The sequence below is a fragment of the Hemiscyllium ocellatum genome, chromosome 14 (genome assembly GCF_020745735.1).
Source record: "Hemiscyllium ocellatum isolate sHemOce1 chromosome 14, sHemOce1.pat.X.cur, whole genome shotgun sequence".
NCBI classification, from domain to species: Eukaryota; Metazoa; Chordata; class Chondrichthyes; order Orectolobiformes; family Hemiscylliidae; genus Hemiscyllium; species Hemiscyllium ocellatum.
In genome coordinates, this window is record NC_083414.1 from 2,713,555 (window position 1) to 2,785,643 (window position 72,089).

The 72,089-nt window shown below is 47.0% G+C and overlaps 2 protein-coding genes across 2 annotated transcripts in view; both read right to left on the reverse strand.

Moving 5' to 3' along the window:
* Positions 1–475: 475 nt before the first annotated feature.
* si:dkey-156n14.3 (zinc finger protein ZXDC) lies at positions 476–30,951 on the reverse strand. The gene is made up of 10 exons (XM_060835823.1): positions 29,508–30,951; positions 23,255–23,407; positions 22,706–22,784; positions 21,959–22,089; positions 20,789–20,959; positions 19,389–20,059; positions 15,738–15,822; positions 12,259–12,428; positions 3,552–3,653; positions 476–974 (listed from the first exon to the last, which is right to left on the reverse strand). Exons 1-10 carry the CDS (start codon positions 30,949–30,951, stop codon positions 891–893), a joined length of 3,090 nt encoding a protein of 1,029 aa, XP_060691806.1. The 3' UTR covers positions 476–890.
* Positions 30,952–41,960: 11,009 nt separating this feature from the next.
* uroc1 (urocanate hydratase 1) overlaps positions 41,961–72,089 on the reverse strand; it is an 85,054-nt gene continuing 54,925 nt past the window's right edge. Inside the window, exons 14-20 of the mRNA XM_060835298.1 lie at positions 69,026–69,147; positions 64,485–64,558; positions 61,235–61,333; positions 59,740–59,839; positions 58,119–58,200; positions 47,948–48,047; positions 41,961–43,097 (exon numbers count right to left, since the gene is read on the reverse strand). Of these exons, the coding sequence (XP_060691281.1) occupies positions 42,957–43,097; positions 47,948–48,047; positions 58,119–58,200; positions 59,740–59,839; positions 61,235–61,333; positions 64,485–64,558; positions 69,026–69,147 (718 nt within the window). The 3' untranslated portion in view covers positions 41,961–42,956. The remainder of the gene's footprint in view (positions 43,098–47,947; positions 48,048–58,118; positions 58,201–59,739; positions 59,840–61,234; positions 61,334–64,484; positions 64,559–69,025; positions 69,148–72,089) is intronic.

Below are 72,089 nucleotides of genomic sequence, written 5' to 3' on the forward strand. Positions count from 1 at the left end.
GATTCCAAATACTCACTCACACTCTTGCTATTCCCATTTTTTAGAACACAATGTGGGATTCCTCTGATCTGGATCCCAGAGGAAGCTCGGCAATTTCTTACCTTCAACATCTCTGCAGTGAATTCAAGGAACAAGGCTCTGTATCTTGTGCACACCATGGTACAGTTATGTCATTTAGAGATTTGACAGCTCAGTTTGGAACAGCAGCAATCAGATACTATCCAGTAAGGTTTATTGAGATGCTATATTCTATCCCAAACTAAACCCTGGCCACCCTCTTTAAGGCAGATGTAGAGGAAATGTCAAAGTCCAATGCACAAGTCTCAATTAGAGACCACAGTTCAGCCTTGTCACCTTCACAGCTACACCTGTAGAACCCATTCATGTTTGCAAAAGGAGGGAATTTTTATTTAGGTGAAGGGCACTAATGATTTACAGGAGACGCCCCCCCCGCCTCCCCCCCCCCCACCCCTCTCCATCTGAGTGAAGTGTGTTCAAACTATACAGCCCTCTTAAAATTAGAATTGCAGTCTTTCCCAGAAGGTGTCTTTGTAAAACAGGAAGCATTAACCAGAGTCATTCAATGTGCCAAGTCTTTCTCCTGTTCCTCCAGCAGATAATTCCCATTCCAAGAATTCTAAAATGTAAAGTTCGTAGGTCAGCTCCCAGATTCTAGGTGTGGAGCCTCGGCCTGTGATGTTGAGGAAATTGCATTTCCATTAGTGCAGTCAAACCCTATGTCCAATTGAGCAATTTCCAACATCAAGCCACCCCACAAAGTCCAGATCCACAAGGTGAACCACCCAGCTCCTGGGCTTTGTCTGACTCTGGAGAAAGTGCAAATTTGATCAGCTAGAACAGAACCAGTGTGTTAGTTTGTCTAAGTCTTGTCACTCCAAGTCCTGAAGGTTTATAGTGCTGCCAGTAAACTGGGAACTGTTAGCGCTGTCATCTTCAGCTGATGGATGAGGCTCCTGTAAAGACAAAATGAAGCATTAGTTACTGACAGTAATCCTATACCTAAACCAAAACACAGTTATCAAACACCTCACTGAACATGTTAGAGCTCCTGTAGTCACAACAGAAAGCGGAGGTCCACCATCACAAACATCTTGAAACTTATGAAGGGGTTGGATAAGAGGAACATAAAGGAAATGGCTCTACCTCTGAGGAATTGAAAATGAAGGATCATAAGTATAAGACAGTCAATAAATAAATTTAAATACTATTGAACATAATAAACCAACAGGGAATTCAGTATTTACTTATTTACCGAGAGACTGGAACTCACTGTAACACAGTGTGGTCAAGATGAATGGCACTGATACATGTAAGAAAGAGGCTAGATTAGCAGAAAATGTGGAAAGGAACAGAAAGGATACACAGAGTGTGTGAAGAACATAATACATGGAGCATAAACAGTAGCTATTTCTGCCACCTCCAGCAGGATGCTATCACTTGACTCACATTCCCCTCCTCTCCCTCGTCAGCCTCTGGGACACCCCAGACTCCTCCTCAATCATTCCCAACACCTGCACAGCACCTTTCCCTGCAACCATAGAAGGTACAACGCTTGTCCATTTACTTCCTCCTTCCTCACTGTCCAAGGCCCCAGACACACCTTCCAGGTGATGTGGGGATTTATCCAACTTCACGCAACCTAATCTACTGTTCTTGCTACTCGTAAAGTGGTCTCCTCTTTGCTGTGGAGATGAAAGAGATTGGGTGACCACTCTGCAGAACACCAACGTCTTGTCTGTAAAAGACTCGAGCTTCCAGCTGCCTTCCACTATAACCCCCCACCCTGTTCCCTGGCCAACGGCTCGGTCTCAGGCTTGCTGCAGGGCTCCAGCAAAGCTCAGTGCAAGTTGGAAAAACAACACCTCATTTTCCACATGGGCAGCCTGCAGCCTTTGGGGCTCGGTGTTGAGTGTGAGGCCTGAACACCTCCTTCCATCTCCACCCTGCAGGCCCTGCCATCACATCGGCTGCTACTAAAACCAGTCCATTGTATGCCACTAATGGTCTCCATTAGAATCTACTGATTCTAGGCTGACCTTTATTCATTCCTTTGTCTGTCCAAATGTTTCTCTCTCTCTCTCTGGGCTTCATCTCCACCCATCGTTTACTCCTCACCCCTCCCCAACCCCACCTTCAGTATATATCCCAAACTTTTCCTACCTAAAATCAGTTCTGAAGGGTCTCTGGACCTGAAAATGTTAACTCTGCTTTCTCTCCTCAGGTGCAGAGTTTTTACAGCAATTTCTTGTTTAGTTTCATTCTGAAATAACAAATCAACTCATTCAGCTATACCAAACAGGAATAAAACACATGGCTATACATGACAAAAGCAGAGCTAGGCCTGTCAATCCTGCAAATTCCTCTCCTTTTAATGGAGAAGATTCCATAAACACCCCACCTTCAAACATGGGGGAGTCCAGCATAGAGCAAGGCCAAATAATTTGCAACAGTTTTCATCCAGACATACCAAATGGATCTTCCTCCTGAGCTCCTCCCTGTTAGAAATGCCAGTGTTTAGTCAATCGGATTTGCATCATGGGATACCAAGAAAGAGCTGAATGTACTGAGTACAATAACAGCCCTGGATCCTGGCTCTATCTGGCTACAGTGTGGCAGGGTTGTACTGACAAACTAATTAAGCTGTTCCAGTACAGATACATCACTAACAAAATTCTTAGTTCTTAGGGGTAAACGAATCAAAGGAAGAAAGTGGGAACAGAGGATTATGATGGATGATCAGCCATGATTACAATAAATCATGGAGTTAGCTCACGGGGCCAAATGGCCTTCTCTGGTTCCTACGTTTATACTTCAATGTAATGAGGAAAATTGCTCAGGTATGTCCTTTTAATTTAAAAAAAAGGAGAAATCAGTCTAACCAATTACTACGTCATCATTCATGCTCTGTTTGGATTCACAAAGGGACACTTGGTTCATTACAGTCTTGGCTGAAACACCAAAAAAAACACGAGCTGAATTCCAGAGGTGAGGTACAAGTGATAGCATTAGACAGCAAGGTACCATCTGACAGAGTGTAGCACCAAGAGTCCCTCACAAACCAGAGACAATGAGAATGGGGGGGTGGGTGGGAACGTAAATAAAGCACGGCCTTGTGATTCCAGCAGTGAGGGGCTTCAATTGTTAAAACACAAAGGCTAAAATTAACAAAGGTAACAAAGTCTGGATCAGAGTGCAGTGTGACTGCAAATCTTGAAGCTATTTTAAAAGATAGTCAGGATTCAACAACAAACAGGGCGTGGAGATTAATGAGCTTGCAGAAGAGCTGTTTCAGAATCAGATATTACAATACAGATAGCCTTTTGGCTCACTGTGCTTTGTGCTGACTACTTGATTGGTCCTAGTCCTCTGCACTTCCCTCTCAGCTGTGCACATTATTTACTCAATCCTCTTAGAATGATAATACTGAGTATGTTCACTTTCAGCACCATGTCTCTCCATTAACCTCTCTGTGATAAAGAGGAGTAATCCAAGAAGAGATTTTATTAGCTAATTCCTTTGCAGGGGAGTACCTGGAGAATATTAACAGGAAGATCAACGGTGAGCTGTGAATGGGATGTTGGAGACTGTGCTGAAAGCTGGAAAGCCAGATCCCCATCGCTCGATGGATCATCCTTAAAAAAGATTTAATAACATTAATAAATCAGAAGGTACAAGCAAACTGAATGTGGCCATTCAGCCCATTCATCAAAAACAATCCCTACAATCAATGAATTCTGAAACAATGGCAGGTTTTTGTCTCTATAACTGTAAATGGCGGGTCCCAGCAACAATCCTGGATTTTGCCCATCCTTAATTTAAAATGGTATCCCAATATTAAATAAATGTTGACCAAAGGCAACAGCCACTCCTCCAGGACAGGTAGTTGTCCTAGAACATCGCATTTCTGAAATATGATTTGGGACGCAATTTGAGCATTGCAGACTATTTATTGAAAGGTTTTTACTTTTTTTACAAAAAAACCCAAAAAGTTAGAAAACTACAAAAATGCAGAAAAGTAGAAACGAAACCACATTATTATATTACAGTAATATTAACAAACTACTGACTACTCTTCAGGATACAATCGTCTCATATTTACTCACCTTAACCCAAGTTAAAATAAACTCAAATTAAATGAAATAGTATTAAATTACAATCCAATTAAATTACATTACACTACTCCACTCGCTGCACCTCCACTGAAGCTCCCGTCTACAAGAGTAACAACTATTATACCTGTATTTACTAGGTCTCCCAGGGTCCTCGGACCACCATATACGGCCCTCGCGGCGATATGAAGGCCCTAATCAGTATCACCAATAGGTCCGTGTCTATGTATTTTAGAAATGGCCGCCACGTCTTGTAAACTTGCTCTGTTCCATGGTGTACTATACTCATCAGAGAATCTTGGGGGGAGCGGGGGGAAAGGAGTACTCCATCACAAGTCTGCGCCACCCTGCAAGACCTGGAGGTTTTTCTGATATCCAGCTCATTAGAATGTTCTTCCTCACACAGTGTGTAAGAATGTTAAATAACCTCTCCCTGTGCTCACCCAGAGGGGGCAGATTCGGCAGTCCCAAACAAAGTGATACCAGATCTGCCTTAACTTCAATTCCCAGGATTGTCTCCAGCTCATTTGCTAGGGCACCCCAGTATCCACGAATCTTGTAGCAGGATCAAAAGCAGTGTGTGAGGGTGCGTATACTGATTTTACATTTGGGCCATTCCGGAGAAGATCCTGCCTTAAACTTCGCTAACCTCTGCATTGCGATACGGGCCCTGTGAAGGATCTTCAATTGCATCGCCTGTGCTTTACTGCATATTGAGATTTTCTTTACATTCCCCATATATCCTCCCATGTTTCCGATGAGATTTCTTCCCATAACTCCTGACTCCATATCCCATGGAGTCTCTCCATAGCCCCCAAGGCGTTCCCTCTCTGCAAATGGTATATGATACTAACTGAGAGAGCGTCCCCACATCGAAGCACTGCTCTATATCCAACTTGGAGAGCTGGCCCAAGAACGTAGTCTTCTTCTGTGTGTAATCCCTAACTTTGGAAGTATCGGAAAAGGTCCCTATTAGGAATCCTGTATTTCTAACTTAATTGGTTAAAAGACATCAAGACCTCTCCCTCAAATAAATCTCCCTAACAGCAGATTCCCTTACCCTCCCATGCTTTAAGGCCAGAGTCCACTGACTCTGGTCTAAATCCTGGGGCTCCCACTAACGGGGTGAATGGTGAAGTCTTAAGCAAATTGCACTCACCCTGCCGCATTATCCTCCATGCGTTCACTGTATTTATGATAATTAGGCTCTCACAGGGCTCACCTTGTCCATAAACAGTACATGGTGAGGGGACATCTTGTCTCAACATCCAGCTACATCGACCTAGAGTCCTTATGCACCCAGTCACCCCCATATGACAGCAGGGCGCCTGTTTGGTAGCTCTTCAGATCTGGGGGGGTCCAGCCCCGCCCCCCCCATATCCGATGGAAGATGCAGCTTGGTAAATTTAATTGGGGGTGCCTGTGGCACCAAATAAAGGATCCAAGCCAAACGGTAAACCTCTGCAACACCTGTCCGAGTAACCACAACAGGAGCATCCTCATAGGATATCACAACCGAGGAGGAGCATTCATTTTAATCAGGGTATACGGCCTAGCCATGATATGGGTATTCCCTCCCACCGCTGCAAGTCCTGCTTTACCCTCTCAAACAATTGTACAAAGTTAGCCCTGTATAGCTGACGGAAGGTAGGGGTCATAAAAATTCCCAGATGGAGAAAACTGTTCTGCCCAAAAAAGGAAACTGAATTCCGTGCTCTAGCTCCAGCACTTCCACCAATCCCCCCCCCCACGGGCACGACTTGCAACTTTGCAAAATTTACCCTGTATGACAAAAAACTGCAGAATTACTTAGTTTTTTGTATTAGCTGGGGTACGGATTTTTCCGGGTTAGCTGGAAATAGAAGGACATCATCCACAAAAAGAGTAATTTTTGTGTTTTCCAATTCCCACTTTTGGGCCACTACTTTAGGTTCCTTCCGGATGGTCTCACCAACGGCTCAATTGCGAAGGTAAAACAGCAGCAGCAAGAGAGGACATTCCTCTCAGCTGCCTTGCCCCACAATAAAATTATTTGATTTGACACCATTCCTGATAACTGCTGCCTCAGGGTCACTGCCACCTACCTGGCAAAGGATCCCCTAGACCGAAGCAATCTAGAACATCAAAGGGATATAACCATTCCATCCGATCAAAAGCCTCTGCATTCAGGGAGACCACCAAGCTTGGAATCAATCTCTGCTGACACACTTGCACTATGTTCAATACCCACCTGATATTGTAGGAAGAACTGCAGCCATTGATAAAACTCATCTGGTCTTCTCTTATAATAAAAGGCAATATCTTTTCCAACCTCAGAGGCAGCACCTTTGATAAAATTTTGAAGTCTACACTCAACAACGAGATGGATCTGTATGACGCACAATCCTTGGGGTCTTTCCTTTTCTTTAAAATAAGGGAGATATTAGCATCCCTAAGAGAGGACAGAAGGCTGCCTTGGCGATATGAATGAATATACATCTCCAGAAGTGGTTCAGCTAACATGTGTAAACTCCTTGTAAAACTCACTCAGGAATCCATCTGGATCGGGTGCCTTGCCACCTTTTGCACCTCTTGTGTTGTCAGAAGTGCATTGAAAGGGGAAGCCCAGGTTTTCAAAAAAGAACCTGCCCACAGCCCTCCGACCAGTATAACTCTGCACAGAATTCCCAAAATCTGTCGTTAATCTTTTTCAGTTCGCAAGTGATGCTGTGAGTTCACTCCCCAGTAGACACAATGGACTGTGAAGCATTTTTCTTCCTAGCCAGATAAGCCAGGTATCTACCTGGTTTATCCCCATATTCAAACAGCCCTTGCTTTGCAAAGGAAACCCTGCCCTTTGCCTCTCGTGTGAGCATTGAGTCCAGAGCAGCCTGGAAAGCCGTGACCCGCTATAACATAATCATGGATGGTCTGGTATAATATACTGACTCGGCTGCCTTCAGCCAGATATCAAGCATCAGCTGCTACTCCCCTCTCTGCCTCTTTCTCTTTAGATTACTTACGTGTGGAAACAGGCCCTTCGGCCCAACAAGTCCACACCGACCCACCGAAGTACACCCACCCATACCCCTGCATTTGCCCCTTACCTAACACTACGGGCAATTTAGCATGGCCAATTCACCTGGCCCGCACATCTTTGGACTGTGGGAGGAAACCGGAGCACCCGGAGGAAACCCACGCAGACACTGGGAGAATGTGCAAACTCCACACAGACAGTCACCTGAGGCGGGAATTGAACCCGGGTCTCTGGCGCTGTGAGGCAGCAGTGCTAACCACTGTGCCACCCCCAAATTATTGAGTATCAATTAATCAGACCCCTTAAATATGCCTTGGTGGTCTCCCAAAGCACTGATGTATTTCTGCCGTACCTCAAATGATGTCCCAAAAAGCCCTCAACTCCCTTGTAACGTACTGTACAAAGTTGCCATCCCTCAACAGAAACAGATCCATGCACCACGCAGTGTATCTGCTCCACTACCCTTGGTCATAACATCCTAGTCCACTGGTGTATGTTCAGAAATTGTTCTACTCCCAATCCTGCAGGCCCCAACACCAGGTCCAATCAAACCAATGGGACAAAGAACAAATCAATTCTTGTGTAGCACTTGTGCGGGTTAGAGTAAAAGGTAAAATCCTCCCCCATTAGGGTGGAGACACCTCCACACATCCAATAGCCCCAACTGCTTACACAAGTCCATTAACTGTCTAGACTGCAGAGGTGTACCCGACAGACCCCTTGGTATCCAGTGTACCCCAGGGTCCATGAGACGATTAAAGTCTTCCCCTATAATCATATGGCATACCTCAAGAGCCATTTAGAAATGGCGCCAACTAAAAATTTGAGAGGGTGTGCCGGGAGACAGTAAACGTTCAGGATGCCAATAATCTTCTCAGTGATCTCACCCAGACCTGTGCATCATGATCTGGTGGGCCCACTCCACACTCATCCAACCCGACTCGCTCTCCAGCCCCAGCTACTCTGGGAGCCACTTCTCCAGGAACTCGACCAGATTCTTGACTTCCTCGCACGCTGGAAGACCCACAACATGTACGTTGTTTCTCTCTGATCTCAATTTGACGTCGTCAACCTGTTCCAGCAAGACCCAAACCTGGCCTTCCAAGGTTCGGATCCGCCCCTCAGAGTTCTCCATCATGATCTCTGACACCGCGGTCCTTTGCTCAACCGCTTGTACGTGTCGACCTAATGACTGAACCTCCTGCTCATCATTTTTCAGCATGGCAGAAATTGGTTCCAGCGCAGTTTCAATTTTTTCACGGAGTTTCATGAACTCAAAGAGTAGATGCTGCTGCTCCACGGAGCTCACAGGCACCATCACGGGAGTCAAAGCAGCGACTGCGGGTGTACCTGACGTAGTGAGGGAGTGCTTTGCCTGGCGTGCTCCTCTTGCTCCCTTTCCCTTGTTGCCTTCATTTTGACTCCAAAGCATCCAAATTCAAATTGAAAAGGTTCTAGGTGTTCTGCCTGCTTTACATTGACAATTTTTCTTAGGGGTGGTGGTGGTGTGGGGGCAGCACATAGCCCAGCACAGCAGACTTTTTACACTGCCGCCATCTTGAGTCTCCTTGACTGTCTTAATAAAGCGAATTCCCATTCGCTCTTACGTGATTCCCATCCCTAGCAGTAAGCGGAAGACTGGACTGTGTTGGCATCACATGATCAGTCAGCTCATGTGCTTTCTGGTGAAGAGCTTCATGAAAGGTACAGTGCTGTAGTCAGTGATTTTAGTGTAAAATTTACTGTATTACTTCATTAAAATGTGATTGAAAAATGTATTGTGACTGTGCTAACCACTATTTTTGTTTTGATTTTTACTGATATCCTTGGTAGTTCGCCCCCTAACCGGGTTTTTCCCATGGGCCCTATTAGTTCTATTATGATATTTTCTGTAACAGAAGGTCACATGGGAACACAACTGGCGTGTGATTGGAGAATCACAAGATCCTTGTTGCCATTAGACTTAACACATCGAACAATACGTGCATCAGCCTGGGCCGTGCTGGCTGATCTGATGGCCAGTGGCCATAACCGCTCATTTGGTGGTCTTTCAAAGCCTTTCATACAGTTGCAATCTTCCATTCCATCTCCCTTGTCATCCTCTATTTCAGTAAGAGAGCTCCCCTTTGAAAAGTCTCTCTTCACTGTTGTCCATCCATGGTTCAAGAATCCCGTTAACACAACAACTGGTGCAAATCAACTCATTATTTTCAACTAAAACACTGAACCTCAAGAGCACCTGACTGAAATCAGTCACTGCTCAAAACAACAGCATCAAGAGGAACACCTGAACCAGACAAAGGGAGATCCTGCTCCCACAGGCAGGGAGCTTCCAAAAAGCTCATTAAAAATCTGTCATAGACATGAGGTTGACTACCCTGAGCCTGTCATATTGTGAAGTTAAGGTACTGTAACAATATGGTTATATATTACATTAGGAAAGGCTAACTGAAGTTTCAACATTATTGCCACCTTATCAAAATGGCAGAACCTAATGCTCAGTCATTCTGGAGACACATTCTGACATTTTACTCAGTCTCTCTGGGAGTGCAGGCATTCTTCAAGTTCACCTCTTGGATCAGTCTAAGACTGCAGCACATCCGGCAGTAATGATGCAGGGCACTGGTGAGATCAATGTGGAACACTAGGCACAGTGTCGGGCCTCTTATTTAAGGATGGACATAAATGCACTGGAAGCATGTCAAACAATTACTAGACTAATGGAATAGATGGTTTGTCTTACACAGAAAGGTTAGACAGGCTAGGATTGTATCGGCTGGAATTTAGAAGAGTAAGAGGCAGCTTATTTGAATTTCTCCACCTCCCAATGCTCTGCTGAGACCATCTGTTCACTTAGCAGCCCCAGGCCCCACACAGACGTTTCTTTGCCCTTATCCTGACAACAATTCAGACAGGCAGGCAATGCCCCCCTCTTCCTCATAATTATCATCAACCTTCTAAAACAATTTCAACTCCTTTAGCTCTCAACATTTCTGCCCAGCCATCAACCAATCATGGATTCTCAACACAAGTCTCCAGACAGCTCCACTTTGACTTCTACCGGCCGTAATCACCTTCAAGCTCCCTCAGTCCAATCCCTAAACTAATTATCCAGTTATGATAGAATTACTCTGATGCCTGCCAGGGAACATGAAAACATACAAACAAACACAGTAGTGCCATAATTTTTTGGAATATTCCTAACTACTTGCTGTACTTGAAGATCCCTCTACATTGCAGTGTTCTATCATCTCTCTTCTAGACTAGGCCATTTATTGCCCAGAGCTGAAAATGTGTTGCTGGAAAAGCGCAGCAGGTCAGGCAGCATCCAAGGAACAGGAGATTCGACGTTTCGGGCATAAGCCCTTCTTCAGGAGTATTACGAGTCAACCATATTGCTGTGGGTCTGCAGTCACATAGTAAGGACAGCAATTTGTTTCCCTGAAGTACAGTAGTGAGCAAGATCACAGTTTCCAACAATCGACAGAAGTTGTCTTAATTCCAGACTTCTATCTGCCATGGTGGGATATGAACATCTCCCTCTCTGGATAAATTTACTAGTGGTACCACAAGGCCATCGCCTCCCAACTGAATGCCTTTTGAAATACACTCATCAGCTAAGCTTCTACAACCTTCTGGGCTACAGAATTCCAAATAGTCACAAGTCTCCAGTGATGAGATTTCTGATGCCCCCTAATGCTGAGGCAGGACTCCATTTCTCAGCAGAAGAAACAGACATTCAGTATCTATCAGTGTCAAGCATCTTCAGAATCATGCACTTTTCAATTCAAACACTTATTTGTCTAAACTCCAGAGAATGGAAGAGCAATTTAAACAGCCTCTCATCACAGAATGCCGCTTATTCCAACAATCAATGCAGTGAATCTTTATTGGATCACCACAGATTTAACATCCATATAAATGTAGACTCAAACCTTCAAGTATCCAGGTACAGTCTCACCAAAGTCACGAGACCATAAGGCAGAGGAGCAGAAATGGGCCATTCAGTCCATCAAGTCTGCATCACCATTCAACTAGATCATGGCTGACCATATAATCTTTAACTCCACTTTCCTGCCTTTTCCTCGTAACCCTCAATTCCCCTACTGATTAAAAACCTGTCGATCTTAACCTTGAATTTACTAACGATCCAGCCTCTACAGTCCTCCGCAGCAAAGAATTCTACAGGTTCATTACCCCTGAGAGAAGAGATTCCTTCACATACTTGTTCTAACTGGGTGACCCTCCCACTCTGGGATTGCACCCTCTGGTCCTCGACTCTCCCACTAAGGGAAAAATAAAATTCATACATACCCTGTCAAACCTTCAAAAAATCTTGAACATTTTGATCAGGTCTGCTCTAATTCTTCTAAACTTCAATGAATACAGGTCCAACCTACTAACCTTTCTTCATAAAACAATCTCTCCATACCCAGTATCACCCCTGTGAACCTGCTATGGGCTGCCTCCAATGCCAGTATAGTTTTCCATAGATAAGGGGGCCAAAACTTACACCATTTTCTAGGTTCACTCTAACTAGTGATTTATGTACGAGAACTCCCACTTTCATCTGCGCTGAAGCTTTCTGACGTCTTTCTCCATTTAACAAGGATTCAGCTCCTCTATTCTTCCTGACAAAATGCACTACCCCACATTATAGTCTATCAGCCAAGTTTTTGTCCACTTGCTTACCCTGTGTATATCCCTCTGCAGACTGCATGTCATCCCCACTACCTGCTGCACCACCCACTTTTTACACAATCCACAAATTTAGAGACAGTACATTCAATTCCCCATCCAATTTATTAATACACATTATAATTATGATTCTAGCCATAATCCCTGCAGCACCCCACTAGTTACTGGCTACCGTTCTGAAAACGCTTTCCCTTACTCCAACTGGTGTTTATTAGCCCTATACAATTGTGGCAAGATATCCGTACTCTTGTATTAAAATATCTTTGTAATAAAGCTCAGCATAAAATTATATTTTAAATAAATATACAAACAGCTGTAGTTAAGACTTCCAAAAGCGGAGACTTACATAAAATAGGTCTTTAGACCAAGCTCAGAGGCCAAATGTTCCGTTGCTCAGTAACTGGGAAATCCTACCTGCAATAGCTGGGTCTGGACGTAGGCAGCTCCCGTTGTTGGGTCACGGATTGTCAAACCACCAGCAGGCAATATAACATTCCCAAAGCGACTGTTCTGGCTCACAGCAGCAGATGGAGTAGCCTGTCCCCTGTTAGTTTTCTTACTTTGCCCAGCACCGTTTGCATTCTCTTAAAATGGAAGAAAGAAATTGGTGAGTTAGCACCCAGGGAGCAGGAACACTGGTGGATGGGGGAGCAGGCAATTGGAGGGAGAAAATAGCTAACTGCATACTCCTCACAGAGCTTTACACCTGGCCTCACTTACATTTCTTGATCCAGCATGTTTTAATGAAAAAGTTATCAGAACTCTAGAAATCCCCCCTTGAAAGAACCAAATTTCTTTCTTTTGTATAAGATTTCATTTAGAACGTATTTCTTTGATGAAGCTTTTGATCATTGTCAATGGTAAATCTAAGTTAACCAGGGATTTTTAAAAATTAATTTGTGGCATGTGAGCATCGTTAGCTGAGCCAACATTTACTGCCTACCCCTAGCTGCTTCTGAAGTGGTGGCGAGCTGCCTTCCTGAACTGCTGAAGTCCACGGTCCAGTTGAGTTTCTGGTTATGCCCCAGGATGTTGATAGTGGAGGATTCGATAATGGTCATACCACTGAATATCAAGAGCGATCCCTTCACTCTGAGGCTGTATCCTCGGGTCCTAGTCTCTCCTACTGGTGGAACCATCTTCTCCATGTCCACTCTATCCAGGCCTCTCGGTATTGTGTAAATTTCAATGAAATTCCCCCAATATGCTTCGAAACTCCAGCAAGTACAAACCTAGAGTCCCCAACTACTCCTCACACGACAAGCCCTGCATCCCTGGGGTCATTCTTGTAAACCTCCTCGAGACCCTCGCCAATGCCAGCACATCCTTCCTTGGATACGGGACCCAAGCTGCTCACAGGATTCAAAATGCTCTCTGACCAAAGCCTTCAACAGTCTCAGTAGAACATCACTGCCTTGTATTCTGGCCCTCTCATAATGAATGCTAACATTGCATTTACCTTCCTCACTGCCAAATGAACCTGCTTGTTAAACTTAAGAGAATCCTAAACTAGTGTTACAACATGGGGTAAACCCCTCTGCTAATTCGAACCAGACACACAGAGAAGCTCACTTTGCTGTAATCTGTTAATATCCGAGAGGTAAAGAACTATTCCAAATATCCCTATTTAAAAGAAAAATTAACAATTTTATTCTTTAAGTCCAAAAGAGAACATTAGATAACAACCATTTACAACTCCTTTCTCTTAAACCTATCTTTTACCTCCCACTCTACAATACTGGTTCGATAAAAACCCCAATTAAGATTTGCAAAAAAAAATCACATTTTAAATCCAGCCAGCGGGGTCGATTCCCCACTGTAGATTTAAATCCAGCCAGCGGGGTCGATTCCCCACTGTAGATTTAAATCCAGCCAGCGGGGTCGATTCCCCACTGTAGATTTTCCTGCAGTGGCTTTTCTTTGGTCTTCTGCTGCACAAATTTCTCACGGACAGGTACCTTTCAGAGAGCTATTCTGCCACCAGACTGCTTCACTGTTCTCCCCAACCGTTCAAAATACCTGATTTTATATACCCCAAAACATCGGACCGTCTCATTGGTTTGATGTCATCCAAAACAGTAAAATTCAAATTCAATTGGACTTTGGCGTCTGAGGCATCATTTAAACTGATTGGCTGAATTTGAATTCGTTGCGTACGATGCCAACGCAGCTCCAACTATTTGTTTCACAACCAGGTTACATTTTTAAATTGTTCAGCACAATGTCCCAGCCAGAAGTTTCAGCTCCCTTAAAGGTACAGTGCACGTCTACAACTCCATAACACTAGGAATTCCAAATTCTTTTGTGTTCCAGACCTCCAAAGTCTTTTGCCATTTGGGAAAAAAGTGTCTATTTCCCATGCTAGCTTTTTTTAAAACTATTTCAGCTCTGTGGCAACAATTAAAGTATCTGTATCTAGGTACCCAGTACCTAAGATGCCCGAGAGAGGTGACATTACAAACTTTTCACTACACTCATTCAAGTACCTGTGACAATAAAGGCTATTCCACTTATCAAAATGCATAACCTCACACTTTCACACAAACTGCCACAATCTCCTAGCCTGCCCAAATCCTTCTGCAGCCTCCCCACTTCTTCAACAGTACCTGTCCCTCTACCTATCTGCAAACGTAGCAACAACTCCTCCAGTTCCTTTGTCCAAAGCATTAATACACAATGCAAATAATTATGGTCCCAACACGGACCCCTACAGAACTCCATAAGCCACTGCCTGCCATCCGGAAACAGACACCTTTATCCCCACTTTCTGTCTTCTGCCAATCAGCCAATCCTTGTTCCATGCCAGTACCTTACCCCTAACACCATGGGCATTTATTTTGTTTAGTAGCCTCTTGTGCAGCATCTTGTCAAAGGCCTTCTGCAAGTCCAAACAGATCACATCCAAAGGCTCTCCTTTGTCTAACTTGCTTGTTACATCTTCTAAGAATTCTAACAGATTCATCAGGCATGCCCTCATCCTGATGAAACCATGCTGACTTGGCTCCATTTTCCCATGCCCTTCCAATTACTCTGCAACCTCATCCTTAATAATGGACTTTAAAATCTTATCAATGACTGAGGTCAGACTCATTGCTCTATGATTTCCTGTCTTCTGCCACCCTTCCTTCTTAAACGGGGAATAGACTAGCTATTTTCTCAGACATCCGAGATCCTCTTTGACTTCAGTGACTCCTGAAAGATCACCACAATCTTTTCACAATTTCCTCAGCTGTTCCCTTTAGAATTCTGGGGCATAGTCCATCTGATGCCACACTTGGGTCAAATGCAGCCACTCTCAGCTCACCCCTGGAGTTCAGCTCTTTAGTCCATGTTTTGACCAAGGCTGTAATGAGTAGCCTCGGCAGGATCCAAACTGAGCATCCCGGGACACTTTATGACAGTTAAGTAATGCACTTAATGCATTAAACTATCCCATGGCTATCATATCTGTTCAGGTTGGGGGTGTGGGTGAGAAAAGGAGGGTTCTGGGAAAGTCAGAGTTCTCTCATGTACCCATGTCTAGATTTATCAGTCAGTCTAGATTACTGAATATCACATATGCATTGCTGTCGAAGAGACTTTCCGTTGTGTTAACTGACTGCTCCATTTCGATGTGATAATAGTAACCACTGGAAAAGATTCAGGGACATTCTAAGGTGTGAAAGGCACTATCTGAATATGCCTTGCCAGAGTAAAGTGGAGTCACCTCATGCAGTTGAGTAATTTACAGTACAATCAGCATTTCCAATAACATATCCATTGTCTGGTATGCTAGGTGTTATGATGGTGGGAGAGTACAATAAAGCTGTAACCAATCCCAGATGTGGGATTGGTGACACAGAAAGCACCTCTCCTCACTTCCTCGCAGTTTACTTTGAAAGAGCAGTCCTTACCCATGTTACCTCCGGCTCCTTTCTGCTTCTTCTTCTTAGCAAGCTGGATAGCCCTGTAATCTGTCCGAGCCGATCCCCCACTTTCCTACATAATATTTTAATCATTAGTAGGTTTAAAACAAACAGGACAATATGTGCAGATAGTCGTAATAAACACTTATTCAAGCAAAGACAAATGTTGCATTGTAAAACAGCTTCTAATACTACAGTCCCATAATATCAGAATTGTTTTAGTTCCTATGCTTCTTCAGGCACTCTTGCTTACATTCCTAATGTTGTGGGTTCAAACCCCACTACAGACACAAAGCACAGGAAAACTGGAAGGTTATTTATTTTTGAGCCTGTTCTGTCATTCAGTGAAATCATAGCTGATTTATGACAACCATTATATTTAGGCCATATCCCTCATAAGAAAAAACATCTATCAATCTCACCTTCAAAGCATCAATTGCTGGGACTGGCAGGTTTGAGCTATGGGGAGAGGCTGAATAAGCTGGGGGTTTTCCACTGGAGTGTCGGAGGCAGACAGGTGGCCTTATCGAGGTTCATAAAATCATGAGGGGCATGGATAGGATAAACAGACAAGATCTTTTTCCCAGATGTGGGGGGATTCCAAGACTAGAGGGCACAGGTTTGAAGTGAGAGGGGTGACTTTTTCATGCAGAAGGTGGTGTGTGTGTGGAATGAGCTGCCAGAGTAAGTGGTGGAGATGGGCACAATTACAATATTTAAAAGGCATCTGGATGGGTATATGAATAGGAAGGGTTTGGAGGGATATGGACCATATGCTGGCAAGTGGGACTAGGTCAGATTAGGATATCTGGTCAACACGGATGAGTTGGACTGAAGGATCTGTCTCCATGTTGTGAGACTCTAACTGCCTTGTGAAGAGAGTTCCAAATTTATTCAAATAAATTTGCAAGGGTACTTGGATTGCACGGGGAATGGGATTGATCAGATTTCCCCACAGCAAGCCATCATGGGCTCATCTGGTTGAACAGCCAGCTTGCATCTGCCAATTCATTGCATGCAGTTACTTCACTTCTCCCTGCTTGAGTTGTTACTGATTTCTGTAAATGTGTGAAAGTCTGGTTACCAATTCTCCTTTAATTGGGAACAATTTTCTTATCCATTGACCAAAATTTCTCAACTTTGAACACATCCTGTCAACAACTCCTACATTTGTTTGTTTTAAGGAAAGCAATGCCAGCTTCTCCAGTCTCTGTGTGGAACTGACTTTCATCACCTCTGGTAAGCATGTTCTGGTAAAAACACTTCCAAATCTTCCAACATAAGACAGCGACTCACATAAATTCTCCTGGATTTATGACAGCTATATGGGTAAACACAGCAAAATATTCACAGCAAAGCCAGCTTTCCTGCATCTGCTGTGGGCAAGTCTCAGTTTTTAACAGTATGGAAAAAGAGACCCTTTGTCCCACTGTATCTCTGCTGGTCATCAAACATACATCCACTCTCATCCCACTCACCTGCACTGGGGACACAACCCTGAATACTAAGATGTTCGAACTGCTTATCTAAATCAATATCTGTGAGCTTTTTATCTCTACTTCCCCTTTTGGCAGTAAATTCCAGATATCCACTACCTCTGAGCAAAATAAAATGCTTCCTCAAATCCTCTCTAAACCTCCTGCTCCTCGCCTTAAAACGGTGTCCTCTGGTTATCGACCTCTCTACCAAGAAGGAAGATTTCTCCGATCTAACCTGTCCATGTCCCTCAGCACTTTGAACATCTCAATGAGACCTGCCCCTCAGCAGCCTTCTCGATGTGATGGAAAATAACCCCAGCATTTCTAGTCTCTGCTCACAGCTGAATCACCCCAGCCGAGACAACACCCTGAAGATTCCCTTCCACACACCCTCCGGTGCAATCACATCCCTCCTACAGTTTGGCACCCAGAACTGCACACGGTATTCCAGCTGTGGTCTACCAACTGTTAAATTCTTTATTCTTGTATCACTGCCTTGACTAATAAAGGTAAGTATCCCATCTACCTTCTTAACCATCACATCCACCTGTCCTGCTGCCTTTAAGAGCCTATGGACACGTTCAGCAAGGTTCCTCTGATCCTCTGTATTTCATATGGTCCTACCATTCTGTGTGAACTCTCTCGCCTTGTTAGTCCTCCCAAAATGCATCACTTCACACTTTTCAGGATTAAATTCCAGTTGCCTCTGTTCAGCAAATCTGATCAGCTAGGTCATCCTCAAAGGAGTTATCCTCATCATTATTAACCACACCACCAATTTTCATGTCAGCTGTAAACTTACTGATCAGACCTCCTACGTTCACGTCTGGACCATTAATGTACACAACAAACAGCAAGGGATCCAGAACCAATGCGGTGTGCCACTGGACACAGGTTCCCTGTGACATAAACAGCCTTCGACCATCACCCGCTGCTCCCTGCCAGTAAACCAACTTTGGATTCAATGTACCAAATTGCCCAGGGATCCCACGGGCTCGGAGTTTATTTACCAGACTGCCATGCGAAGCATTCTCAAAACTTTGCCATGTTAACTACAATAATTGCGTTACCCTCAGCTACACAGCTAGTCATCTCTTTAAACAGTTCAGTCAAACGTGATCTCACCCATATAAAGCCACATCGATGATTGTTAATCCCTACTTCTCAAAGTGGAGATTAGTTCAGTCTCTAAGAATCTTTTCTAACAGTTTAGAATTCATTGGCCAATGGACAAAGTCCATCAAGGCAGGAAGTCCTGTCAACTTGCAAGTCGTTTTCCTGCCTTCGGTAAATATTAACACAACTTTCTTTTGAAATTTACAAATGAAACTGTTTCCATCAGCCTCACGAGGGCACAGCCTACATTATAACAACAAGGAATCAGGATACAATGCACAACTTAATCATTGCTATATACCTTCCAGGCAGATAGCAGACGAATGGAACTCTCTTCCACAAACAGCAGTGGATGCTGGACTAGTTGCTAGTTTTCAAATTAGACTTTTTTCTGTTAAGCAAAGGTGTTAAGAGATACAGGTCAAACGCAGGGATTTTCTTAAAAATTCATTCATGGGATGAGGGCGCCACTGGCTAGGCCGGCATTTATTGCCCTTTCCTAATTGCCCAGAGTGTAATTAAAGGTGAACCACATTGCTGTGGGTCTGGAGTCACATGTAATCCAAACCAGGTAAGGGTGCCATTTCCTTCCTGAGGGACATTAGTGAACCAGATGGGTCTTCTGAAATTTGATAATAGATTCATAGTCACCATTAGACTCATATTCCAAATTTTTTATTGAATTCAAATTCCACCATCTGCCATCATGGGATTTGAAACCGGAGCATTACCTGGCTCTCTGGATTAAAAATCCACTGTCCACTAGGCAGGGCCTCTCTCCGATATGGAGTTAAGCCACAGATCAGCCATCATCTCACTTCATGGTGATAACAAGCTCAAGGGGCTAAATGGTCTAGTTCTGTTCCTGCTTTAATTCAGCCTGAAGATATGCGTATAATGTAATGGCACCAAAACACGCCATTCAGCCCAACTCAGTGTCACTGGCACCGATACTCCACACAAACCTGCTCCCACCCGTGGTCAATCTCATTCCATCAGCACAGATTCTAAATGATCAGTTGCCTGTAACGTGACCAATACTTACAAGGAAGGGACAGCAAGACACCATGTTTAACTCTAATTCTTTCTGTGTGCTGAAGTTGCCAGCTGCAGGGTTTAAATTGGAGAACACAAACTGAGTGACCACTTTGTTCGTCTCCTGCTGGCTCATCATATCAGATACACTCAGCATGTGCCGTTCGACTTTAGTTGGAGTCAACAATTCTGGGACATGGCTGGCCCCAAGGCTGCTGGAAGGTGTCAGGGCTCCACTGGATGACAGGCCTTGCAGATCCTGACAGCTTCCCGTAGATCTCATTGACAAGGTGCTCAGGGACCCCAGCCCCTCTGTACTGGCTGGCTGTACACCTTCCAAATTCAAGCTATTTGCCTGTAAAACGCCAGTAGTGAGGCCCAGAGTGCTGTCTATGGTGTGCGACATGTCTGCAGTGGCTACAATAAGAGGATCTGAGGATTGTGCCATAGCATTGCTGTTAACAGAAACTGCTCCTCCGAGACTGGATCCCACCGAAGCGGCATCGATCGTCAGGATTCCAGAGCTCACAAGTGATATGTCTGGCGAGATGCTGACCGGATTGACTGGGACAGTGGTGAAGAGTGAGGCAATGTCCACGTTGCTAAGGTCACCTTGACTCGGACTTGTCAGCTCACTGCTTGGGGTCAAGGAGCCCGTCATTTCCAATTGGGAGAATAAATCTGAAACAGAGACAATTGGCAAATCTGGTCAATTCAGCGCAGACCTATCAGTTCTATTTAAAACTAAAGAATACAAGCAAGGAAGGAGGCCTTTCAGCCCATTGTAACTGTGCTATCCATTCATCCCACTCCTTCTGTTCTTTCCCCACATCTCATGAAATATTTCCTTTTTAACTTTTTGTCCTCTTCTCTCCCCAGGGAGTTACACCTGACTCTGCTTCTATCACCCGTCCAGGAAAGTGAATCCCAGATATCAACTGCATCAGAATATTTCATTTTATAGCATGCCCTGGTTCCTTTGCTAAATGCCTATTATCTGCTGAAACCAGCTTTCTAGCAAATCATACAACTGATGCAGTGGACAGCACTTTAAACTAAACAATGTGTGTAATGACACAGAGCGAAGGCTACTTCTGAGCATTAATCTCTAGCCAACATGACAGATGTAGTCCTACCTGTCCATGCTGTGAACACTCAGGACAGCCATGGAAATGACTTCAAGATCCTTTCCTCAGGGACAGAAAAAATTGTTGATATTGCTTTTTGGAGGATCCAGAGGAGCATCCCTTTACAGTACTTCAAAATCAGCAGATTTCAATAGGTCAGTATCAGGATGTCCACTGAAACAGGCCAGTGAGAGGGTACAGTTCCTGGAATCCTGCATTGCCTAGTAGCCAATGGCACTTAGTATTACCAAAGTTTAAAGCAGAGGTGTAGAGATGACCCTACCAGAGCTGATGTTGTGCTGCTTCATCATGTGAGTCTTGATGCTGTGCTTAGAGTTGAAGAATTTGCTGCAGTTGGATAGGGGGCAGCGTGTTTTCACCTTTTCTGCATCTTCTAGGTGCTTTTTGGAATGGATGTACAGGCTGCTACGTGCTGAGAATCGAGCTTCGCAACCTGAGCATTTAAGAAATTTACATTATGCAAAAACAATCAACCTTATGAACAAGTTAAAAAAAACATGAACAGCACAGAAACAAGTCATTCACGGTGTTTACACATCACACAAGTCTCTCCTAAATTCTCTTCATATCGCCCTATCCTTCTATTCCTGACTGTTCATCCAATTTCTCTTTAAATGTATCAGCACAATTCACCTTAACCACACCCTGTGCTGGTGAGTGCCACATCGTCCCCACCCTCTGGATTACAGACTGCTATACCCATTTAGTGTTTACACTATTCTTGTTTCACTTCGCCTATGACTCATCACCATTGCTATTTGACTCTGATGGTTACGTTTTTCAAAAATATTATTTCCAAAATGCTTATAGGCCAGAGGTGAGATGGGGACGTTAATAAACCACACATCTGTTGTGTTACAAGGGTGATTCAAATCAATTAATTAGGAGTTGAAATTTAAATATCTGAAATAAAACTGGGGGAAGAGAAGATGACAACCTGCATTTATTGAAGGGTCAGTATTTCACAATACTTAATTTGAAGTCCAGTTACTTAGGTATTATGCAAGACATTAAGATCAGCTGTGGGGGAGCAAACAGCCAGCTCACCCCAGACTGAAAACTGCATTTTAGCCCCACTGAAGCCTCATGCCCAAACCTACTGAGGGAGTGTGCAATGTTAGAGCTATTGTTGTTTAAGTGAAACGTTAAATTAAGCCCCTTCTCTGCCCCCTTCATGTAGCTATAAAAGATTCCCCAGCCCATTCAGGAGAATTCCCTCCCCTAACTCCGTACCAATATTCAGCTCCACTGCTGCACCCCTCCAGACAGCTGGAGAGTTCCATCACACACCTGTTTGAGGTCTTCACCTCTACGCTCACAAGACCACTGGATATCTTTATTCACGTTTATCAAGCACTTATTTGCTCTGTTCATTCCAAGGGACCTCAAAAACATATAGCTCCTGAACCCAGTCAGACTAGCTCTGACCTACCTTCCACGGGACAAACAAATGGCCTGGTCCCAAGGTGAGTGATGCTGTGTCCCTTCAGATGCTCCGCCCTTGTGAACGATTTTCCACAGCCATCCACAGGACAGACAAACCTCCGATCATCTTCATGGGTTCTTGAGGGAAAAACAAAAACTACAGGACTCGGCAATTTGTAATGACAGGCTAGGAAATGACTGCACTTGATGCAGGTAACTTTCAGACCATGGTGGAGTTCCTAATGTCACACACAGTAAATGTATTAAGGCCTTAAAAGGTTGAAAGAGAAAATGGGAAATAACAAATGTGGCTAGCCAACACTAGGCTAGCAGGAGGCCATTCGGCCCACTTGCTAATGACTCAATCATGGTTGATCTGAATAGCATTTTAGAATGTTGTCAAAAGAGTAAGTGAAAACTAAGAAATTTCAGGAGTTTCAGCTTGAGATGCTGTGCATGAAATGAGAGATTTAGATCATAAAAGTGAGATTCATTTAATTTACCATGTACCAGTTGCAGGTGGGTATGAGTATTTTGAAGAACTGGGAATTTCCACAATTTCTTGGCCAAAATCATTAAAACTGACTGTCTATTATGCTGCTGTCTGTGGGTGCTTGCTATGTGCAAATTGGAGGCTTTGCAACTGTAGTATTACGGTACTAAATTTAAATTGGAAAAGTTCAGCTTTCGCATCCAGCCTGATGTAAACAAATGTCCTACAAAAACTGACACCTTTTTGGGCTTTTATTTTTACCTTTTGTGCCGTAGTAATTTTGACATGCAGGTGAATGACCAGCCACAGCCATCGAAGTCACATATGAAGGGCCTTTCACCTGCATAAGAAAGATTGTCCTTTTAAATGTCTGTGGTGCCATTTATTCCAGTTGAGCTAAAAATTTTACAGCATTCCAGCAGAGCTAAAATATAACACCCAGCAGAAATGATACAACACTGGGAAAGCATTCTCTAAATGCATCAAACTCAGAATATTTAGGAATTGTATGCGTTTTTCTGTGACCACAGGAACAACAGCAGCCTATTCAAAATAGGCTTCAGTCGGGCACATTTTCTCAAATTGAAGAAAACTGTACAAGTGGTGGCCACACAAGTAGCTCTGATGCTTTCAGTTACTGAAAGCAGGAATTCTTTTGACAGGAGATAAACATCAATCCTTACAGCTGAGCAGGTTCAAAAATAGTCCAGTCACCAATCGTTACCCATCATGTGATTCCCTCAGAGGCACTGGTGTAGAACACAATACGTCAAGAGATGAACGAGACTGTTCCATAAGTTAGCATCGTACCTGTGTGACTTCTCAGGTGTATCTTCAAGCGACAGGCTTTGTCATAACGTTTGTCACAGCCTGGGAAAGAACAGGTGAAATGCTCCTGATCTCTGAAGTGGGAACGGTTGTGAGAACCAAGGGCACTGATGGTAATGAATGTCTTCTCGCAACCTGCAACAGAGAATGGGTTTTGCCAAGTTTAGAATAAAACACATGAGCCAACTCTTCCTCATCATACCACTAGCCCACATTTATACTGCAAAAAGTATTTACTTGAATTTCTCAATCAAACTGTATCTACACAAATGGCAATACAATCAGACATGCACGCCCGGGAGCCTGCTAGGGTAGCTGGTCACAGCTGACCATCGCAATTGTTGTCTCTCTGTCTCTCTTCATTTTAACTGTGCTCCATGTCAAACCGTACTCCTCGAAACACCATGGAGCAATTGCCAGGTTAAACGAGTTACATAATCACATGCTCTTGTTGAAAAACAACCCAATTTCAAGCCACCACTTAAGCAGGCCGACTGCTCTCTTAACATGAAATACAGAGGGGTTAATGGCCTCAAATAATACAAATTTGAAAAACACTAAATGGATCATTCAGCATCTCTAATGAGAGAAAAGGAGCTAGTGCTCCAGGTTAATGATTTATTCCAACAAATGGTTATCAAGTTGAAATGTTCCCTTGGTTTCTCTCTCCACAGATGCTGTCAGACCTGCATTGTATTTCCAGCAAATGCAAAACTTTTGCTTTTGCGCTTTCTGTGGTGTATTTCTAGCGTTTAAAAGCACACAGTGACAAGCCACTCAACCCAACCAGTTCATGCTGGTGTTAACACTTCTCATGAACCTCCTCCCACCATTCCATCGTAACTTCCCATGCGTTCCTATTTCCTGTGTTCATCCAACTTCACCTTGAATTTTAATTCTCTATCTCAAAGAGCTGTGGAAGCTTGGTTACAGAGAACGCTCAAGGCAGAAATTGTTTCTAAATTTTAAACGTATCAATGATATAGGGATAGTATAGTAAAATGGCATTAAAGTAGATCATCTTTGATCTAGCTGAAGAGTGAAATGGGCTTGATAGACTAAATGGCTTACTTTTGCCCCTGCTTCTTACATTCCTGAGTTTCACATTCCCTATTATCTGCATCAAGATCTTTCTCCTGAATAACCCATTGGAATAATGTGTGACTATCTTCTCTTTATGATCTCTAAATTTAGTCTCTGCCCCAAGTGGAAGCCACTTCTGTCTACATGATCAAAAGAACACTGAAATATGGGATTAAATCCTTCCTGTCCTATAAACATGAACTCTCCATTCTCATGTCCAATTATAAGTAATTTCTAGAGGAAGACCATTCAAAAGCAGAGACACCTCCATGCCAGGATGCCATCAGTCCATCATGTCTATGTCAATGATTTGAAAGAGTTGTCCAGCTCCTGTGTGCTTGCCCCACCTCAGTATTACCAAAAAATCTCCCCTTCAACATATATCCAACTATCTTATGGGAAAAGCTCAGTGAAACTATTGCTTTCAGCTGGGAATACTGGAACAGGAGGCCATTCAGTCCCTTCAATGTTATCACAGGTGATATGTGGCATTACGTCAAATTGTTGCCTTTGCTCATAACCCTTAAGTTGACAAAATATTATCAATCTCAAAATTAAAATTACTAGAGCTACCACCAATTACCTTTTGCAAAAGACAAAATTGTGTAAGATGAAGTGCACCTAATTTCTCACATGAAAGTGTAAAAAAATTAAGATTGTCCTAGAATCTAATGAGCAAAATTACTTGCTATCTACTTATTTGTCCCTCTTGAGATATTGAAAACTTTGATCAAATCACTCCCGGATCCTTCCAAACTTCAGAATCCCAGCTGCTGGTTTAATCACTCCTTGTAATTAGACCTTTGCCAAGTCTCTGTAACAGTCTTGTATACACTCACTGAACATCCTCCACAGGCAAACCTGTCTTTCCCAAGGTATGTTCCCAAAGTAGAGATGCACAAAAAAAGGGAATTAAGGGTTATGGGAAATGGCAGGAAGGATCAGAGGCATATCTGTCACAGTCTTCTTCAATGTTACTGTTATGGACCAGACCAGACCCTGTCAAACTATTTTAAGAAGGGAGCCTAGACCCTGACTTTTTATTATTTTAAAAGTAAATGTAATGTACTGTGTTCCAGATGCACTTTGGTGAAACTACTCAATGTTAAGCAAAATATTTAAACACCACCGGTAAAATGCAATAGAAAGATGAACTTAAGAATAACAACTCTACTGGAAAAATTAAGAGAATAACAGATACAATTAACAATTACTAATTAACCATTCTCATCCCGCATAAACAGCAAATGCACACAAACAGATTTGTCTCACCAGTAAACCCAGCAGCAGAGAAACCCCTAGCCTCCAGCTGTAACCAAGACAAAGGGAAGATAGCTTTGACTTCTACAAAACTTCAGCAGCTTCTGCCCTTTCAAGATTCCAACAGCAAGTGCATAAAGCTAAAAATCAAAAAATCCTGGCCTGCGAACACATCCATTGTTCCAGCTTTAAATAAAACCCAAGGCTTTACAAGCTGTTTACTGGCTTTTTCAAGTAGACACCTTACATCTGTCTTAAAATCTCTCTTTAAAAAAAAACCGACAAAATAACCCATTAAAGCTACAGCATCATGACTGTTACAACATGTTCAAAGGGCTCAGCTCCTATGTTTTATATTCTAATTTACTTCCTAAATCTGCATTTCATGTTGCAACTGTACAAAACTCTGGGGCGCACCTGGAGTTTTGCGTACAGGTCTGATCACTGTTAGAGCTGAAAATGTGTTGTGGTTAAAGCACAGCAGGTCAGACAGCATCCAAGGAACAGGAAATTTGACGTTTCGAGCCAGAGCCCTTCATCAGGAATGAGGAGAGTGTGCTAGGCAGGCTAAGATAAAAGGTAGGGAGGAGGGACTGGGGGGAGGGGCGATGGAGATGTGATAGGTGGAAGGAGGTCAAGGTGAGGGTGATAGGCCGGAGTGGGGTGGGGCGGAGAGGTCAGGAAGAAGATTGCAGGTTAGGAGGGTGGTGCTGAGTCCAAGGGAATTGACTGAGACAAGGTGGGGGGAGGGGAAATGAGGAAACTGGAGAAATCTGAGTTCATCCCTTGTGGTTGGAGGGTTCCCAGGCGGAAGATGAGGCGCTCTTCCTCCAACCGTCGTGTTGTTATGTTCTGGCGATGGAGGAGTCCAAGGACCTGCATGTCTTCGGTGGAGTGGGAGGGAGAGTTAAAGTGTTGAGCCACGGGGTGGTTGGGTTGGGCGTCCCAGAGGTGTTCCCTGAAGCGTTCTGCAAGTAGGCGGCCTGTCTCCCCAATATAGAGGAGGCCACATCGGGTGCAGCGGATGCAATAGATGATGTGAGTGGAGGTACAGGTGAATTTGTGGCGGATATGGAAGGATCCCTTGGGGCCTTGGAGAGAAGTAAGGGAGGAGGTGTGGGCGCAAGTTTTGCATTTCCTACGGTTGCAGGGGAAGGTGCCGGGAGTGGAGGTTGGGTTGGTGGGGGGTGTGGACCTGACGAGGGAGTTACGAAGGGAGTGGTCTTTGCGGAACGCTGATAGGGGAGGGGAGGGAAATATATCCCTGGTGGTGGGGTTACTGTTAGATCACTGTTAGAGGAAAGATGTGGAATTTTTGGAAATGGCTCAGAGGAGATTTACTAGGATGTTGCCTGATACGGAGGGAAGGTCTTCTGAGGAGATCCTGAGGGACTTGAGGCTGTTTTCATTAGACAGGTTTTTTTTAGATTAGATTAGATTACTTACAGTGTGGAAACAGGCCCTTCGGCCCAACAAGTCCACACCGACCCGCCGAAGCGCAACCCACCCATACCCCTACATTTACCACTTACCTAACACTATGGGCAATTTAGCATGGCCAATTCACCTGACCCGCACATCTTTGGACAGTGGGAGGAAACCGGAGCACCCGGAGGAAACCCACGCAGACACGGGGAGAACGTGCAAACTCCACACAGTCAGTCGCCTGAGTCGGGAATTGAATCCGGATCTCAGGCGCTGTGAGGCAGCAGTGCTAACGACTGTGCCACTGTGCCACCCACCTGGTGACTTAATTGTGACAGATAAGATAATCTAACGGATAAATAGAGTGGACAGAGAGCGCCTTTTACCTCGGGTGATGATGGCTAGCATGAGGGGACATAGAGGTCTCACCAGCACCTGGTGAACAGGACTAGGGGCATGGAATGACTGCCTGCAACAGTAATAGATTTGTCAACTTCAAAAGCATTTAAATAGTTACTGGATAGACACATGGATGAAAATGGAATAGTGTAGATTAGACGGGCTTCAGATTGGTTTCACAGGTTGACACGACATTGAGGGCCGAAGGGCCTGTACTGCGCTGTAATGTTCTATGCTCTACTCCTCCAAAGAGAAAGATCAATATTTTCCTCACATCCCCACATTAGTGTTTTTTTTTAAAACGTTATCCCTGGACCTTCACTGTTTATAGGTTTTTACCATTTTTTATACAGGACCTTCTTGTATTTATTTTAGGTACAAAGCCGGAAACTACACATTTACCTACGTGAAAGGTAATGGAAATTCATTTGCTACAGTTTTGCTCATTTGCTTAATCAACAGCCCCTCACAATTTTATCATCCATACATACTGATTATAATGTCAGCTAGAATAGTTAAGTGGTCGATTGTTATCTCTACAGATCTGATGGGCTGAAGAGCCTTTTTCTGTGCTGAAGACTTCTTATAAAAGTTTCATGTGAACACAAACTTTGATAAATGGTGACTATCTGAAGATGGTAAGACCATACGAAACAGGAAGAGGAGTAGGCCATTTGGTTCCTCCACCCTACTCCACTATTCATCATGTCTGATCTAATATTCCTCACATCCACTTTCCTGTCCGTTCCCCACAACCGTTGATTCGCCTAATGATCAAGAATCTACCTAACTCAGCCTTAAATATACACAAGGACCCTACACCCACAGCTGTGGCAAGGACTTCCAGTGTCTCTCACCCTTCAGAAGAAATTCCCCCATCCTGACACCAAGCCCCCTCTGTCGCCCCATTCCTGCCCCATGTGGGTCCCATGGCAACACCAAGCTCCATTCCTGCCCCAATTTGAGTCCCTCCATCCCAATACCAAGCCCCCTCAATAGCTCCATTCCTGCCCAGTGTGTTCCTCTTTCCCAATACCAAGCCTCCTCTGTAGCCCCATTCCTGCCCCCATGTATGTCCCTCCATGTCCCCCATGTATGTCCCTCCATGTGCCCCATGTGTGTCCCTCCATGTCCCCCATGTGTGTCCCTCCATGTGCCCCATGTGTGTCCCTCCATGTCCCCCATGTGTATCCCTCCATGTCCCCCATGTGTGTCCCTCCATATCCCCCATTAGTGTCCCTCATGAGTGTCCCTCCATGTGTATCCCTCCATGTCCCCCATTAGTGTCCCTCCATGTCCCCATGTGCGTCCCTCCATGTCCCCCATGTGTGTCCCTCATGAGTGTCCCTCCATGTGTATCCTCCATATCCCCCCTGTGTGTCCCTCCATATCCCCCATGTGTATCCTCCATATCCCCCATGTGTATCCCTCCATATCCCCCATGAGTGTCCCTCCATATCCCCCATGAGTGTCCCTCCATGTCCCCCATGAGTGTCCCTCCATATCCCCCATGTGTGTCCCTCCATGTCCCCCATGTGTGTCCCTCCATGTCCCCCATGAGTGTCCCTCCATATCCCCCATGTGCGTCCCTCCATGTGTGTCCCCCATGTGTATCCTCCACATCCCCCCTGTGTGTCCCTCCATATCCCCCATGTGTATCCTCCATATCCCCCCTGTGTGTCCCTCCATGTCCCCCATGAGTGTCCCTCCATATCCCCCATGTGTATCCTCCATATCCCCCCTGTGTGTCCCTCCATATCCCCCCTGTGTGTCCCTCCATATCCCCCATGAGTGTCCCTCCATGTCCCCCATGTGTATCCTCCATATCCCCCCTGTGTGTCCCTCCATATCCCCCATGAGTGTCCCTCCATATCCCCCATGAGTGTCCCTCCATATCCCCCATGAGTGTCCCTCCATGTCCCCCATGAGTGTCCCTCCATATCCCCCATGAGTGTCCCTCCATATCCCCCATGAGTGTCCCTCCATATCCCCCATGAGTGTCCCTCCATGTCCCCTACACCGAGCCCCCTGTGTGTAGCCTCCCTGGGTGTGTGTGTCCCCCGCTTACCCGGGACGTCGCACTTGAAGGGCCGCTGGGGCTCGAAGTGGCTGCGCCGGTGCCCGCTGAGCTTCAGGGCGGTGGCGAAAGGCTGTGAGCAGACCTCGCAGACGAAGGCGAGCTCCTGGACGTGGGCCTTCATGTGGGCCTTGAGGTTGTAGACGGTGGTGAAGCGCTTCCCGCAGCGCTCCGCCTGGCAGCCGAAAGGCCGCAGCTTGCCGTGGGAGTGGAGGTGCCGCTTGAGTTTGTAGGAGGTGGTGAAGGCCCACTCACAGCCCGGCACCGTGCAGCGGAAAGGCCGCGGGCTGTGGGACAGCAGGTGCACCTTCAGCCGGTGCTTCTTGTCGAACGCCTCCCTGCAGTCGTGCTCCGGGCACTGGTAAACCGGGCCCGAGGCTTTGCCGCGGCCTAGGCCCAGGCCTTCCGACAGCTTCATCAGCACATCCCCGCTCTCCGTTAGGATCAGGTCCCCGTAAGAGGCGCCTGAGGCCGGGCCGGGCCCACACTCCAGGCCCAGGCTGCTCGAGTCCCCAAGGCCCGGGGGCGCAGGGAGCGGCTGTTCGGGCAGGAGGTGCCGGGGCCCGGCCTCGGGCGCTAGGCCGCTCTCCCCGCCGGGGTAGGCCGCAGCCTGGGCCTGGGCCTGGGCGGGAGCGGGGCCGGGGGAAGGCGCCTCCCCGGTGGCCGCAGGCCCCGCCACCTCCCCCGGAGCCGCCAGGATCAGGAGGCCGTTCTCGATGCGGACCAGGAGGTTGCGGTTGTTGATGGTGATGGTGCCGGACAGGCTTCCAGGAGAGGCCGAGGCTGAGGCGCCGGCTCCGTCCCCGGGAAGGCCCGGGCCTACAGGCGGCTCCAGGAGGAGCCCGGGGCCCTCCGCGGGGACGGCAGGAGGAGGAGGGGGAGGAGGCGGCGGCTCGGCCTCCAGCCGAAGGTGGCTCTCCTGGGAGGCCGCGGTTACTCGAGGCCCAGGCTCGGGTTCCAGTCCGGGGCCTAGCGCCAGGCCTCCCGCCTGAGCCTCGGCCTCTCCTGGCTCCCGGCCCAGCTCCAGCTCCGTCTCCCCCGCCAGGTTAAAGACGACGAAGATCTCAGGCTCGGCCCGGGCCCCGGGCTCTCCGCCAGCGGCAGCCGGGAACAGGGAGAGGGAAGCGGCGGGGCCTCCCTCACCCACAGCCCCGGCCTGGGCCTGCAACCCCGGGGCCCCGCCAGCTCCCAGCTCCTCGCCGCCGGCCCGCTCGCTCTGCCGCAGCTGCTGGTAATCGAGGCTCAGGCCCGGGCCCGGGCCCAGCCCCTGCTGCTCCATCCCCGGTCTCCCCGCGGCTCCGGCGGGAAACGGCTCCGGGCGTGGGGGCGGCACCGAAAACCCGGCCTGGATCAGGGGTCCCCGTCCGGATCGGGACCGGGAACCGGGAGGCTGCAAGACCCGGCCTGGATTACCAGCCTCAGCGGAACGCTCCATTATCTCTCAGCACCAGGCTGTGGCCCCCCAGCATCAATTGGAAGCACTAGCTTTCGGAGCGCTGCCCCTTCACCAGGTGATAGTGGAGGCTCGATCGTCACACAGAATTTATTCACAGTTTGTGAGAAGGTTTGTAGCTCGGGTGCTCGTTGTTGTGGTTCTGTTCGCCCAGCTGGGAGCTTTTGTTGCCAACGTTTCGTCCGAAAACTCCCAGCTCGGCGAACAGAATTTATAGCGAAACTTTACAGAGTGATGTAACTGAAATTATACTTTGAAAAACACCGTGATTGTCTGTTGAGTCTTTCATCTGTTCGAGTACCGTGATAGTTTCACTTCTTTCATGTGTAAATCACAACACCCTTTTTGTTTTCAACGGTTGCATTCTCAGGTTAGCTGTAACGATGGGTGTCAGCCGTTCTCTGTCTATGTCATGATGTTCAGATTGATTCTAATTATTGTTGAAGAGGAGGGTATAAAACGGACTGGTAAGCTGGAGGAGATACTTGTTAGGAAGGAAGATGTGTTGGGCATTTTGAAAAACTTGAAGATAGACAAGTCCCCCGGGCCTGACGGGATATATCCTAGGATTATGTGGGAAGCCAGAGAAGAAATTGCAGAGCCGTTGGCAATGATCTTTTCGTCTTCACTGTCAATGGGGGTGGTACCAGGGGACTGGAGAGTGGCGAATGTTGTGTCCCTGTTCAAAAAAGGGAATAGGATAACCCCAGGAATTACAGGCCGGTTAGTCTTACTTCGGTGGTAGGCAAAGTAATGGAAAGGGTACTGAGGGATAGGAATTATGAGTATCTGGAAAGACACTGCTTGATTAGGGACAGCCAGCACGGATTTGTGAGGGGTAGGTCTTGCCTTACAAGTCTTATTGAATTCTTTGAGGAGGTGACCAAGCATGTGGATGAGGGTAGAGCAGTGGATGTATTGTACATGGATTTTAGTAAGACATTTGATAAGATTCCCAATGGTAGGCTTATGCGGAAAGTCAGGAGGCATGGGATAGTGGGAAGTTTGCCCAGTTGAATAGAGAACTGGCTAACCAGTCGAAGTCAGAGAGTGGTGGTAGATGGTAAATATTCAGCCCGGAGCCCAGTTACAAGTGGAGTTCCGCAGGGATCAGTTCTGGGTCCTCTGCTGTTTGTAATTTTTATTAATGACTTGGAAGAGGGAATCGAAGGGTGGGTCAGTAAATTTGCAGACGATACGAAGATTGGTGGAGTTGTGGATAGTGAGGAGGGCTGTTGTCGGCTGCAAAGGGACTTAGATATGATGCAGAGCTGGGCTGAGGAGTGGCAGATGGAGTTCAACACTGTCAAGTGTGAGGTTGTCCATTTTGGAAGGACAAATAAGAATGCGGAATACAGGGTTAACGGTAGGGTTCTTAGTCAGGTGGAGGAGCAGAGGGATCTTGGGGTCTATGTTCATAGATCTTTGAAAGTTGCCACTCAGGTGGATAGAGCTTGTAAGGAGGCCTATGGTGTATTAGCGTTCATTAGCAGAGGGATTGAATTCAAGAGTCGTGAAGTGATGTTGCAGCTGTACAGGACTTTGGTTAGGCCACATTTGGAGTACTGTGTGCAGTTCTGGTCGCCTCATTTTAGGAAAGATGTGGAAGCTTTGGAGAGGGTGCAGAGGAGATTTACCAGGATGTTGCCTGGAATGGAGAATAGGTCGTACGAGGATAGGTTGAGAGTGCTAGGCATTTTCTCGTTGGAACGGCGAAGGATGAGGGGTGACTTGATAGAGGTTTATAAGATGATCAGGGGAATAGATAGAGTAGACAGTCAGAGACTTTTTCCCCGGGTACAACAAAGTGTTACAAGGGGACATAAATTTAAGGTGAAGGGTGGAAGGTATAGGGGGGATGTCAGGGGTAGGTTCTTTACCCAGAGAGTGGTGGGGGCATGTAATGCGCTGCCTGTGGGAGTGGCAGAGTCAGAATCATTGGTGACCTTTAAGCGGCAATTGGATAGTTACATGGATTGGTGCTTAAGCTAGGACAAATGTTCGGCACAACATTGTGGGCCGAAGGGCCTGTTCTGTGATGTATTGTTCTATGTTCTATAATCTAAAAAGTGAGGTAACAGAGTTTTACATGATTTCATACAGGTGTTGAGCAAAGTACAATGTAACTCTCCAAGTACAAATTTTCATTTAATTTATTATTGCCATTTGTGTCTAAATACAACAAAATGTTTTGTTTCGCGAGCAATCCAGGCAGCCAGTCATTACAGTCCATGTGTCCCCCACCCAAATACAGGAGAAAGTGAGGACTGCAGATACTGGAGATGAGAGTCAAGATTAGAGTGGTGCTGGAAAAGCACAGCAGGTCAGGCAGCGTCTGAGGAGCAGGAAAATCAATGTTTCCGGTAGTACTATGTCTGTTTCTCTCGATGTGGTCTCCTGTACATTAGGGAGACAGGGTGCCAACTTGTGGATGTTTCAGAGAACATCTCCAGGACACACGCACTAAACAACCCCACTGCCCTGTGGCCGATCACTTCAAGTTCCCCTCTCACTCCATCAAGGACATGGAAGTCCTGGGCCTGCTCCACCACCAAATCCCAGCCACCCGATGCCTGGAGGAAGAATGCCTCATCTTCCACCTTGGGACCCTCCAACCACATGGAATCAATGTTGATTTCATTAGTTTCCTCATTTCCCCTCTGCCCACCTCACTCCTGACCCAACCTTCCAACTCTGCACCGCCCTCTTGAACTGTCCTATCTGTCCATCTTCCTTCGCACCTATTTGCTCCACCTTCCACTCCAACCTATCACCATCAACCCCCACTTTCATCCACCTATCGCATTCCAACCTACCCACGAAGCATACCTTAGATGCTTCCTGACCAGCTGTGATTTTCCAGCACCTCGCTTTTTGACCCCATTCAAATACAATCTACATGTACAAAAATATAAATTGCTGGAAAAACTCAGCAGGCCTAGCAACATCTTTGGAGTGAGGGCAGTTAATTTTTTGAGTCCACTGACCATTCATCAGAATATCCTATTTGAATATAATCTAAATGTTGGCTATATGCCCTGTTAGCTCCCCTCTCAGCCTTCTCTACTCCACAGAAAACAATCCGAGCTTATCCAGCCTCTCTTCATAGTTAAACTGCTCCATCCCAGGCTACATCCTGGTGAATCTCCTCTGCACCCCCAATCACATTCTTCCTATACCTCGGAGACTAGAACTGCACACCATAGTCCAGCTGTAAGCTAACAACATTCAGCCCTCAAATCACTCATTGTTCGCTGTTGGAATGTGATGTGTTTAAACTGGCTACCACCTGTGTTGAAATACAAGAGCATTGTCATGATGGTTAATTCCTCTGTTTTTGTGATGTTGTATAAGAGATGAGTCCTTGTGCAGGTCAGGTGAATTGGCCATGCTAAATTGCCCATAATGTTCGGTGCATTAGTCAGGGATAAATGTAGGGTAGGGAACTGGGTCTAGGTAGGTTACTCTTTGGAGGGTCAGTGTGGACTTGTTGGGCCGAAGGGCCTGTTTCCATACTGTAGGGAATCTAATCTAATCTAATCTAAATATTACTGAAGAGTGAGATGTTACTGAAGCCTTCCATCTATTCTCATCAGGACATACTCAAGAATGCCAAGTTTTAAATGATCACAACAATTTATAAACATTTTACATGTTTATATCTAAATTGGAGCCTCAAATTAACATCTCCTTGAAAGGAAAATAGATCTGATAAAAAGCTTATGCTTGAAACGTCGATTCTCCTGCTCCTCGGATGCTGCCTGACCTGTTGTGCTTTTCCAGCACCACACCCTCGGCTCCGATCTCCAGCATCTGCAGTCCTCACTTTCTCCTAGATGATTAAAGGACTGAATATCAGTCTTGATATTTAGGGTGAACTCCTGGAGTTGGAAGTGGTCTTGAATCCTGCAAATTTGGAAATTAGAATCAAGAGTTTGTTCATGGTATATTATTCCACAGGGTGTGGGCTTCAAGGATAAGGCTACCTTTAGTTGCCCATCCCTACTTGCCCTTGACTGAGTGGCTTCCTGCCCCTTCAGAGGGCAGTTCAGGGTGGACCATTTTCTGTAGGCCTGGAGAAACCGTGAGGGTGGGAGAATGAGGATGCTGCTCCCACAGGCAGTGCTCGACGTCATCATTGTCAAAACATTTTGGGGGGAAACTGGATAAGCACAGGAGTGGGTTACAGAGATAGGGAGGGAGTGTAGGGGCTGGAGGGGGTTACAGAGATAGGGAGGGGGTGTAGGGGCTGGAAGAGGTTACAGAGATAGGGAGGGAGTGTAGGGGCTGGAGGAGGTTACAGAGATAGGGAGGGGCTGTAGGGGCTGGAAGAGGTTACAGAGATAGGGAGGGGGTGTAGGGGCTGGAGGGGGTTACAGAGATAGGGAGGGGTGTAGGGGCTGGAGGGGGTTACATAGATAGGGAGGGGGTGTAGGGGCTGGAGGAGGTGACAGAGATAGGGAGGGATGTAGGGGCTGGAGGAGGTTACAGAGATAGGGAGAGGGTGTCGGGGCTGGAGGAGGTTACAGAGATAGGGAGAGGGTGTCGGGGCTGGAGGAGGTGACAGAGATAGGGAGGGGGTGTAGGAGCTGGAGGAGGTTACAGAGATAGGGAGGGGGTGTTGGGGCTGGAGGAGGTGACAGAGATAGGGAGGGTTGTAGGGGCTGGGGGGGTTACAGAGATAGGGAGGGGGTGTAGGAGCTGGAGGAGGTTACAGAGATAGGGAGGGGGTGTAGGGGCTGGAGGAGGTTACAGTGATAGGGAGGGGGTGTAGGGGCTGGAGGGGGTTACAGTGATAGGGAGGGGGTGTAGGGGCTGGAGGGGGTTACAGGGATAGGGAGGGGCTGGAGGGGGGTTACAGGGATAGGGAGGGGGTGTAGGGGCTGGAGGAGGTGACAGAGGTAGGGAGGGGGTGTAGGGGCTGGAGGAGGTGACAGAGCCGGAATGTTGAGACTGTCAGTTCTCTTCCTTCACCACCATGTGGCAGCAAATCACAGCCGAGATGTGAAAAGACAGAATCAGGAAAGTGCAGCTGAGGGAGGAGAGTCTAACCTTAAAAAACCATGTGACAAAGGAGCAGGAATAGGCCATTCAGCCCACTGAGGCTGCTTCGCTGTTCAGTGGGATCATGGCTGATTTGATAACCCTTAACTCCACTTTCCTGCCTCTCCCCCATAACCCTCGATTCCCTTCCTGATTAAACATTCATCGGCAGAATCAACACTTTAACTCTCCCTCCCACTCCACCGAGGACATGCAGGTCCTTGGACTCCTCCATCGCCAGAACATAACAACACGATGGTTGGAGGAGGAGCGCCTCATCTTCCGCCTGGGAACCCTCCAGCCACAAGGGATGAACTCAGATTTCTCCAGTTTCCTCATTTCCCCTCCCCCCACCTTGTCTCAGTCGGTTCCCTCAACCCAGCACCGCCTTCCTAACCTGCAATCTCCTTACTGACCTCTCCGCCCCCACCCCACTCCGGCCTATCACCCTCACCTTGACCTCCTTCCACCTATCACATCTCCATCGCCCCTCCCCCAAGTCCCTCCTCCCTACCTTTTATCTTAGCCTGCCTGGCACACTCTCCTCGTTCCTGATGAAGGGCTCTGGCCCGAAACGTCGAATTTCCTGTTCCTTGGATGCTGCCTGACCTGCTGTGCTTTAACCAGCAACACATTTTCAGCTCTAAACATCCATCTGCCTCAGCCTTGAATATCCTGAATGACCCAGCCCCCGACAGCCCTCTGTGGGAAAGAATCCCACAGATTCACTCCCCTCCAAGGGAAGAAATTCCTCCCCATCTCTGTCTTCAATGGGTGACTCCTTACTCTGAGATGATTCCCTCTGGTCCTAGACTCTCCCACACAGGGAAACAGACTGTCCACATTTCCCCAGACAAATTCTTTAGGAATTTTGTATATTTCAATAAGGTCACCTCTCATTCTTCTAAACTCCAATGAGTACAGGCCCCAATCTACTCAACCATCCGCCATAAGACAGTCCCTTCAAATCTGGGATCAGCTTTCAGTGTATCTTATCATTGATAAGTTACAAAGATCAAACAACATTACAGCACAGGAACAGGCCCTTCGGCCCTCCAAGCCTGCACGGATCCATATCCTCTATCTAAACCTGTCACCTATTTCTAAGGGTCTGTATCCCTCTGCTCCCTGCCCATCCATGTATCTGACTAGATACATCTTAAATGACATTATCATTCCTGCCCCTACCACCTCCACTGGCAACGCATTCCAAGCCCCCTTCACCCTCTGCATGAAGAACTTTCCCCGTGTATCTCTCCTAAACCTTTCCCCTCTCACTGAACCTGTGACCTCTAGTAATTGAGTCCCCTACTCTGGGAAAAAGCTTCCTGTTATCCACCCTGTCTACACCTCTCATGATTTTGTAACCCTCAATCAGGTCCCCCCTCAACCTTTGTCTTTATTGAAAATAATCCCAATCTACTCAACCTCTCTTCATAGCTAGTGCCTCCATACCAGACAATATCCTGGTGAACCTCCTCTGCATCCTCTCCAAAGCACCCACATCGTTTTGGTAATGTGGTGACCAGAACTGTACGCAGTATTCCTAATGCGGCCGAACCAAAGTCCTGTACAACTGTAACATGACCTGCCAACACTTGTACTCAATACCCCGTCCAATGAAGGAAAGCATGCTGTATGCCTTCTTGACCACTCTACTGACCTGTGTTGCCACTTTCAGGGAACAGTGGACCTAAACACCCAGGTCTCTCTGTACATCAGTTTTCCCCAGGCCTTTTCCATTTACTGTATATTCCGCTCTTCAACTGGATCTTCCAAAATGCTTCACCTCACATTTACCCGGATTGAACTCCATCTGCCATTTCGCTGCCCAACTCTCCAATCTATCTATATTCTGCTGTATTCTCTGACAGTCCCCTTCACTATCTGCTACTCCACCAATCTTAGTGTCATCTGCAAACTTGCTAATGAGGTAACCTACATCTTCCTCCAGATCATTTCTGTATATCACACAGTGGCCCCACACAGATCCCTGTGGGACACCACTGGGCACAGGGCTCCATTTTGAGAAGCTCCCTTCTATTTCTACTCTGTCTCCTGCTGCCCAGCCAGTTCTCTATCCATCTAGCTAGTACACCCTGGACCTCATGCAACTTCACCAACTCCATCAGCCTGTAGTGGGAGACGTGGTGCAATGCCTTACTAAAGTCCATCTATATGACATCTACCTCCCTTCCCTTATCAATAAACTTTTCCACCTCTTCAAAGAATTCTATTAAATTTGTAAGACCTTCCCTGCACAAAACCATGCTGCCCATTACTGATAAACCTATTTTCTTTCAAATGGGTATATATCCTATCTCTTGGTATCTTCTCCAGTAGCTTCCCCACCACTGACATCAGGCTCACCGGTCTATAACTACCTGAATTATCCCTGCTACCCTTCTTAAACAAGGGGACAAATTTAGCAATTCTCCAGTCCTCCAGGACTTCTCCTGTGTTCAAGGATGCTGCAAAGATATCTATTAAAGCCTCAGCTATTTCCTCTCTCGCTTCCCTCAGTAACCTGGGGTAGATCCCATCTGGACCTGGGGACTTGTCCACCTTAATGCCTTTTAGAATATACAAAACGTCCTCCCTCCTTATGCTGACTTGACCTCGAGTAATCAAAGATCTATCTTAACCTCAATACCCACCATGTCCCTCTCCTTGGTGAATACCAGTGCAAAGTACTCATTAAGAATCTCACCCATGGTGTAGAGTGCAGGGAGTGTGGTGTAGATGGCTGGGAGGTGGTGGAGGAGGGATGGTGACACAGATGTCTTTAATGGTGATGAGCTGGTTCAGGACTGATGGACTCTCTCCAAGTTCAATCTTTCTTTTTTTACCATTATTCTTAAATTACTCAAAATGGCGCCGAATCAAGACTACAAATGAAGTTTTTAACTTATTTTGTTATATCCTTTATGTAAAACTCATGTGACAATAAAAATTATTCAATATTTGTAATGTCCAATGGGGAAATCTGTATCAGTTGGATGGGTCTGGCTCTCTGTTACTCTGTATTGTGAAGGTAGCAGAGTCTCCTTGGCCTAACCTACCAACGAGGAGATGGTGGAGGCAACAGGAAACACTCAGATGTAGCCATCCCCCAGTGAGAGACTCCTGTGTGAACACAATAGCACAGGAGATGTGCTGAACCATATCGGAGACTGCAGGCAGATTGAGAAGGTTCTGGAAGGTACCGTGCTCCCACGCAGAATGCCATTGGTGACTTTGACATTTCAGCGATGGAGGGAGGCTGGATGAGCTTGGATTTGCCACTTTAGAGCAGAGGAGGTTGAAGGGGGACCTGACAGAGGCGTGTAAGCCTGATGAGGGGCTTGGGTGGGGGTGGGTAGGAACCTTAATTGATGGGTTAATAACAAATGGGCATAATGTTCAAGTGAAAAAGTTTGTTGCTATCCACGCTGTCTATACTTCTCATGATTTTGTGGACCTCAATCAGGTCCCCCCTCAACCTCTTTCTTTCCAATGAAAACAGTCTAATCTATTCAACCTCTCCTCATAGCTAGCACCCTCCATACCAAGCAATACCCTGGTGAACCTCCCTTGTACCCTCTCCAAAGCATCCACATCCTTTTGATAATGTGACCAGAACTGCACACAGTATTCCAAATGTGGCCAATCCAAAGTCTATACAATTCTAACTTGATCTGCTGACCCTTGTACTCAATACCCCGTCCGATGAAGGAAAGCATGCCGTATGCCTTCTTGACCACTTTACTGATCTGCATTGGCACCTTCAGGGAACAATGGACCGGAACACCTAGATCTCTCTGTACATCAATTTCCCCCAGGACTTTTCCATTTACTGTGTTGTTTGCTCTTGAATTGGATCTTCCAAAATGCATCATCTCACATCTGTCCGGATTGAACTCCATCTGCCACTTCTCTGCCCAACTCTCCAATCTATCTATATTCTGCTGTTGTTAATTTTAAGCCTGAGGTAAAGGAATTTTTTCTTTAGTGAAGATATTAAGGGACATGGGCCAAAGGCAGGTGTGTGGGGTTTGGTGACAGATCAGCCACAATCTCATTGAATGGCAGAACAGGCTTAAGGAGAGGAATGGCCTCTCATTCAGATAAGGGGTCCACAATTATTCAGCTGTGGTCCGACTTGCTCCCTGTGTACTTTTAGCAAGACTTCCCCAATTTTATACTCCATTCCATTTGAAATAAAGGCCTGTTTACCATTGCCTTCCCACTGTATTTGGATGCTAGTACTTTGTGATTTTTGCAAGAGGTTCCGATATGGCTAGGAAGAACTGTTTGTTTAGTGTATGGATTCATCTGTGGATGAAGAACAGTAGAGGTCTTTTGCAGGTCTGTGAGAGTGTTGTCCTGAGCTGGGGTAGGGCTAATTGCAGGGAATGTAGGTAGCAGCGCATGGCCGCTATTCCTGAAGAAGGGCTCATACCCGAAACGTCGACTCTCCTGCTCCTTGGATGCTGCCTGACCTGCTGCACTTTTCCAGCAACATATTTTCAGTTTTGTGATTTTTTGCTCAAGGGCCCCCAGATCCCACTGTTTTGTAGATTTCTACAGTCACTTTCACTTTTCCCCATCCGTGTCATGAAGATACTGTCAGCAACAATGGCCCCAGCACGGATTCCTGGGGCACTCTACCCATTCTGAGGTCTCAAAAATACAAGTGACAGAGAGTCACTGGATTGGAAATGTTAACTCTGTCTGTCTCTCTGCATCTGCTGCCAGACCTTTCTGATTTCGTGAAAGGGCTGTGTGTTGTCCTGAGGTCAGGAAAGGTGCTATATAAATGCAACTAATTAATTTTTCTGGGCCTCTTCTGGTCTCATGGTTGATTCCAGCAATTGGTTCCATTGGTTAATATAGGCAGTGTACCAGAACTGTACTCTGTACATTGAAGGCAACACCTCACTGTTCCAATCTCAGTTCACTTGACCGCCATGATCAGACACGATTTGGAGATGCCAGTGTTGGACTGGGGTGGACAAAGTTAAAAATCACACAACACCAGGTTATAGTCCGACAGGTTTAATTGGAAGCACTAGCTTTCATAGCGACACTCCTTCATCAGGTTCTGTGTTATGATCGAGCCCTCCACTACCACCTGATGAAGGAGTGACGCTGCAAAAGCTAGTGTGCTTCCAATTAAACCTGTCGGACTCTAACCTGGTGTTGTGTGATTTTTAACCCAGATCAGACACAGACGTGAAAGGGGAGACCACAGACGGTGCAAGTTCTTTTCAATCTCCCTTCCACTGACAGGGGCACATGAAACACACCAGCAGTTTGAGACAAATATAATACAAAACAAATGCTGCTTGGGCCAAAGCAGATGTTAACATTATCACAAGGCAATTTGTTAACGACAAAATCATTAGTTACCTTTCAAACCAGAGCAGAGTCCAATTTCTCCCCCACCCCCAGGCACTCAGAGCATGTTAGACACATTTAAAGAGTCCATCGCTGATCTGAAACAGCTGGGCAAAGGTGTGTGGTTTAAATCAGTGAAACATGACAGCCTTGTGTTGTTGGAAAAATAACAATAACACAGAGGTAACTTATTGTGCAGCAATTGTTCAACTTCATTTAATCAGGCAGTTACCACCCACACGTCAATAGGAATCAAATATCCATCTGAACAATGCAATCACTCCATCAGCCCATGGTCAATGACACCTTAGAGAGAGGTAACACCAAGTTATGGTTAACAATGATTTGGAGATGCTGATGTTGGACTGGGGTGTACAAAGCTAAAAATCACACAGTACCAGGTTATAGTCCGACAGGTTTAATTGGAAACACTAGCTTTCAGAGTGCTGCTCCTCCATCAGGTGATTGAGTCCTCTACAATCACCTGATGAAGGAGCGTCGCTCCGAAAACTAGTGTTTCCAAATAAACCTGTTGGACTCTAACCTGGTGTTGTGTGATTTTTAACTTTGTACACCCCAGTCCAACATCGGCATCTCCCTATCATGACCTTAGAGAGAGATAAGCAAACTGAGGGGAAGTTGCTAACAGATAACATGCTTTGTTTATTCTCAGACTGTTATAGGTTTTGAATTCCAAACACATTTTGTTCACATTGTCCACGTGGTTGAAAGCGAGGGAGAAGCTGTTATGTTACAGGAGGATGGAAAATAATTGGTCAAACGGGCAGATCACTGGCAGGTGGCATTTAACCCTGATAAATGTGAGGCCATGCACTTTGGAAGAAGGAACAAGGGAGTACTAAATGAAAGGCAGGACACGAGGAAGCTCAGAGGAACAGAGGCATTTTGGGCTGTTTGTCCACAGATCCCTGAAGATGGCAGGACAGGTTAATGGGGGAGTTAAGAAGGAATATGGGACACTTGCCTTTATCAGTCATGGCACAGGTTATAAGAGCAGGGAGGTTATGTTGGAGCTGGAGGACTGTGTGCAGTTCTGGCCACTGCATTATAGGAAGAATGTAATTACACTGGGGGGGAGAGCGAGGGGGGGTGCAGGAGATTTAACAGGATATTGCCTGGAATGGAGCCGTTTAATGCTGAAGAGAGGCTGGATAAGCTCGGATTGTTTTCTATAGAGCAAGAAGGTTGAGGGGGACCTGATAAAGATTAATAAGATTATGAGGGGCATGGACAGGGGGATAGAAAGCAGCTGTTCCCCTTAGTTGAAGGGTCAATAACAAATGGAGTGGGAGTCTGGAATGTAGTGCCTGGGAGGGAAATCACAAGGCCTTTTAAAAGATATTAGGATGAGCACTTGGAATGTCATAACATTCAGGGCAAGGCCCCAGTGCCGGAAAGTGGGACCGGTGTAGAGTTGTTTGGATAGTGCAGACTCGATGGGCTGAAGAGCCTCTTCTGTGCTGGTTGATTCTCTGGTGCTCTGAATCTGAATAGGGCGCAGGGATGTGAGTGGGACAGGGGTAGGTGGGTGCTGGTCAGGCTGCCTACTGCTGCAGGGCTCTGTCCAGGATCTCTTCATCCTCCACAGCGTGAGGGAGGGTAACTCTCAGGTCACTGTGCTCATTCATGGTTCTGCAAATTGTTTCGTATGCCCTGGCATTTCCAGACCAGCACCGTCGGCTCACCTGCAACACAAGGAAATTGCATTTCTGTAGCGCCTTTCAGAACCTCAGCCCCTTCTGCCCTCTCATGCAGTTGTGAACAATACCCCAGTCCTTTACTGAAGGAGGCCGGGGAGTTCTCTTTTACAGTGACATACAAACAAAGCAAGGGGAGTATGAGAAAAAACACTTCCATCCAGCAAGTGGTCAGGGTGTGGAACGCACAGCCTGGAAATGTGGTGGGAGCTGTTCAACTGGGGTATTCGAGGGAGCACTGGATAGAAATGGTGTGCAGAAATATGGGGGAAAGGGAGGAGATTGGCACCAGGGACTAGAACATTTCCAGGCACGATGGGCTGAATGGACTCCTCCTGCACTGTAACAAATGGTGAGGTTGTGGGAAGCACTGAACCAGTGTCACTACAAATTATTATCTCATCATTTAGTTTGTGGGATGATGCTGTGCATGAAATACCTACTGCATTTTCAACAGTACGACAATGACGACTCACCAAAAAGCCTACCCTTGGCTGTAACAGCTGGGCAAAGGTCAGTCAGTCAGCCTCACATCCAGGGCCTTGGTTTTGTTCTGCTTTGTCTCCTTCAGGGTCTGGTTGGCTGAGATTCTCTAACCCCACTTCACCCCTGATCCCTGCACTTGGTAAATCGGGCAATACCACCACCACCAGCACCACCACCACACCACCATCCCCACCCCACCATCAGCCCACGATGAGTAAGATCCCAACTTGCAGAGGCGAAAAGTCAGCATCTAACCGTCACCAGCCACCCCGATGTAGGCAGTGGGTGGAGTATTGTGTTCCCCATCTGCCCTATTAAGCCCGTCCCATCAGAATCTTGTACCTTTCAATAAGGTCACCCCTCAATCTTCTAAACTCCCATGAATAAAGGCTTAACCTGATTATCTGCTCTTGATAAATCAACCCATTCATCCCAGGAATCTGGCCAGCGAATCTCATTTGAACTATCTTGGTACATCTTTTATTAAATACAGGGACCAGAACCGTACTCAGCATTCCAGCTGAGCTCTCACCAATGCCCTGTACAGCTGCAGTGAGACTTCCCAATTTTTTAATTTGAACTCCTCAACAATAAAGGCCAGAATTCAATTTCTTTTCTTAATTAGGAGGAGCATCAAGGCCTTGGTGATGGTGCAGAGGAAGGTTATTAGAATGGGACAGAGGAGGGTCAGGCATTTGACTATGTGTCACTGTTCATTAAGGAGTCCAAGGAGGAAGTGGTGGAGGCTGATACCATTACAACATCTAAAAGGCATCTGGATGGGTATATGAATACGAAGGGTTTGGAGGGATATGGGCCAAGTGATGGCAAATGGGACAAGATTAATTTAGGATCTTTGTAAGGTTTGTGAAGGTTTGTAGCTCAGGTTGAGGTTTAGGGTGTAGGTTTGCTCGCTGAGCTGTAGGTTTGATATCCAGACGTTTCATTACCTGGCTAGGTAACATCATCAGTGGCGACCTCCAAGTGAAGCGAAGCCGTTGTCTCCTGCTTTCTATTTATATCTTTCTCCTGGATGGGGTTCCTGGGGTTTGTGGTGATGTCATTTCCTGTTCATTTTCTGAGGGGTTGATAGATGGTATCTAGATCTATGTTGAAAATGTGTTGCTGGAAAAGCGCAGCAGGTCAGGCAGCATCCAAGGAACATGAAATTCGACGTTTCAGGCATAAGCCCTTCTTCAGGATGCTGCCTGACCTGCTGCGCTTTTCCAGCAACACATTTTCAGCTCTGATCTCCAGCATCTGCAGACCTCACTTTCTCCTCTAGATCTATGTGTTTGTTTATGGCGTTGTGGTTGGCGTGCCAGGCCTCTAGGAATTCTCTGGCATGTCTTTGCTTAGTCTGTCCCAGGATAGATGTGTTGTCCCAGTTGAAATGGTGTTTTTTTTCATCCGTGTGTAGGGCCAAGAGGGAGAGCCACCACACACTGCAGCACGAACGAACTTCGGAAAACAGAGGAGAACCACCTATACAACGTATTCAAGAAGAACGGATACTCAAAAAACACAGTCCGCAGATTCCTCAAGGAACAAACCACGACAAGCAGACCTAACACAGCCAGAAATCCTAGCCACCTTACCATACATCAAAGAAGTTTCAGAAATGACAGCCAGACTACTAAGACTCCTCAGAATCCTAGTAGCACACAAACCCACTAACACTCTCAAACAAAAACTAACAAACTTAAAAGACCCAGTACAACCCATGGACAAAACCAACGTCGTCTACAAAATTCCATGCAAGGACTGCCACAAACACTACGTTGGACAAACAGGAAGAAAGTTAGCCACCAGGATACACGAACACCAGCTAGCCACAAAAAGACACGACCCCCTCTCCCTCTAGGCCCTACACACGGATGAAAAAAAACACCATTTCAACTGGGACAACACATCTATCCTGGGACAGGCTAAGCAAAGACATGCCAGAGAATTCCTAGAGGCCTGGCACTCCAACCACAACGCCACAAACAAACTCATAGATCTAGACACCATCTATCAACCCCTCAGAAAACGAACAGGAAATGACATCACTGCAAACCCCAGGAACCCCATCCAGGAGAAAGATACAAATAGAAAGCAGGAGACAACAGCTTCGCTTCACTTGGAGGTCACCACTGATGATGTTACCGAGCCAGGTAATGAAATGTCTGAATATCAAACCTACAGCTCAGCGAGCAAACCTACACCCTAAATTTAGGATATCTGGTCAGCATGGATGAGTTGGACTGAAGGGTCTTGCTGTACATCTCTATGACTCTAAGTTCGTAGAAACCCTAGAGTGGAAGCAGGCCATTTGACCCATCGAGTCCACATTGACCTTCAAAAGTGCATCCCACTCAGACCCTATCCCATCCCTATAACTGCATTTCGCATGGCCACCCTGACCTGCACATCTTTGGACTGTGAGAGGAAACCAGAGCACCCGGAGGAAACCCACACAGACACGGGGAGAATGTACAAACTCAAGACAGACAGTCGCCCAAGGTGGGAGTCAAACCCTCATTGCTATGAGGCAGCAGTGCTAACCCCTGAGCCACCGTGCCATTCCAACTTACTGTTACAACATGGATGTATGAAATAGTTTGGAGAGTGATGATGGAGATTACAACTTTCCATTTCACGGCTGAGCAGGAATCTCTCCCCCTCTCCCCACTTGCTATTGGTGTGTGTTGGGAGGGTTTACAGGGGTTGATCCTGAATCTGATTGGCCGTGTTAAGGCTGCACTTTCTGTGACCATCAGGTCCTGTGGTGGGACTCGAAGCCAGGGTTCCTAGCTCAGCATCAGGGAAGCTACCAACTGAAGCACAAGACTTCCTTCCTTCCAGATAGTTACTGGAAAATGGGATAATCTTCCTTAGATCAGAGAAGGGCAGATGGAATATTGAGAAATTCTGATCGATGTAAGTAGGACGCTCTTTCCACTGAAAGTTGTGGGGAGATGGGGGAGGTCAGAGAGTAAACAATGGAATAGTGAGATGGAGTCATTTCTCCTGTACCAAGGTGTAAGGAGTTAGACTTCCCTGGGTTATGTTTGACCCATGATGAACTCTGAGAATTTATTTTCACTCCTGTGACATGTTGTGGCATCACTGGTGTCTCAGTTTATCATCTGCTCCTTCGTGACTTGGCTAATGGATAATGACCACTCACTCGCTCCAGGCTGAAAACTTCAGATCATCCCGTGGCTAAACCTGCAGTATGTCTATGCACCCCATAATTAACTATGGTTAAACATTGCCTCAATTTTAAGAGTATTGTTCATTTCTTATTTCAAACTCCTCCATAGCCTCCCCCCCTCCCTGTCTCCACAACCTCCCCCTACCCTATCGCTTAGTGCACTCCTCCAAATCTCACCTCCAGTCTAGCTCAACTTTTCTTATTCATTTGTGGGATGTGGGGGTCACTGGCTGGGTCCAGTATTAATTGCCTGTCCTTAGTAGCCACTTGAGAAGGTGGGGGTGAGCTGCCTTCCTGACCTGCTGCAGTCCATGTGCTGTGGGTAGACCCACATTGTCCTTAGGGAGGGAATTCCAGGATTCTGACCCAGCCACACTGAAGGAACGGTGATATATTTCCAAGTCAGGATGGTGAGTGGCTTGGATGGGAACTTCCAGGGGGTGGTGTTCCCATGTATCTGCTGCCCTTGTCCTTCTAGATGGAAGTGGTCTTATGTTTTGAAGGTGCGTCTGAGGACCTTTGGTGAATTTCTGCAGGGCATCTTGTAGACAGTACACACTGCTGTTACTGAGCGTCGGTGATCAAGGGAGTGGATGCTTGTGGATGTGGTGCCAATCAAGTGACTGCTTTGTCCACATATGCTAATCATTCTGTCATTATTGACCCTGTCTTTACATGCCTAAGCTTTAAGCTTTGGAAATGGCTCCCCAAAATGGTCTCCTTCTCCATTTCTCCTTCCTCCTTCAAGACGTTCCCTTGCAGTTAACTCTGACCAAAGTTTTCATTTGTCCCAACTCTGCCTTTTTGTGGTTTGCTGTGAAGTGTAGTTTCACCATGATCCTGTGGGAGGCACTAAGGCAGCATTTTACATTAAAGGTGCTACACACTGATTGTGAGAATTGTGCTCAAAACCAATCCATTTGTAATAGTTAAATCAACAATTGAAGCAAGACATTTGAGGAACAATAGGGCTAAGGCAAGGGAGAGGTACTGGTCAGCTTGCTCTTTCAGGGCTGGCATAGGAATGTTGGGCCAAATGGCTTCTTTCTATGGCGTGTGTTATTTTAACAGACATGCAAATATTTGCTCAATTAATGAAACAAATTTCAACAGAAGAAAAAGTATCACCAAAGTGAAAATATATCTCACTCACCCCATTGGAGACATCCCAGTTCAGCATCATCTTTGCTCGCTCCTCAGCCTCTGCAGAGCCATCCAGGACCAGACCAAAGCCACCATTCACCACCTCTCCCCTGGCCAGCAACAAAAACACACCCCATCAGTGTAACGCTCCTTCTACACTGCTCCCCATCAAACACTCCCAGGGCAGGGAAAGCACAGGGTTAGAGGCAGAGTAAAGCTCCCTCTACACTGCTCCCCATCAAACAATCCCAGGGCAGGGAAAGCACAGGGTTAGATGCAGAGTAAAGCTCTCTCTACGCTGTCCCCATCAGACATCCTTTGTGAAAATACATTGATTAGTGCTCCTCTGACTGTCCCCATTACTAGTCAGACCACAGCTGGAATACTGTGAATAGCTTTGGGCCCTACGTCTAAGAAAAGATCCATTGTGTTGGAGACAGTCCAGAGAAGGTTCATTCGGCTGATCCCAGGTATGGAGGGACTGTCTTATGACCATAACTCTGAAGATACCGGAGCAGAATTAGGCTCTTCAGCCCATCAAATCTTGTCCACCATTTAATCATGGCAGGCGTGTTTCTCAATTCTATTCAATTGCCTTCTCTCTGCAACACTTGATTCCCTAAGGAAATGTTAAGTCGTATTGGCCTGTACTCAAGACTGAGAGGTGACCTTATAGAAACATACAAGATCCATAGAAGACTTGACAGGGTAGATGTTAAAAGGGTAGACACAGAATATATGCCTTTGGAGTCAATCCAGAGAAGGTTCACTTGGATGATCCTGAGAATAGAGGGACTGTCTTATGGGAAAGGGTTGAGTCGGTTGGGTCTGTACGCATTAGAGTTCAGAAGATTGCAAGATCACCTTATTGAAATGTATACATTTCTGACGGACTTGACATGGGGAGATGTGAAGAGGTTGACTAGGATCAGAGGGTAAAAACAATGACTGCAGATGTTAGAAACCAAATTCTGGATCAGTGGTGCTGGAAGAGCACAGCAGCTCAGGCAGCATCCAAGGAGCAGCGAAATCGACATTTCGGGTAAAAGCCCTTCATCAGGAATAAAGGCAGAGAGCCTGAAGCGTGGAGAGATGAGCTAGAGGAGGGTGGGGGTGGGGAGAAAGTAGCATAGAGTTCAATGGGTGAGTGGGGGAGGGGATGAAGGTGATAGGTCAGGGAGGAGAGGGTGGATTGGATAGGTGGAAAAGGAGATAGGCAGGTAGGACAAGTCCGGACAAGTCATGGGAATAGTGCTGAGCTGGAAGTTTGGAACTAGGATGAGGTGGGGGAAGGGGAAATGAGGAAGCTGTTGAAGTCCAAATTGATGCCCTGGGGTTGAAGTGTTCTGAGGCAGACAATGAGGCGTTCTTCCTACAGGCATCTGGTGGTGAGGGAACGGCGGTGAAGGAGGCCCAGGACCTCCATGTCCTTAGCAGAGTGGGAGGGGGAGATGAAATGTTGGGCCACGGGGCGGTGTGGTTGATTGGTGCGGGTGTCCCGGAGATGTTCCCTAAAGCGCTCTGCTAGGAGGCGCCCAGTCTCCCCAATGTAGAGGAGACCGCATCAGGAGCAACGGATACAATAAATGATATTAGTGGATGTGCAGGTAAAACTTTGATGGATGTGGAAGGCTCCTTTAGGGCCTTGGATAGAGGTGAGGGAGGAGGTGTGGGCACAGGTTTTACAGTTCCTGGGTGGCAGGGGAAAGTGCCAGGATGGGAGGGTGGGTTGTAGGGGGGGCGTGGACCTGACCAGGTAGTCATGGTGGGAACGGTCTTTGCGGAAGGCGGAAAGGGGTGGAGAGGGAAATATATCCCTGGTGGTGGGGTCTTTTTGGAGGTGGCAGAAATGTCGGCGGATGATTTGGTTTCTGTGAAGGTTTGTCAGGTGGAAGGTGAGCACCAGGGGCGTTCTGTCCTTGTTACGGTTGGAGGGGTGGGGTCTGAGGGCGGAGGTGCGGGATGTGGATGAGATGTGTTGGAGGGCATCTTTAACCACGTGGGAAGGGAAATTGAGGTCTCTAAAGAAGGAGGCCATCTGGTGTGTTCTGTGGTGGAACTGGTCCTCCTGGGAGCAAATACGGCGGAGGCGGAGGAATTGGGAATACGGGATGGCGTTTCTGCAAGAGGTAGGGTGGGAAGAGGTGTAATCCAGGTAGCTGTGGGAGTCGGTGAGTTTGTAAAAAATGTCAGTGTCAATTCGGTCATCATTAATGGAGATGGAGAGGTCCAGGAAGGGGACCTCTAGGGAGGGCCAAATGGCATTCTTCCACACACACATTCCATACACACACACCCCACACCCTCACCCTTTTCCAAACTTCCAGCTCAGCACTGTTCCCATGACTTGTCCGGACTTGTCCTACCTGCCTATCTCCTTTTCCACCTATGCACTCCACCCTCTCCTCCCTGACCTATCACCTTCATCCCCTCCCCCACTCACCCATTGTACTCTATGCTACTTTCTCCCCACCCCCACCCTTCTCTAGCTTATCTCTCCATGCTTCCAGCTCACTGCCTTTATTCCTGATGAAGGGCTTGATTTTGCTGCTCCTCGGATGCTGCCTGAACTGCTGTGCTCTTCCAGCACCACTAATCCAGAATAGGCCCAGATGGCATTATCTCAGAGTAAAGGGTCTGCCATTTAAGATGGAGACGAGGAGGAATTTCTTCCCTCAGCGGGGAGTGAATCTGTGGAAATCTTTACCACAGAGCACTGTCGGGGTTGGGTCATTCAGTATATTAAAGCTGAAATGGATTTTTAATCAGAAAGAGAATCGAAAGTTATGTGGAAAAGGCAGGAAAGTGGAGTTGAGGATTATCAGATCAGCCATGATCTCACTGAATGGCAGAGCAGTGTCGATGGGCTGAATGGCCTACTTCTGCCCCTACATGCCTCCTCAGAGCTGCATTCCCACCTGCTCTCCATTCGCTACACTTTCCTGTTGTTACAATCAGAAATCTTTTCTTCCTAACACCCTGAAAGTCTCAAAGGTCTGCACCTCATCAATTCTCCATTTCTTCAACGGTGTAAAAGTGTTTAAAATTCAAACGTAACATCAACAAAGAACTAATCCACCATTTGCTTCACCTTTCATGGCTAATCCAGCCAACCCAGCTGGGGTCCTGGACTCGAGCCTCGGCATTTTCTATCATCTTTGCTTCACGATGAAAGCTAACGTGAGGGAGATTCAGCAAAGTTCTTGCTGACAGTTTTACACTCCTTCTCAGAGTTCACAGATCCATTAGGAATGAATTACGTCTGCCTGATAGAAACATTCACTGCTGGTCAGACTTACTGTAATTGAAGCCACAAGTGGAAAAGTACATTTGGCCTATTACAGAGGATATGAAAAGTAACTCAACAGTATCTGATATCACCCGGGCTTTCAGTGGCAGAAGCCAAGTGTTGAACAGATGCTGGATATCCCCCAGAGAACAATTTTCATCTTCATCTTCACTGCATGAGAGGTAATACTTAAGGGCCTTTCATTGGACCTGCTGAGTTATTATTCCACACATCTCCTCATACAAAGAGGTCTGAAATTATATTCCAGTTCTGGTTAGATCCCCTCAGGAGCTATTGAGTTCAGTTCTGGAGCCTGTACCTCAGTAAGCCTCGGAGACAGTGCCTTATCAATTCACCAGGAAGAAACATAGAATCCCTACAGTGTGGAAGAATGCCATTTGGCCCTCCCTAGAGCATCCCAACAGACCCAACTCTACTCCTGAAACCCTACATATCCCATGGCCAATCCACCTAGCTCACACATCTTTGGACTGTGGGAGGAAACCGGAGCACCCGGAGGAAACCTACGCAGACACGGGGAGAATGTGCAAACTCCACACAGACAGTCACCCCAGGGTGGAACTGAACCTGGGTTCCTGGCGCTGTGAGGCAGCAGTGCTCATCGCTGAGCCCAAATGAATGAGGTGTGACCACTTGCAGACTGGTGCCAGCCCTTTTCCTGTTAATCTATGTTTGATTCCACTGAGCTAGGTTTCCTCACTAGCGCAAAAGTAAAACAGACAGTACAGAAAAGGCCATTCGGCACATGAGTCTGCATTTTCAAAAATATTCCACTGCCTCCACTAGCCACACTTTCCCACACTAGGCCCATTGCCTTGAATGTGACGTTCCAAGTGCCCATCCAAGTACTTTTTAAAGGTTGTGAGGTTTCCCGCCTCAACCCCACCCCCCCACCCCTCCCAAGCAGAGCATTCCAGACCCCAGCCACCTTCTGGGGGAAAATGTTTTCCCTCAAATCCCCTCTAAATCTAAACATCAAAGAACAGCCAATGCTGGAAATCTTGAAGTTCTGAAGCAGGGTCATTTGGCCCACAATGTTCACTCTGTTGCCCTCTCCACAAATGCTGCCAAAGCTGCTGAATTTTTCGATCAATTCCTGGTATTGTCTTCTCTAAAATCCCCGCCTTTCACTTGAACATTATGCCCGTTTGTTATTAACCCATCAATTAAGGCTTCCTACCCACGCCCCTCATCAGGCTTACACGCCTCTGTCAGGTCCCCCTTCAACCTCCTCTGCTCTAAAGAGGATAATCCAAGCTCATCCAGCCTCCCTCCATCGCTGAAATGTCAAAGTCACCAATGGCATTCTATGTGGGAGCATGGTACCTTCCAGAACCTTCACAATCTGCCTGCAGTCTCTGATATGGTTCAGCATATCTCCTATGCTATTGCGTTCACACAGGAGTCCCTCACTGGGGGATGGCTACATCTGAGTGTTTCCTGTTGCCTCCTCCATCTCCTCGTTGGTAGGTTAGGCCAAGGAGACTCTGCTCCCTTCACAATACAGAGTAACAGAGAGCCAGACCCATCCAACTGATACAGATTTCCCCATTGAACATTACAAATGTTGAATAATTTTTGTTGTCACATGATTTTTACATAAACGATACAATAAAATACAGTGAAAAACATTCACTTGTCGCTGCAATTTAGTGCCATTTTGAGTAAGTGAGAATAAAGGTAAAAAAAAGAAAAATAGAACTTGGGGAGAGTCCATCAGACCTGAGCCAGCTCATCACCATTAAAGACAACTGTGTCACCATCCCTCCTCCACCACCTCCCAGCCATCTACACCACACTCCCTGCACTCTACACCATGGGTGAGATTCTTAACGAGTACTTTGCACTAGTATTCACCAAGGAGAGGGATATGGTGGGTATTGAGGTTAAGATAGATCTTTGATTACTCGAGGTCAAGTCAGCATAAGGTGGGAGGACGTTTTGTATATTCTAAAAGGCATTAAGGTGGACAACTCCCCAGGTCCAGATGGGATCTACCCCAGGTTACTGAGGGAAGCGAGAGAGGAAATAGCTGAGGCTTTAACAGATATCTTTGCAGCATCCTTGAACACGGGGGAGGTCCTGGAGGACTGGAGAATTGCTAAATTTGTCCCCTTGTTTAAGAAGGGTAGCAGGGATAATTCAGGTAGTTATAGACCGGTGAGCCTGATGTCAGTGGTAGGAGAAGATACTGAGGGATAGGATAAATACCCATTTGGAAAAAAATGGGCATATCAGTGATAGGCAGGCATGGTTTTGTGCAAGGAAGGTCATGTCTTACAAACCTAAGAGAATTCTTTGAAGAGGTGACAAAAGTTGATTGATGAGGGAAGGGAGGTAGATGTCATATACATAGACTTTAGTAAGGCATTTGGTAAGGTTTCCCATTGTAGGCTGATGGAGGTGGTGAAGTTGCATGAGGTCCAGGGTGTACTAGCTAGATGGATAGAGAACTGGCTGGGCAGCAGGAGACAGAGAGTAGAAGTGGAAGGGAGCTTCTCAAAATGGAGCCCTGTGCCCAGTGGTGTCCCACAGGGATCTGTGTGGGGCCACTGTGTGATATACAGAAATGATCTGGAGGAAGATGTAGGTTACCTCATTAGCAAGTTTGCAGATGACACTAAGATTGATGGAGTAGCAGATAGTGAAGGGACTGTCAGAGAATACAGCAGAATATAGATAGATTGGAGAGAAATGGCAGATGGAGTTCAAACCAGACAAGTGCGTGCTGATGCATTTTGAAAGAGCCAATTCAAAAACAAATTATACAGTAAATGGAAAAGCCCTGGGGAAAATAGATGCACAGAGAGATCTGGGTGTTCAGGTCCATTGTTCCCTGAGGGTGGCAACACAGGTCAGTAAAGTGGTCAAGAAGGCATACGGCATGCTTTCCCTCATTGGACTGGGTATTGAGTCCAACTGTTGGCAGGTCATGTTAGAGTTGTATAAGACTTTGGTTCAGCCACAATTGGAATACTGCGTACAGTTCTGGTCACCACATTCCCAAAAGGATGTGGATGTTTTGCAGAGGAGATTCACCGGGATATTGTCTGGGTGGGTGCTAGCTATGAAGAGAGGTTGAGTAGATTGGGATTATTTTCATTTGAAAGACAGAGATTGTGGCGGGACCTGATTGAGGTCTACAAAATCATGGGAGGTGTAGACAGGGTGGGTAGCAAGAAACCTTTTCCCAGAGTGGGGGATTCAATTACTAGGGGTCACAAGTTCAAAGTGAGAGGGGAAAGGTTTAGGGGAGATACACGGGGAAAGTTCTTCATGCAGAGGGTGGAGGGGGCCTGGAATGCGTTGCCAGTGGAGGTGGTAGGGGCAGGAATGATAATGTCATTTAAGATGTATCTGGACAGATACATGGATGGGCAGGGCGCAGAGGGACACAGATCCTTAGAAACTAGGTGACAGGTTTAGATAGAGGATATGGATCAGTGCAGGCTTGGAGGGCCGAAGGGCCTGTTTCTGTGCTGGGATTTTCTTTGTTCTTACACCACCCTCTCCGCTATCTACACCCCTCGTCAAAAACCCCCTCCCCCGTCTGCACACCCCTCCCTGTGTACAGCTCCCTCCCCCTGTCTACACCCCCCCTGTCCACACCCCCTTCCCCGTCTATACCCCGCTCCTCCGTCTACATACCCCTCCCCCATCTACACCCCCTTCCCGCTACACCCCCTCTCCCTGTCTGCACCCCCCCTTCCCCATCTACACCCCCCTCCTCTGTCTGCACCCCCCCTCCTCCGTCTGCACACCCCTCCCCGTCTACAGCCCCCTCCCCCTGTCTACACCTCTCTCCTCTGTCTACATACCCCTCCCCCGTCTACACCTCCCTCCCCCATCTGCACACCCCTCCCTGTCTCCACCCCCTCCCCCCATTTCTACACTGCACACCCCGCTATCTACATCAGACCCACCCAATATCGATGTCACGTTGTCCAGGTGAATCTTTCACTGGTGGGCCCTCACCACTCCACCACCACCTGCACCAGACCCGCACACAGTGCTCTCCTGGAGGGACTTACAGTCAGAGGGAGACACAAGGCCACAGCACATAAAAAGGCCCTTCAGCCCATCGAATCTGCAGTAGCAAAACCCAGTACTTAACTATTCAAATCCCATTCCCAGCACTTGGCCCATAGTCTTGACCTCACAAGTGTACATCTAAACTCTTCTTCAATGTGACGAGGGTTCCTGCCTCTCCCACCCTCACAGGCAGAGAGTTCCAGATTCCCCACCCCTCTCTGGGAGTAAAGGTGTTGTGTCATATCCTCTGTCAACCCCCCTGCCCTTACCTTCAATCTACAGCCCCTGGTCATTGAGCCGCCCATCAAGGGGAAAGGTACCTTCCCCTCATAATTTTATACATCGCATTCATGTCGCCTCCCCACTCCCTCCCCACTCCCTCCCCACTCCCTCCCCATTCCCTCCCCACTCCCTCCCCACTCCCTCCCCACTCCCTCCCCACTCCCTCCCCACTCCCTCCCCATTCCCTCCCCACTCCCTCCCCACTCAGGCCCCTCAGCCCTGAGGAAGAATCCATTGCTCCTGATTCAGGATTTGAACCGATCGCCTGTCCCTGCCTCTCAGGTGGGGAAGCCTGTCACCCAGCACTTTAAGGTTAACTCATGGAGGAAGGGTAGTATTAATACTCACCAGCCCACACCTCCCCCTCCTGGAGGAAGGGTAGTATTAATACTCACCAGCCCACACCTCCCCCTCCTGGAGGAAGGGCAGCATTAATACTCACCAACCCACACCTCCCCCTCCTGGAGGAAGGGTAGCATTAATACTCACCAACCCTCACCTCCCCCTCATGGAGGAAGGGCAGCATTAATACTCAACAGCCCACACCTCCCCCTACTGGAGGAAGGGCAGCATTAATACTCACCAGCCCACACCTCCCCCTCCTGGAGGAAGGGCAGCGTTAATACTCACCAGCCCACACCTGCACCTGATGGAGGAAGGGCAGCATTAATACTCACCAGCCCACACTTCCCCCTACTGGAGGAAGGGCAGCATTAATACTCACCAGCCCACACCTCCCCCTCCTGGAGGAAGGGCAGCATTAATACTCACCAGCCCACACCTCCCCCTACTGGAGGAAGGGCAGCATTAATACTCACCAGCCCACACCTCCCCCTCCTGGAGGAAGGGCAGCGTTAATACTCACCAGCCCACACCTGCCCCTGATGGAGGAAGGGCAGCATTAATACTCACCAGCCCACACTTCCCCCTACTGGAGGAAGGGCAGCATTAATACTCACCAGCCCACACCTCCCCCTCCTGGAGGAAGGGCAGCATTAATACTCACCAGCCCACACCTCCCCCTCCTGGAGGAAGGGCAGCATTAATACTCACCAGCCCACACCTCCCCCTCCTGGAGGAAGGGCAGCATTAATACTCACCAGCCCACACCTCCCCCTCCTGGAGGAAGGGCAGCGTTAATACTCACCAGCCCACACCTGCCCCTGATGGAGGAAGGGCAGCATTAATACTCACCAGCCCACACCTGCCCCTGATGGAGGAAGGGCAGCATTAATACTCACCAGCCCACACCTCCCCCTCCTGGAGGAAGGGCAGCATTAATACTCACCAGCCCACACCTCCCCCTCCTGGAGGAAGGGCAGCATTAATACTCACCAGCCCACACCTCCCCCTCCTGGAGGAAGGGCAGCATTAATACTCACCAGCCCACACCTCCCCCTCCTGGAGGAAGGGCAGCATTAATACTCACCAGCCCACACCTCCCCCTCCTGGAGGAAGGGCAGCGTTAATACTCACCAGCCCACACCTGCCCCTGATGGAGGAAGGGCAGCATTAATACTCACCAGCCCACACCTGCCCCTGATGGAGGAAGGGCAGCATTAATACTCACCAGCCCACACCTGCCCCTACTGGAGGAAGGGTAGCATTAATACTCACCAGCCCACACCTGCCCCTGATGGAGGAAGGGCAGCATTAATACTCACCAGCCCACACCTCCCCCTACTGGAGGAAGGGCAGCATTAATACTCACCAGCCCACACCTCCCCCTCCTGGAGGAAGGGCAGCGTTAATACTCACCAGCCCACACCTGCCCCTGATGGAGGAAGGGCAGCATTAATACTCACCAGCCCACACTTCCCCCTACTGGAGGAAGGGCAGCATTAATACTCACCAGCCCACACCTGCCCCTACTGGAGGAAGGGTAGCATTAATACTCACCAGCCCACACCTGCCCCTGATGGAGGAAGGGCAGCATTAATACTCACCAGCCCACACCTCCCCCTACTGGAGGAAGGGCAGCATTAATACTCACCAGCCCACACCTCCCCCTCCTGGAGGAAGGGCAGCGTTAATACTCACCAGCCCACACCTGCCCCTGATGGAGGAAGGGCAGCATTAATACTCACCAGCCCACACTTCCCCCTACTGGAGGAAGGGCAGCATTAATACTCACCAGCCCACACCTCCCCCTCCTGGAGGAAGGGCAGCATTAATACTCACCAGCCCACACCTCCCCCTCCTGGAGGAAGGGCAGCATTAATACTCACCAGCCCACACCTCCCCCTCCTGGAGGAAGGGCAGCATTAATACTCACCAGCCCACACCTCCCCCTCCTGGAGGAAGGGCAGCATTAATACTCACCAGCCCACACCTCCCCCTCCTGGAGGAAGGGCAGCGTTAATACTCACCAGCCCACACCTGCCCCTGATGGAGGAAGGGCAGCATTAATACTCACCAGCCCACACCTGCCCCTACTGGAGGAAGGGTAGCATTAATACTCACCAGCCCACACCTGCCCCTGATGGAGGAAGGGCAGCATTAATACTCACCAGCCCACACCTGCCCCTGATGGAGGAAGGGTAGCATTAATACTCACCAGCCCACACCTCCGCCGTTGTGTAAAGCCACCCACGTTGCTCCTCGGAAAGCGTCACCAATAGCGTTCTGCACTGCCATGTCTGGGAAGAGAGAGGGCCAACACATACCCAATCAGTTGAGAACATGGGGGGACATTAGGCTCCTCATTACCACTCTCTCCCCCTGTGACAACCTCCTGAGGATAGATCTATTCGTCTATGAATTGAGGGTCATCAGGTGAGCACACACAGTCTCAGGAGGGCCCTTGAATAACATGCAGAGGGACAACTACAAATGGCATTTTTACGGTACCTTTAAGGTGGTATAGAAACACTGAGCTGATGGTCAAAATTTGTCATGAACCATATAAGGACAGGTGATCCAAAGCTCAGTAACAGAGGTACAAAGACATTTGAAGGAGGAGACTTGGGCCATTCTTATAAATGACCTGGATGAGCGCGTAGAAGGATGGGTTAGTAAGATTGGAGTTGCTGAAGGATGTTGCAAGTTACAGAGGGACATAGATAAGCCACAGAGCTGGGCTGAGAGGTGGCTAATGGAGTTTAATGTGGAAAAGTGTGAGGTGGTTCACTTTGGAAGGAGTAACAGGAATGCAGAGTACTGGGCTAATGGGAAGATTCTTGGTAGGGTAGATGAGCAGAGAGGTCTCGGTGTCCAGGTACATTGATCCCTGAAAGTTGTCACCCAGGTTGATAGGGTTGTTAAGAAGGCATACAGTGTGTTAGCTTTTATTGGTAGAGGGATTGAGGTTTGGAACCACAAGGTCATGCTGCAGCTGTACAAAACTCTGGTGCAACTGCACTTGGAGTATTGTGTACAGTTCTGGTCACCGCATTATAGGAAGGATGTGGAAGCTTTGGGATTGGTTCAGAAGAGATTTCCTAGGACCTTGGCTGGTAATGGAGGGAAGGTCTTATGAGGAAAGGCTGAGGGATGTGAGGCTGCTTTCATTAGAGAGAAGGTGGAGAAGTGACTTAATAGAGACGTATAAGATAATCAGAGGGTTAGATAGGATGGACAGTGAGAGCCTTTTTCCTCAGATGGTGATGGCTAGCACGAGGGGGCATAGCTTTAAATTGAGGGGTAACAGATATAGGACAGATGTCAGAAGTAGTTTATTTACTCAAAGAATAGGATGGGCATGGAACAAACTACTTGCAACAGCAGTAGACTCGCCGACTTTAAGGGCATTTAAATGGTCATTGGATAGGCATATGGATGAGAATGGAATTGTGTAGTTAGATGGGCTTCAGATTGGTTCCACAGGTTGGTGCAACATCGAGGGCCGAAGGGCCTGTACTGTGCTGTAATGTTCTATGTTCTATGTGCAATGAGACACAACTGGAGATGTTAGGGATGAATGCGCAGGATAACAGCACAACAATAGGCCTTTCACAGTGTCAATGAACTGAATGGTCTCTTCCTGTGCTCTAAGATTCAAGGGTAACAGAAATTTGAAAACAAGGATTGATGGACTTTGGTTCGGTGAGGCATCAAGTTATAAAATCACAGCAGGTAGATGGATGAGAGGTAGGACAGGCTTGATGGACTGAATGGCCCCTTCATTTCAATGGATACTGATGGTCCTTTACAGAATCCATTCAGTGAATGGTACCAACCTGCACAAAATGCTGACCCATCGTAAATATTTGAGGTTTCTCTGAAGGGGCTGTCAGTTCCACTGACATCATGGTGGTCTCGGCTAATCACCACAGGAGCCTGTCAGGGGACATAGAGATTAGAATGGGATTGCTTTGTGTAAAATGTAATTCTGAGAGGTTATAATTATCAGGAATAATAGAACAGAGTGGGACACCTTTCTCTGGATATGAATAGATTGAGGAACTTAGAGAACACAGGAACATAGAAAAACAGTAGCAGGTGTTGGCCATTCGGCCCTTCAAGCATGCTCCACCTTCAATATGATCACAACTGATCTTCTAATTCAATCCCCTCTTCCTGCTTTTTCCCCATATCATACCCTTTGATCCCTTTAGCCCTAGAAATTATATCTAACTCCTTCCCGCAAACAGTCAATGTTTTGGTCACAACTGCTTTCTGTGGCAAAGACTTTTACAGGCTCCCCTCCCTCTGAATAAAAAAAAATTATTTTAAAAAATCATTTCTGGGATTTGGGCATCATTGGCTGGGCTCAATATTTATTACCTGTCCCTAGTTGCCCATTGAGAAGGTGGGGGTGGGCTGCCTTCTTGTAAGCAGTGCTGTAAGTAGACCCCCTTAGGGAGGGAGTTTCTTGACATCTCATCCCTAAATGGCTAACTCTGCATCCTTAGACTGCGACCTCTGGCTCTAGATTCCCCAGTCATCAGGAACATTCTTTTTGCTCTACCCTGTCTAGACCTGTCAGGATTTTATAGGGTGCTATGAGATTCTTCCTCATCTTTTTAAACCAGTGATTATAATCCTAAACTAATCTCGTAGCAAATTACTTCAGATGCTGGAGTCTGTACTGAAAATAAAAAGCACTGGAAATCACAGCGAGCAAATGTTTCGAGCGTAGCTGACTCTTCGTCAGACACTCCATGTCAGCTCTGATGAAGAGTCATTTAGACTCGAAACGTTAGCTTGCTCTCTCCCCATGGATGCTGCCTGACCCACTGTGATCTCCAGCATTTGTTGCTCTAACCAATCCAGTCTTTCTCCATATGGTCAGGAATCTCTATTACACTCCCTCCATCACCAGACCATCCATCCTCAGATAAGGAGACCAAAACTGGACACAGTACTCCAGGTGTGGTCTCACCAAGGCCCAGTCCAGTTGCAGCAAGATGTCCCAGCTCTTGTACTTGAATTCAGAGGGGCAACTGTCAGTCAAATTAGAAAGGAGTGAACGGGCTAGAAATAAATAGGAGCCTTCAGTTATGTAGAGAGATAGGAGAAGCTGTGTTATTCTCCTTCCAACAGCAAAGGAGGATTTAATTCAGATGTTCAAAACTAAGAAGAATTTCCATAGGATTTTTCAGTTACCTGCACCAGTATCCGTTTCCTTTTGTGGTCTGGTGTCAAGCTGTACTTTAAATGTCCCTGAGGACATGTGTTGGGATGTTTGATTTTCATTAAAGGTGCTACATAAATGCAAGGTTTTGCTATTACCGTGATCTTGCCTGCAGCAATTGCCCGGTTTATTGCAACTGCTATCTTCACTCTTCCTTTCTGATCCGAGTACAGAATCCGAGCTTGAGAACCGACAACCTGGCAAATGCAGGCAGGAAATTTCAATCAAAGAAAGTCTGACTAATTGCTCACCCACAGAACCATTCTCGTCAATCATTTCCACCCCCTCCCTGAAACCTTCACACTCTCCTGGAAATGTAGTCCCCACAATTCCAGCTGAGGCCAGAGCAGTCCTTACAAAGTTTCATGACACCATCGCTGCTTTCCCACATTACATTGTATACGTTTATGAGGGTGGGTTTGTGATGGAGAGCAACATATGCCTTCAATTCCCACATCAGCTCAGGTTACCCCAAAGGTCTCTCCTTCTCAACCTCTCCCCTCGCTTGAGGCACAGTGACCCTCAGGTTAAACCACCACTAGTCATCTTTCTCTAATGAGAGAGTTGAACTATGGTGCCTTTATTTTTGCTATGTACATTAGAGGGAACAGCAGTCACTGTGTACATTACAGAGAATAGCAGTCCCAGTGTATATAATAGAGAATAGCAGTCCCTGGGTATATTATAGAGGACAGCAGTCACTGTGTACATTACAGAGAATAGCCGTCCCTGGGTATATTATAAAGAATAGCAGCCCCTTGGTATGTTGTAGAGAATAACAGTCCCTGTGTATGTTATAGAGACCAGAAGCCTCTGTGTATATTGTACAGAATAGCAGCCCTCCTCGATTCCCTCATTAAGTCCTTCAGACCAAAGGGTTAGCCATGGGGACCCGCATGGGCCCCAGCTATGCCTGCCTCTTCATCAGGTATGTGGAACAGTCCCTCTTTTTTAGTTACACTGGCACTATCCCCTACCTTTTCCTCTGTTACATTGATGACTGTAAGGGCACCACCCCATGTTCCCACGAGGAGGTTGAACAGTTCATCAACTTCAGAACAATCTTCCACTCCAACCTCAAGTTCACCTGAACCATCTCAGACACCTCCCTCTCCTTCCTGGACTTCTCCATCTCCATTTCTGGGAACCGACTCAACACAGACATCCATTTCAAACCCACCAACTCCTGCAGCTACCTGAACTACACCTCCTCCCAACTCCCCCACCCCGGAAAAATGCTATCCCTCACTCCCAATTCCTCTGTCTCCGCTGCATCTGCTCCCAGGAGGAGCAATTCCACTCCAGAACATCCCAGATGGCCTCCTACTTCAAGGACGCAATGCCCTCCACTACCCACACCTCCACCCTTGAACCCCACCCCTCCAACTGCAACAAGGATAGAAAGTCCACCCCCCCCTCCCTGGTTCTGACCTTCCACCCTACCAACCTCCGGATACAACGCATCATTGTCAGCCATTTATGCCACCCACAGTCAGACCCCACCACCAGGGATATAGTTCCCTCCCCACTCCTATCTGTGTTCTGCAGAGACTGTTCCCTCCATGGCTCCCTTGTTAGGTCCATGCACCCCACCTACCCACCCTCCACTCCCAGCACATTCCCTTGCCACAGCACGGGGTGTAAAATCTGTGCCCTCACCTCCCCACTTACATCTGGCCAAGGCCCCAAAGGATCCTTCCACATCCAGCAGAGACATTTCTGCATCTCCACACACCTCACCTACTGTGTCCGTTGCACCCAATGTGGTCTCCTCAACATCGGGAGGATGCCAACTCGCGGAACGTTTTAGGGAACATCTCTGGGACAGACGCACCAACCACTCCCACCGCCCCATGGCCGAAACGTTCAAGTCCCCCTCCCACTCCGTCAAGTTCACGCAAGTCCTGGGCCTCCTCCACCACTAAACCATAGCCACCCAATGGCTGGAGGAAGAACACCTCATCTTCCATCTTGGGACCTTCAACCAAACAGCATTGATGTCGATTTCACCGGTTTCCAAATCTCCTCCCCCCCCCACCAATCCACCTCATCCGAAATCCAAAACTCCATCTTGGAACCGCCCACTCAACCTGTCCTACCTGCCCATCTTCCTTCCCACCTATCCACTCCACCCTCCACTCCGACCTATCACAATTACCCCCAACCTACGTCCACCTTTCTCCTTCCCATCTACCTTTCCTCGAGCCCCACATCCACACCCCTATTTATCGCTCGGCCCTCTTACACCCCCACATTCCTGATGAAGGGCTTTTGCCTGAAACATTGACTCTCCTGCTCCTCAGATGCTGCCTGACCTGCTGTGCTTTTCCAGCACCACACTTTTTGACTATAAAACAGAATACCAGACCCTGACCTGACAGCTAAGGACTGAGGATAAAAGAGGATAGCAGTCCCCATGCAACATCTTAAGGCTAATATTTCTTGTTTTTCTTTTGTAGATGTATCACAGTTGGATCCCTCCTGTGCTGTTAATTAGAATATCACAGTCCCCATTCAGTGTGTTCCCCTGACTGCGCTCAGCTACCTGCTACCTACAAACTACTGAGGCTTAACAGGAGAAATGAGATAATTCCTGGTGAATTCAAAAGTGAGCAAGTGACAGTCTTAGATTAGATTACTTACAATGTGGAAACAGGCCCTTCGGCCCAACAAGTCCACACCGACCCACCACCCACCCAAACCCATTCTCCTACCTTTTCCCCTTCACCTAACACTACGGGCAATTTAGTGTGGCCAATTCACCTAACCTGCACATTTTTGGATTGTGGGAGGAAACCGGAGCACCCAGAGGAAACCCACGCAGACACGGGGAGAATGTGCAAACTCCACACAGTCAGTCGCCTGAGGCGGGAACTGAACCTGGGTCTCTGGCACTGTGAGGCAGCAGTGCTAACCACTGTACCACCGTGCCACCCAGTTGCTTCCTCTCGCCTCCTCTCTGAACACCATCAGGTGTATCAGTGACTTCTCCAGTCCTTAGCTGTCAGGTCTGTGAGAACAAGACTCCTCAGCTTAAATCCTGCTCAAGGGAAACATCAGGCAAGGACCCTGCTCCTAATCACTGCCTCATGACCCAGGCTTCACTGTCCGTTTACCACACAGTCCACCCTGCAACTCGGAGCATTGACAGGCAAAAAACACACACACACACACACACACACACACACACACACACACACACACACACCCGTTCTGATGATAGCAAAGGTCAGTGGGGTGGGGGGTGGGAGCGGGGTAGAGAGCTTTCATTGTCCAGGGAATAATCGCCAGCTACAGCCAACAGTCTCTGAATGGAGAGAGAAAGAGGTAATTTCAGGCTAAACATACCATGTTGTGTTTTGCAGCCTGTCTGATCCAGCGGATGTTGTCTGTGTACTGTTGTTTAACGTAACTGCTGGTTTCTGGAAGGCAGAGCAAGGGACAACAATGTCACAGTAAGATCTACACAACAGATGTAGAGAGGCATCTAGGACATGATTTATACTTCAGCCTAGAATTTCCTGATCCTGTCCGATATCTCATGGTCCCAGTGGATATGAATGGCAGTGTAGACAACTCAGCTCTCAAGGCAGCTTCATTGTTCCATGCTGTCCCTATCCTGGGAGTGTTTGAGGGAGGACAGTGTAGAGTGAGCTTTACTCTGTATCTAACCCTGTGCTGTCCCTGTCCTGGGAGTGTTTGATGGGGCAGTGTAGAGGGAGCTTTACTCTGTATCTAACCCTGTGTTGTCTCTGTCCTGGGAGTGTTTGAGGGAGGACAGTATAGAGGGAGCTTTACTCTATATCTAACCCCGTGTTGTCCCTGTCCTGGGAGTGTTTGAGGAAGGACAGTGGAGATGGAGCTTTACTCTGTATCTAACCCCGTGCTGTACCTGACCTGGGAGTGTTTGATGGGGGACAATGTAGAGGGAGCTTTACTCTGTATCGAACCCTGTGCTGTCCCTGTCCCTGGGAGAGTTTGATGGGGACAGTGTAGAGGGAGCTTTACTCTGTATCTAACCCATGCTGTCCCTGTCCTGGGAGTGTAATGATGTGACTTTGAAGAATAAATGTGCGTCTGGCAATGGTTCTGATAACTCAGAATGAATTTAAAACAACACATTTGTTTGAAACTTGGTGTCGCGTAATTCCTTCTGCCAAACTGATCCCATTGCGGTGTTCCCCTTTTCATCCTCACCGATCCCCAATGGCCTTGACTCTTGAACTTTATTCTTTGGGAACTTAAAAGGGGAAAAAAAAAGGACAACTCAGTGTGTCTGAGGTGCTGATTGTGATTAAGTTCCCTTCAGCTGTTGGTAAACCAGATGAACTTCTGTCACTTTCTCGTTCTCTGATGTTAACATCTGGAACTGTTGCTCTGGGATTTCAACTGAATCAAGCCAAAGATATTTCTGACTCTCTAATACATGAGGGTTTAATAAGCTTCCATTAAGCAGTGGCAAATTGTGTCCCGTTGTGAGCTTGCTATCGAGGAGAGAGTAAATTAACAAGTCCGTTTGAATTTCAACTTTTCAGGGTTAGTTGACAGGAAATGAGTGAGAACACTGCAGACTGAGACCAACGCCTGTATGTGATTAAAATCGATTGGCATTCAAATGTTACCTTTCGGCACTTAAATTTAACCTTTTGACATTTGAATGGTTATACAAGTGTGTAACCTGTGGGAGTGTATTAATTTCTGCTAATAAAACCTGCTGAACATATTTTGGCAATAACTGAATTGGTCGTAAATCTTGCAAGGAGGTTGCACGTTCCTTTGCTTTGTTACTGAGGTTTTTGTGGGTTTTTACTTTCTCCTGGCATAGGTCCAATTTCAGAATGTAAAGAATAACTGCACAGGAGGCCATTCAGCCCACTGTCAGTGAACTGTCTCTTTGAAATGAATGATCCCATAGTTTAATGCGTTTCCTTTATCAAGAGGTCAGTATTCAGGAACATTTTTTACATAACCATCTCTAGTCATAAGTTTCATAGGAACAATGGAAAAGTTCCAAGAAAAGCAAAAGGGATGGAATTCTGTCCTGAATGGGGATGGAACCAGATGTCACCACTGAGTGACTTTAACTCCCTTGGTAACTCCCAAGGACTGTTTTCCTGCATTTGTGCCAACTGGATTTACACGTATTCCTGCAGATTTCATCAGATGACCTCCCAAACAGAAATGCCCCTCCCCATGCTGCCACCATTAGTTGCCCAACAAGGCACATGGTCTGCCCTCAACCAATTGGAAAACAGACAGGTCGATGGCCAATCAGATGGTTCTTCCCTCCCAGTCAGTATTTTCTTCCCTCATCCCTGGTGTTTACTAATTGAAGAAATAAGTAAATCACAATTATTTTAACATTCAATGGCATTACCACCACTGAAATCTCACTATAAACAGAAACCCAACTGGACTCAGCACATAAACACAACAGCTACAAGAGCAGGTCACAGGCTGGGTATCCTGTAGTGAGTAACTCATTTTCTGACTCCCCAAAGCCTGTTCACCATCTACAAGGCACAAGTCAGGAGTTTAGATGGAATACTCCCCACTTTCCTGGATGGGTGCAGCTCCAACAACTCTCAAGAAACTTGACACCATCCAGGACAAAGCAGCCACTTGATTGGCACCATGTTCACAAACATTCACTCCCTCTACCACCGACCCTCAGTATTAGCAGTGTGTACCATCTGTACCAAAGACCCTCAGACAGCACCTTCCAAATCCATGACCACTTCCATCTAGAAGGAAAAGGACAGCAGATACATGGGAACATCATCCACTGCAAGTTCCCCTCCAAACCACTCACCATCCTGACTTGGAAATATATCACCATTTCTTCAGTGTCGCTGGGTCAGAATCCTGGAATTCCACCCTAAGGGCATTGTGGGTCAACCCACAGCACATGGACTGCAGCGGGTCAGGAAGGCAGCCACCTCAAGGGTCAACTAGGGACAGGCAAAAACCTAGCCATTGATGCCCACATCCCATGAATAAATGAATAAAATAAACCTCCTGGACAGTTGGCAATCGATGTGCCTGCGGTAAGTTGTGTCCATCGGATCCTAACTAAATGCAGGTCACATTGTGGTCAGATGTTTCCTTGGGTCCAGCTCCAGCAGAGGCAGTGGGGATAAATAACTGGTGTGATCAATCTGAGAGAGCCACAGCAGGGGGACGAATGGCCACATCCTCAGCTTCCTCCAGTTACTGCCAAAAACAACAGGTCGGAGGACATTGGAACAGCTCAATGAGGGAGCGATGGGCACAATCGCCCTGTCCTGCTACTCCCATTTATACAGAACCTTTCATGACCTCAGGATCCCTTTGTAGCCAATGACATCCCATTGAATCGTGTTATGTCGCAGTTTAGGAAACATGGCAGCCTACTTACCACAGCAAGCCCCAACAAAGAGCGATAATGATCACACAACCCATTCTCATTATCTTCACTGAGGAATCCATATTGATCAGGACATGGGGCAGAACTCTGCTGCTCTTTGTCCAAGTAATGCCATGGGACCGTATACATCTACCTGAGAGGGTGGACAGCTTCTCAGGTTAATGGCTCATCTGAAGTTCAGCACTGTCAACAGTGCAGCACTCCCTCAGTACTGCACTGGAGGCCGGTTTTAATTTAACTCACAATGTTGTAGCTCAAAGGGGAGTGAATTGCCCGCTGGACCACAGCTGACAATCAATCTGTACACAGCACGATGCCACAAACTAGCAATTGCTGAAATAATACAAGTATGATGCAGGAGGCAGAAGGGTAAGCAGTTGTAAAGTGTAGAGATCAAAGGGACCTAGGTATCCCTGTTGATAAGTGACTCAAGGGAAACACGCAAATTCAACAAGCTATTAGGAAGCTGTTAGCTAACAAAATGTTAGTCTTTGAGCATACGTACTTAGACTGAACCTGAAATACTGTGTGCAGCTTTGGTCTCCTTGTCACAGAATCACAGGAAGTGTTACAGTGCAGGAGAAGGCCATTTGGCCCATCGTGTGCGCATCAGCTCTATTACTTAGTGCCAGTCTCCTGTAAGTTTGCCATACCTTTGACCATTATGTTTACACAAATAACCATCCAAGACCCTCTTGAATGCCTCAAATGACCAAGAATGAAATTATTGCCAAAGAAGGACTGCAATGAGGGTTCCTCAGACTTGTTCCCAGGATAGTGAGACTGTCCTGTGAGGAGACATTGGGCAAAAACTGGGCCTGGATTCTCTAGAGTCTCAAAGAATGAGACAAGATCTCATTGAAAACCACAAAATATTGAAAGGGATAGAGAGGAAAGATGTAGGATCAGATGTTCCCACTGATGGGGTCAGTGAAGGTGGGGCGGGGGGGGGACAATTTAAAGATAAAGGGGATGCCACATTGGTCTGAGATGAAGAGAAATTGATTTTGCTAAGAAGGTTACAATTGCTTGGAATTCTCAAGTGGCTGAGGAGTCTCAGTCTTTGAGTCTGATTGAGGTTGAGGTTGACAGATTTCTGATTGTCAGTGGGGTATAGGGTTATGGGGATGGAGTGGGTAAAAGGCATTAAAACATTCAATTAGACATGATCGTAATGTCTGGTGAGGGCTGAATGGGCTGCTCCTGTTTCTGTGGATATGGGTGAGGAAGCTGGGACACGCAGCTGTTTCCACTGGGTTCCTCCAGAGGCAGCAGTCAGGGAGGCTTGGTGGACTCAAAACCTAAGGCAACCATGTGGAAGTAAAGTCCCAGATGATTTCAGTTTTTGGCCAAATTAATCTGCAGGAAATTTCCGGGCTACGGTGATGCCCATGATGAACTGATAGCAAGAAGAGAGAAGAAATGGAAAGAAATCAAAAAACTTTGGAAACAAGGAGTTGGGACTGCACTAGCTTTTCTTTACCTGCTTCATGTGTGATCTCCTCCAGGACTGCAGTTGCAATGGCGTCAGTCTCCATCAGGTCAGCGGGGTCAGCTGAAGTACAAACCCAACGAAATGGCCCAAACCCCAGAGAGAAAATATCGCTGTAGGGCAGACAGAGAACATTTATAACATGGTACACCTCTTCAAGGTCACAGGAACCTCTCAACATCAACTGAAGAACGGGAGAGATACCAAGGGGGATATTGGAACAGGAGAAAACCAATCAGCACCTTGCGCCTATAACTTAATTCAATTTGGGGTTTTCCCTTTGGGATCTTGCCTGTTGATGTTGTGAAGCTATCACACCCAAGGGCAGTGGAAATCCACTCTAACAAGAAAACAGTGGATGTCAGGGGTGAATGGAGTCAACAAGACCAAGATTGATCAAGTTTTATTTGATGAGGGCATCAGGTGATCTGGACCAAAGATGGAGGAATGGAGCTGAGTGATAGATCAACCATGATCTAATTTGTTTTATTCCGACACAGAGTGTGGGCATTGCTAACAAGGGCAGTGCTCCTGACAACAGGCAGGGTGGCATGGTGGCTCAGTGGTTAGCACTGCTGCCTCACTGCACCAGATTCCCGGGTTCTCTTTCAGCCTCGAGCAACTGTCTGTATGGAGTTTGCCCATTCTCCCTGTGTTTAAGTGGGTTTCCTCCAACAGTCCAAAGCTGTGCAGGTTAGGGTGGATTGGCCATGGGAAATGTGGGGTTAAGAGGATGGGTTTGGTGGGGCTGTGTTTGGGTGAAATGCTCTGTGGAGAGTCAGTGCATTCAATGGGCCAAATGGCCTGGCTTGAATTTTAAGCTTCTTGCCTTCCACTACACCAGAGGAAATAATTTCATTCTAATTTAACCCTTTTATCTTTGATACATCTTAGTGTCTCTGTCTGATATCAGGGCTTCAGCTGGTCAAGTAGGTAGCTGACCACACTACCTCGATACTAGCCCAGCCAGAGGCTCCCACATCCCCTGAACAAATAAAAGACCGAGTATGATACAGCATTATCGACAGTGCAGCTGCTGTCGATTTAATTGTATTCTGCGCTTTGGGTTTAACTAATGTCTGGACAGCTCTTGATGAGGTACCATTTGTACAGTGTGGCCCCAGTTGGCAAACCAGTTCATCCCTGTAGTCATGTCAGTGCAGAAAGAAGAGTCAAAGAAAAGGGAAGTGGCAGTGTTTGTGCCTCTGGGTTCAAATTCCATTCCACACAACCTATAAGATGCAGGAGCAAAATTAGGCCATTTGGCCCATCAAATGTGCTCCACCATTCAATTGTTGCTGATATGTTTCTCAACTCCATTTGCTGCCTTCTCCCTGTAACTCTTGGTGCCCTTACCAATCAAAGATCTATCTATCTCTGTCTTAAATACACTCAGTGACTTGGCCTCCACAGCCCTTTGCAGCAATGGGTTCCACAGATTCCCCACCCTCTGGCTGAAGAAATTCCTCCTTATCTCAGTTCTAACAGGTCATCCCTTCACTCTGAGACTGTGCCCTCAGGTCCTACTCTCTCCTACCAGTGGAAACATCTTCTCCATACCCACTGTGTCCAGGGCTCTCAGTATTCTGTAAGTTTCAGTCAGATCCCTCATCATCTTTCCGACCTCCAGCAAGTAAAGATTCAAAGTCCTCAACTGCTCCTTGTTTGTCAAACTTTTCATCCCCAGAATCATTCTTGTAAATCTTTTCTGGATCCCCTCCAACACTAACACATCCTTCCTTAGATATGGAACCCAAACCTGCTCCAAATGCAGTCTGTATAAAACCCTATACAGCCTCAGCAGTACACCCTACTCTTGTATTGACACATTCTCAAAATGAATACTAATGTTATATTTACCTTCCTAATTACCAACTGAACCTGCATGTTAATCTTGAGAATCATGAACAAGGACTACCAAGTCCCTGTGTGCTTCAGATTTCGGAACCCTTTCCCCATTTAGAAAATAGTCTATATATCTATTCTTCCATCAAAGTGCATAATATCACACTTTCCCACACTGTATCCCATCTACCACTTCTTTATCCACTCCCCTAGCCTGTTCAAGTCCATCTGCAGCCTCCCTGCTTCCTCAACACTTCATGTTTTGAGTCCCGTGATCCTTCTTCAGAGCAATTAACACTGCTTTCTCTCCACAGATGCTGCCAGACCTGCTATGTTTTGTCAGAAATGTCTGGTTTTATTTTGGATTTCCAGTATCAGCAGTATCTCCCCTATGAAAGTTCCTGTTGAAGCCCCTTTCAGGAAGTAATTACCAGGACACAACAATACGCTGTGTCAAACTAAATCCCCATGCTGCCTTTTGTATTTCAACCTTTACCATAATTGTGTCCCTCTGGGGAGTGACCCACCTCCCACTGCAAACAGCGTCTCTTTAAACAAAATTAAAGAACAACAGATGGATTCTCTGACTAACTGTGAACATGACCGTGTGATTCCAAGAGCGTGTGTATGTTTTGACGTTGTTAAAAAGTGCTCATCTTGGGCAGATGCCATTTGACTGGAGATCAAAACAAGTCATCCTTCCCTGATGCTGAATACGTGCTGATGTGCATTTTAATAGGATCCAGCATAATCTGAATGGAATTTAAGAAATCCAAGTATGAGACAAAACAATTTGATCCATCAGAGTTCAACTCTGTCAATCTGAACTCTCCCAGGCTGCTGCCCTGCAGCATTCTGAAACAATGGCCACTGTTGAGACTATACCCAGAGTCTAAATGTTAGAACCCCCACCCAGGCAAATGCCAGTCTCATCCCAGGGAGCTGCTGGGGGTTGGTGAGTCTGCCCATCAGATGGGGATAGGGTGGGTAAGGGACTGGGTGTCATAGTGGGAAGGTGAGGGGAGTGGGAACACCAGGGTGGGGGTGGAGAAGAGCCAAGCCTTAGGAAGGTGGGGTCTGATCACATTAAGAGTGAAACAGTGAGACCCCACTTTCCTGCTGAAGGTCCAAGCTCTTCTGGGCTGTCCTCTTGTTCCGTTAAAATGGGCCAGGTCTGTACCTTTAAGAGAGTCACGTGACACCACGCCAT

Coding starts and splice junctions, on each gene's coding strand:
- si:dkey-156n14.3 (XM_060835823.1), bottom strand. CDS start 30,951: ATGGAGCGTTCCGCTGAGGCTGGTAATCCAGGCCGGGTCTTGCAGCCT. Junction 15,823..19,388: donor TGTCTTGCTGTCCCTTCCTT/GTAAGTATTGGT, acceptor AATATTATGTAG/GAAAGTGGGGGATCGGCTCG. Junction 975..3,551: donor TTCCTGTTAATATTCTCCAG/GTACTCCCCTGC, acceptor TTGTCTTTACAG/GAGCCTCATCCATCAGCTGA.